This window comes from Aotus nancymaae, unplaced genomic scaffold, assembly GCF_030222135.1.
Source record: "Aotus nancymaae isolate 86718 unplaced genomic scaffold, 86718_ANA_hifiasm-v0.15.2.pri h1tg000001l, whole genome shotgun sequence".
Taxonomy (NCBI): domain Eukaryota; kingdom Metazoa; phylum Chordata; class Mammalia; order Primates; family Aotidae; genus Aotus; species Aotus nancymaae.
In genome coordinates, this window is record NW_026988412.1 from 3,209,630 (window position 1) to 3,281,275 (window position 71,646).

Consider the following 71,646-nt stretch of genomic DNA (forward strand, 5'->3'; position numbering starts at 1 on the left):
TTTTCTCATCCTTTTTCTTGTGTTCCTACTACCTAGATGCTATGTTTAACCCAAGCCAGAACTTGGCACTTGTTGCAAAAAACTAACAGGTAAAAAATTACACCTGTCAAAGAACTCTGAACAAAGCCTTAGATGCCTCACTTGCGTGTCCTTCCTCTTTTTTGCTTGGGAGGCAGAACAGGCCTGTTGAAGCTGCAGACATGAAAGATAATTCTCTCATGTGCCCAGTGGCTCCAGGTCTCAGGCACGTGTCACCTTTGCTGACAAGTCCATGCTGTAGCTCTCTACAGAACCCAGGAAAACCATTGAACAGGGAAATGAAGTTAGCCGATTATTTTATAGGACTGGGGAACCTAACATTTTTCACTGAATTAAAAAAAAATTGTTTTGTATCAGAATAGTTGAGAATAAATTGAATAAAATGCACCCAAACATTAGTGATTTTGTACTAATTGATATGTAGCTATACTTACTCAATCCGTCTCATGCATTTGTGGGATATTATATGAACGCCAGAATCAACCAGCTATATTAGCTCTTCAGGTGCCTTAAAAATATAAACTAGAAAGAACAGTTGAACACTTGGTCAACAGACAATAGTGATGATGTAAAGAGACTTAGGCAAAACTGGATCTGTTCTCTCTTGATCTTCTAATTTTTATTCTTTGGGAATGCCATCTTGAAAGAAGCTTGTCTTGAGGTATATGGACAGGAGTACTAAATTACAGGAAGCTAATTTCATTTGTATGATGGATACGTTTGGGATGACATCAAGGAAAGAGCAATTTTTCTGAACTTCCTGATTTATAGCTCTCAACCATTGGCATGTGTAGGTGATGGACAAGAAGACCATTGTCTTATTCCAGCTGGAGGTGCCACCGAGCAAAGGTTCCATGGGAGGTTTTAATGACTAGGTTACAGGAGTGAAAACAAAACCATCATGGGCAACTCAGTGTCTTCCCTTACTGGCAAAAGACTTCCACAGACTGTCAAAAGTAGTCATTGATATGTTGTTTTGCTAAGTTGTCCTGCTGAGCTTTTCTGGAATTCTCCTCTTAGTATTCTATTTTCTGTGTTTTTAATAGTCTTTTCAGAGAAACGATTTAAAATATTTTTTCAGTCCTTGCAACCGTTTGGCTTATATATTCAGGTTATTTATTAAAGTGTGTCTTCTCAAACATTCTAGTTGGTACACTTAGGTTCTTTATCCGAAGGAATTTTCTCAATTATCTTCTGAGCTTTGAGAGTTATAAATCTCAGCTGCTGTAGTAACTCCATGTACACCAGCAATTCAAATCATTTGTGCTTCCCTCAAATGCATTCTGAGCTAACAAAGGGGGAAGAAAAGGGAAGGAAAAAAGCTACATAGACAACAATGAAAACGTGAGTTACTTCCATATAACCAGAGTGTGTGATGGTTTTTGTTTTGTTTTGTTTTGAGACAGTATATAGCCCTTCTGGTCATAAATGCAATCTCAGAGACTGCCTAGATTCAAATCCATAATGACAAACCACTCACTGTGTGACTTTGGACAAGTTAACTGCCATCTCTGGACTTCTTCTATCAGCTGGGAATAATAGCAGCTGTGAAAATCAAGTCATTGAGTGCAATGCACTCAGCACAGTGCTGGGACCAGGGAGTCAGCAATCAGGGGATTCATGGTCCATACAAAATCTAAAAGCAAAAAGAACTCAAAGTTTATTAGCATCATGCATTGAACATTCCAGATGTTCAATATGATAAAATATGCCTACCTAGGGGGAAAGAATTGCTGATCTAAAAAAGTTCTAAACAATTACTGTGATTACTGTTGAGTTTTAATAGCATAATACTTAAGTAAACTTCAAATTAGCACATTTTTATTACCCATCCTTTAGTAAACATTTTATTTACATGAGACAGCCAATTATACAGTCAGCCATGGATATAACATACATGGACTTAGCTATGTGCACTGATTTCTACAGTAAGATCGTGAAGGTTCAGAATTTTCTGAGTTGCTTTGGGTGCAATTGGAGTCTCTGACCCTCGCATTTGAACGGTGGTTTGGGGACAGGAGAAATTATGACAAACTGATTGTAAAGCTGAAAAAACAGAAATTAAATTACTTCAATGTTGTCATGTTTGCACAAATCATTCTCTGAAACTTGCAGAGAATGATTCCATTCTACAAAACTTCCATTTTTTAATATTTTTTTCCAAAATATACATTAACTCTACTTAAAAGAATTAATCTATTTCTCATTCACTTTTTTGCCCTTCATTGTTATTTGTTGGCATGATTATATGCAAAGTTCATTAAAAAGTGTTCCACGTTCATGTTTCCTTTCTGTCCACTATTACTACTTGCTTTATTTCATGATTGTTACTGAAAATAATTGCATCATAAAGCGAGTCACTAAAACACAACCTGCTTAAGGTGTCAAATCCGCCAAGCATTCCCCTACCTGGGACAGAGAAAGCCCCCAGGTCAGTGCTAGCTGTGATGATGATGATGATGATGATGATGATGATGATGAATATTGTTACTGTGTGGTGCTGCATAACTACATTCAGGAAAGACTTCTGCTCATAGGCGCCCACAGTAGGTATCAGAAATATGTCGCCATCCTTCTCCATATCTATGCCTCGCCTCTGGCTCACCCTCCCCCAGCAGATATGATTCAGCACGTCGTGTTTGTCAAGTCCTTTATCATTGGCCAGGAGCTGTGCCAAGAAGCAGCCCTGTAGAGGAAGGCCAACTCGGGGGTGCCCAGCGCAGAGATAAGGAAACAGAACTCTACAGAGGAGGTCAGCATCCCGATCAGGTATCAGCTGAGTGGCCTGGGAGCAGACTTCAGCTTCCTGGTACAGGTTATTTGTGCACACTTGGCAACTGATATCTACAGAAGACGTCATCATCTTAAGTTTACAACTGGAGAAACAAGGGTACAGAAGAATTAAGAAATTTAACCTGAAGGAAAGAAACCATAGAACAATTAAGAACCAGTCAGTGGTATTAATTTGGGGGCTGAAAATCTCTCTTAAGATATTAATCATAGCTAGTTGTTACGTACTGCAGGCTTGGAGTGATTGCCTCTCGGCATGTAAGGCGCCTTCTGCCACAGGCATTCCATAAACTCCAAGTGTTTATATTTACTGGTATTTCTAGTCAAACTCATATCTCCATCACCTTCCCCACTCAGTGACGTTCCCCTGCCTTCTGCTAACCTGCTCAAACCCAGGGTTTATAATTTTTTAATCTTATAACATGCATGAAGCATTGCAATGGGCATGAAGATTGAAACAGACAAGCCTGGCCACCCTAGATGGATCATAGACATATTCTGCCTCAACCACACAGATCGGTAATAGGATGAAGTGTCGCAGAAGTTAGAGAAAGTGATCTTTGCCCAAACTGGGTCTTAAAAGAAAGGAGAATAAACGAAGAGGAAAGTGAGACAGGATGAGAAGAGAAGCAATGAGAAGGCATTCCAGGCAGGGAACGGGAGGAGCAATCACTGTTTTGAATGCTGGTTTTATTCACAGTGAAACATGCAACACACGACGTTATTGATCCCATCTCAATCTATGTAAGTTATGTTGTTTTTCAAATCATCTGCTCTTTTAGCTTTTTAAAATAATAAAACACATACTCCCTTGAAAACGTCTGAATTTTAAAAATTCAGAGCAGTGTAAAGAAAGCAAGAGAAATCACCCAAAATTATGTAAACTGAAACAACCAGTGTTAGAGGTCTGTAAATACTGTGTAAAACATCCACGTTTGCATATACACAGACAGAAAGATAGACAAATAGATAGGCAGATAAACAGAAAGACAGCTAGATAGAGCTACACAGATGATCTCAGAAAACTGCATCACCGTATTTACACCGTTTTAACGGAACTAACTAAAGTATTTTTACTTTAACAAAAGAAAAACGTGTTGAAGTAAGACATGAGACACCGCTAGAATTCAGATAATATTTTCCCACTGCAGGAAGTAATAATTTCTAAACAATTCTTTAAAGTTAAAATAAAATTGTAAAAAACCTTTATGAGGCTAGGTGTGGTGATTGACACTTGTAAACCCACCACTTTGGGAGGCCAGGGTGGGTGGATTGCTCGAGCTCAGGAGTTCGAGACAAGCCTGGGCAGCATGGAAAAACCCTGTTTCTACAAAAAATACAAAAAAATTAGTCAGGCGTGGTGGTGCAAGCCTGTAGTCCCAGCTACCTGGGAGGCTAAGGTGGAAAGATCACTTGAGCTCAGGAGGCAAAGGTTGCATTGAATGGAGATCACACCACTGCACTCCAGCCTGGAAGACAAAGTGAGATTCTTTCTCAAAAAGAAAAAAACGAAACGCTTTATGAAAGTTTGGTGTGGTGCAGTGCACCTGTAGTCTCAACTACCCAGGAGGTTGAGGCAGGAGGATCCCTTGAGGCCAGAACCTTGAGGCTGCAGTGTGCTATGATCGTGCTGGAGAATAGCCACTGCACTCTAGCCTGGGCAACACAGCAAGACCCCATCTCCAAAAAAAGAAAAAGAAAAAAGAGAGAGAGAAAAGCAAACAAAGAAAAGGAAAGAAGAAAAACCTTTATAAAATTACAGTCATTTTTACTGAGGATACGTTTCAACTTTTGACAATATCTGACTCTAGCTGTGAAACATGAGGACAGAAGCAAACAAAGTGTTTAAACCTAAGTTATTTGCCTTCTACATCTATGATGTTTCCAGTAATTGTCTAATTATAGTTAATTGTCATTATCTCAGGCTTTTTTTCTGGGTCACTTACACAGCTTTTAGCCCTGTCAGGTATATTCTTGGTAATTCCTGTTATATTTATAAGTTACAGATGGAAGTCGTTCCTCAATTTATGCTTTTAGCTTTAAAAAACTATTTCATACAAGTTTGTCAATGTTTTGGTTTTGAGATTTGTTATTTTTCCATTTTCACTTTGAAATAATTTCAAATTAATTAAAAAGTTATAAAAATAGTACAAAGAACTTTCATATGTCTTGCACTCAACCTCCTCAAAAGACAATATCTGACATAATCACAGTGCAGGTATCAAAACCAGAAAATTAATAGTAATGCAGCCCTGTGAACCAGCCTTTGGGTCTACTCCAGTCTTACCACTTATCTCACCAACGTCCTTTTTCTGTCCGGGAGCTAGCCTAGAATCACACATTGCATTAAGGTATTGAGTGACACGTTCTTTTTCCTTAGTTCATGTTCTTCATCAGTGCCCCAATAACATGAAGCCTTCACCTGTGGGGAACTTTCTTCCGCTCCCTGCCTTATTCCTTTTCCCGTCTGGCTACTTCCTTTCCCTTTTCTGCACATGGCACAGTAATTGTGGTGGCCCACTTATTTGGGCAATATACCCCCCATTTTAACTTACAGAATCCCAATCTTATTCGGGTCTGGAGGGGAGATTCTTAATCTCAGACAAGATGTGCCAAACCAGTGGGCTGTAGTGATTTGTGACACAGTCCTGGCCAAAGTGGCTTAAGGTAAATTCTGAGCTCTGCTGGGAAGATTCTGGGAATGACTGATTCTCTGCAATAGGAGAACAGGAAGTGAGCAGAGGAGTGCAGTCCCACATGACCCCTACCCCTGCCAGTGACTGTGCCATGGGGATGTGATGCACTGAGCTACCGCAGTCATTTAGGGATCAGGTGGCCAGTTCTGAGAGAACTGCAGAGCTCCTGACCCAGAGCACTGACTCCAATCAGCCCCAACCAAGACACATAGCTACCCACCTCCAGACTTGTTACATGAGCAAAGATAATCCTTGTTTATCTAAGACATTGCTCGCCAGATGTTCTGGTCATGGCAGCTGGAATCATCCTATTGGACAGAGCACACCATGTCTCTTCCTTTTTGCTGAAGTTGATTTGCATAGTCGCTTTTCCACTTTTCATCGTGCTCATGAGTGAGTGGTTCTGTCTGGACTTTCTGCTCTGGCCTACTGTGACTACACTGTCGCTGACTTCCTTCTCATTTTATTTGAATCCTAAGTGTCCTCCCTCTTCAGTATAATTTAAGGGTTGAGGATTGTAGTCCATCTGTATTTCTCCAGAGTTTCTATTTCTGCAGAGATTTCGTTTTCTTCAATGGGAAGTTATGGGAGAGCTTTAAGGATGGAAGTAATATGATCAGATTTACAGTTTTAAAGATTTGTCTGTCTGCCATGGATTCGGGGGAGGCATAGAAGAAGAACGTTCACTTAGCCGCTCCAGTGGTCCCAAGACCTGCAAAGAGATAATAGACAGTTTGGACCATTAGGGCGTTAGTGGAGGGGATGAGAGGGGTGTGAGGTTTGTGTCAACAACTCTTGCTTGTGGATTGGACATAGACTATGTGGGAAAGTGAGAATGAAACTCGAGTTTGGGGTCTAAGCCCCTGCATGAGTGGAGATGGTGTTTAGTAAAAATGAACATTGGGAAAAAAGGAAGATTGGGCAGGGGGTGGGTAGAACAGAAAACAGGAGTTCTCTTAAACACAAGTGAGAAGCAGTGGCCGGCAGGGCTCACTTTGAGGATTTTCTTCAGTTCCTTGGATGAGGCTTCTCTCTGCATGGGTTCTTCTCCTCTCTTCTGGTGTCTCATGTTGTGGCAGACGTGGTGATTTGCCACACATTGGACAATGTCCCCGTGCCTTTACCTTGCTAACAGATTTCCACCTTTGTACGAGTCCTGGGGAGACACTGGTCTACCTTAGAAATCAGTGGGAGATCCTGAGGGTGAGACCAGAAGAACTACAACTTGATTTCTTACCTTCTGTCAGAGAGGGTATTATGTATGAATTTGTTCGTTAAATAATAAGCCTCCAAAGACCTTGTGAGGTTGTCACCTCCCTTTACCCTCAATTCATAGATAAGGAAATTGGAGTTCAAAGAAGTGAGGAAAGTAGCCCAATGTGACATGATCCAGAAGTGGGACAGGCAGATGCAAGCCTGTGCTTCCTCTCACTCCGGGCTGTTCTAGCACACAGCACATGCTGTCTCCAAGGCCCCACCAAGCCCATGGGAATGCTTCATTCACCAAAAACAGCACCTAATTACCCCCTGTACATAACCATCGGGACATACCAGTTCAGTAGAAAAAATATCCCTGCTGTGAACTTGCCATCCCAGAACTATGGGACAATCCGCATGGGGATGGCACTGGGCAGTGATGCCCTCTCCTTTTTTAGGGCTTCTAGCAGACTGTCACCCCAACTTCTGCCCTCACTGCCTACCCACAAACAGTGAAGAAGAGATACCAGGGACATGCTACTGAAAGAAAGCATTGGTTTTCAGAAATAGACTCTAAAAAGAAGGGGGTCAATGAGAAGATATGCTATCTTTTAAGGACTTAAAATTTGATGGAAAATGTCCGTTCTTATCATTGAGAGAGAAGATACCCATGACTAAGGGTGAAAAACACTGGCCAGCTCAAAGAAGTCCTGTGAGGTGTGGACCTTCAGAAAGGCCTAAGCACTACGAAGTGCCTTTGTTTGAACGTGTCTTCTTGTTACAGTAATGAGAAAGGTGTTGCCTTAATGAGCCATATAATGCAAATTTTAATGGTAAAATTAAATTTTGAATAAACACTAAGAAAAATCAAATATTAGAAATCCATTTCTTAAAAGCTTACAACAGCGACTTGTCAATGTGCGAGGTGAGCTTAAGTAAGATCATTTCAGATTATGTATGCAGGGCTGAACTATTTCAATCTAATTATGTTAAAATTGTGTTTTCATTAAGGCTTCTTCTTAATGCAAGAATGCTATTAAAATTATTTTCACTGACATTCGCCTAATAAGCTGGCTTAGAAATTGCATTTACATTTGACCAGGTAGTTGTTTTTAGAATTAGTGATGCCTCAGTGGGAACCACCTCCACCTCCCATCCAGGAAGGGCTGCTGTGAGGATTAAGGGAGACATTGCCACAGAAGAAGCCCACGCTCACAGCCTGACACACCCCGAGCACCTTACGAGGCTGACGTGTCATGACTGCCGGTCTCAATTTCTGTCTATAATCACGCCCTCTGTGGCAACAAATATGCAAGTAAACAGGGGCAATTGTCAGGCTCCAAATTTTGCAGCTGTTTCTTAGTTACAGTCAGACATTTGCCAGCCACTGACCAATGCAGAGACAGGAGATGGGAAGCCACTTCCGGGATCCCATCGCACCCTGTGGGCTGATTTCCTGGAGCGTGTCTTAGTCTAGCCATTGCAGTCCTCAAGGATTAGTGAGAAGAGAGGGAGGGACAAGGAATGCTTAGATATTAGCAGGACAAAAGTCAATAACACTAGGATTGCAAGCTTTAGGTTCATGGCTATACAACTACCTAAGAAATAGTTATGAGAAATGACCGTTAGGACCAGGGCAGCAATGGTGCTTCCTCCACCTACCGGATTCACAGGGCACATGGATTACTCAATGACTAATCCAATTATTTATTTCACTGTACTTATTAAATGTTTACTATGTGCTAGAAGCCATTCCAGGTCCTGGAAATATCAGAGTGGACAAGGAAAAACAAGACCCCTGCATCTTTACCCTCTAGGGGGAAAGCAGATAAAAAGAAGAAAATAAATTTCAGAGGGTGATGGTTTTCTCTGTCATAGTGAAAGTGTTCAGTTATGTTCTGTGAAACACCCGCTGGGTTCTAGACCCACCTTCCCAGGGAAGTTCACCAGGAAACTAAAGAGGGCAATCGCTCTTATAAGAAAAGAAAAGCGGAGGCCAGGTGCGGTGGCTCATGCCTGTAATCCCAGCACTTTGGGAGGCCGAGGCAGGTGGATCAAGAAATCAAGAGATCGAGACCAGCCTGGCCAACATGGTGAAACCCCGTCTCTACTAAAAATACAAAAATTAGCCAGGCATGGTGGCATGTGCCTGTAGTCCCAGCTACTCATGAGGCTGAACCCAGGAGACAGAGGTTGCAGTGAGCCGAGATTGAGCCACTGCACTCCAGCCTGGTGACAGAGCAAGACTCCCATCTCAAAAAAAAAAAAAAAAGAGGAACCATGACATATAATGAGTAGCAGTGCAGGGGTACATTGGCGAGCTGAGCCTGGGTGGCAGGGAGGTGACACTTGGGCTGGGACCCAGAGCCAGAAGGAGTCCAGATTACCCACTAATTGCCATGTCATCCCCACTCTCCTTGCTCCCAGGTCACTTCCCCCAACCCTCAGGATACAGGTGGAGGACAGGAAGAGGAAAGGCTGGAATTAATCTTTCAACACAGGTTGGCATCATCAGATGAAGCCCAGAAGAAAAGGAGACAGGAGTGAGCACAGGGTGGGTGAAGAGTGGTCAGAAACACTCCAAGGAAGTTGTAAATAAGTGAAGAGATGCAAAGACCCTTAGGGAAAATCATCCTTGATTATTAGACTTTCCTGATGGCATTCTTTTTAGGGTACCCAAATGTCAATCATACAACTTCATGACTGTGGCTGTTTCTAAGGTGACCCCCAATTATTCCCACCTCTGGCTATTTATACCCTTACATAATCCTCTCCCCTTCAGTGTGGGTGAGACTCATGTCTTGCTTCTAACTGGTAGATGGTCACTGTCAAGAGTATATACAATTGGAACATCCATCTTTCTGGTCAACTCTCTGATTTGCTGACTTCGGTAAATTAGCAAGGGGTATGTTGGGGGCCACGTTGGGAGGCCCATGTGAAAAGGAACTGAGACGGCCTCACCCAGCTAGGGACAGGCCCTCAATTTAACAGGAGGCAAGGAATTGAATTCTCCTAACAGCCTCCTGAGCCTTCCCTGGCTGAGCCTTGCAATGAGATCCCAGCCCCAGACAACACCTTTAATTCAGCTTGTTGTGGGTCCTAAGACAGAGACCCTACTAAGCTGTGCCAGGATTCCTCACCACAGAAATTGTGACATAAAAAAAAAACATGTGTTTCAAGCCTCTGAGCTTGTGGCAATTTGTTATACAGCAATAGAAAACGAATACAATGGCATTCATGAAGGTTGACACGGCAGCTAAAGTGTTCAGAGGACCAGGACAGCGTCACTAAGAAGGAAGAGGTCTGGAGCCCAGAGAATTTCACAGAACATAACGTAATACTTTTGATATGACAGGAAAGACCTGAGCATAGGAATGCTAAGAATTAAGACTTCTCCCTCATGCTTAAGAGATTATCAGAGAGACTGAGGTGACCAGGTGGTAAACGAAAAATAGTGTGGATTAATTCAGGAAATGTAGAGTCATGGCCACAGATGAATTTTTTGCTTATTAAAAAGAAATAGGCTGGGCACAGTGGCTCATGCCTGTAATCCCAACACTTTGGGAAGCCGAGGTGGGCAGATCGCTTGAGGTCAGGAGTTCCAGACCAGCCTGGCCAACACGGTGAAACCCCATCTCTACTAAAAATACAAAAATTAGCCAGGCATGGTGGAGAATGCCTATAATCTCAGCTACTCTGAAGGCTGGGCAGGAGAATCGCTTAAACCCGGGAGTAGAAGTTACTGCGCTCCAGCCTGGGTGATGATAGATCGAGACTCCATTTAAAAAAAAAAAAAAGATTAAACAAGCCTGATTATAGTAAGATAATACGCAACTATGGTATCTTTTTTAAAAACAAAGTCATACAAAGGGTATAAAATAAAATGCAAATTCTTCCTTCTCTCCCCACAGATTCTCATTTCCACACCTGAAAGATGGCCAGTTGTTACAATTTCTTCTCTATCCTCCCTGAAATTTTCTACATATATCTATGCATATGTGTGCCTTTGTATACAAAGAGGAATAAACTATATCTGCCCTTTGCTTTTCTCTTGGCACTGTGTGTTGGGGACCCCTCAATGACTACACATTCCAATTAGCCATCCTTTTTCATGGCTGCCTAGAATTCCTTTGTATGAGTATGCTTTATGTCACCAGTCTCCTGCTGATCAGCATGATGTTTCCATGTTTACACTCTTAAAATAAACGTGAGATGTAAATCTTTGTTCACTTCTATAGTTGTAGGATGAAGAACTAGAAGCAGAATTGTGGAGACAAAGCATGTGCTACCAATCCGTCCACGAAAGCTATACTCATTTTATTCCCACATCGTCTACAAGGGCACATTTTTTAGCGAAACTTTGGCCAACACTGGATGTTAACAAATTTTAGAATCTTTGCCAATTTAGCAGGTAAAACTGGGATCTAGGGTTTTAGTTTGCATACATCTGATGTTCTGAAACTTCTCACAGGTGGGGTCTATTCAAAGGATCCAGAATCCAGGATAGAAGCTAGACATTAAGAATGAAACCCTTGGTCAGGTGCAGTGGCTCATGCCTGTAATCTCAATATTTTATGAGGCCAAGGGTGAAGGGTCACTCAAGATCAGCAGTTTGAGACCAACCTGGGCAACACAGCAAGACCCCGTCTCTGTGAAAACAAAAACAATTAGCCAGTACTCACAGCAACTGTGCTCCCAGCAACTCAGGAGGCTGAGGTGGGAGGATCACTTGAAGCCAAGAGTTTGAGGCTGCAGTAAGCTATGATCACACCACGGCACTTCAGCCTGGGTAACAGAGTGATACTCCAACTCAAAAAAACAAAAAGTTAAAGAATGAAACCCTTTGGGATAAAAGGAAAGAAGAAACAATGTCATTTCAGGGCATCTACTCAAGGGTAATGTACCCAGCACCCCACAGGTGCTGATCTTGGCAGTCACCTTATAAAAGCTCAGAAACTTCTTTCTTATCTCAAAATTGCTGTACACTTTGCTTAGAGTAAGATTAGTGCCTTATTAAAGAAGCAATATGCATCGGACACAATTAAAACATACATTTGAGTACTTGATGAATGTCGGAAATGATTCGTAATCAAAATGTCCTTCTACAGAGTCTTCAGGAAAGAACTTAAGATTCTCAGGTGATCATCCTCCTAAGTGTGGCCATACTGGAAGGTTAAAAGAGCCTACACACTTTCCTTCTATTTTTGTTCTTTCAAGCTGAAACTCCATCCAGTGAAAATTGCTTAACGAGGTCCCTCCATATAAACCAATAGATGTTATTTTTAAAAATTCACAGATTTATATAAAAAAGCAAATTCTTAATTCACATGTATTCAATTTCTGTTTTGACTGTTTTCAACAGCTTTTGAAGTAGCCTATGAGCTCACAAAGCCCTCAGCTCAGGGCAACACAAACATACAGCAAAAGCAAAGGGGCTACTCAGGTCTCTCCGTCTCGGAGACACCGTGCCAAAGACTGGATTATTTTTTAAATCTATTTTTGCAGTGAAAGGAAGCCACAGGCATCTGAATACTGGCTCTCTAGCTTGACACCTAATTTCTGCCAGGGCATGAAGAGCTCGCTTCTGAAACTGCACCTCTGGAATTTGGGTTGGTTTAAAATGAGATTGGAGCATTTGGGTGGCTTTTGTTTTTGTTTCACGGCTCTCCTTCAGGCTGGTATTTCTTGCCTCCAAAGGACACTATGTACTCACCACAGGGACTCCTGATTATCCCAAGACACAAATCCTGATTCATTTTTTAAAGACTCATGATTGAGGGCTCGTCCTGTATTTTTGTTTTCCCCCAGCTATAGTCTACCTGAGCCAACAAAATGAGTGTATTCATTTTATTTTTAAAAACCTCCTGCAAATCTTCAGTGACTCTTTGAGTATAAAATATTCATACCCTGACTCCAAATTACAGTTGGGAGCATAACCACTCAACAAGTACTTTTAGTTCAGATTCATTTTAGATTCATACAAGCAGAAGAAGGAAACTTGGGAAACACAAAGTCTCCTTTGAAGGAAAGAAATCCTGAATGAAGAAACAGGGGAATATAACGCCATCTTAAACCAACCCAAACGCCTCTGCCGCAGTCGCAGAGTTATTTAGGGTGGAGGAGCGGGTTCTGGCAACTAGAGAAGGTGGCCGCAGCGTGGGGGCACCCGAATTGAGGAGCTATTTGGGCAATAAGCTGATTTAGAGAATTAAGGTAAGTCAAGCAAATGTGACTGTGTTCCAGCTGCATCAAATTTTATCGAAAATGTTCAGCATTTGTGGGAGCTATTCTGAGAGTTTAGTCATGTCTACTGCAGACAGCTAGATAAGTGATTTTACTACGAATTTGGATCCCAAAAAAATATGATCTAGATATTCAAAACCCACTTTTTGATTTCCGTGAAGTGCTACCTGGCAGGTCTGGTTGCAAATCATTTTGCAAATGCAAATCCCATTTTCAAAAGTTTCAGGAGTTTTTCTTGTTAGTCATCCTCATAATTGTTGTAATTCTGGTATAGATATTTTTAGAAGGAAAAAAATGAAGCAAACCTCCTGGACTTTCAGAATGGAGACATTCTGCTAACTGGAGATGAGAGGTCTTATTTGACAATGGTTTGAAAGAAATTCTCCACCATTTATGAAGTCTCCTGGGCTATGAGGTCTTTGAAAGGTACAAACATAGTAAAACACAATTCTTTCTGCCAACAAGGTTAGACTTTGCTAACATTTTAGCCAACCTAGCTAAAGCCTTCCTGGGAAAGCCACACATGCGTACCTTTCAGGGATCACATAACCGGAAGTCCAGAGGTAGGGAAGCTTTTGAATTTGTTTGATATTGGGGCCCAGTAAGAATGTCAAGCCCTCTGGATTCTGCTTTTCTCATCTTCTTTCTGTGTGGTCAGCGTCATGCAGGGTTCCAAATGGATCCCAGCAGCTCTCATGATTATAAGTTTCTTCCACCACCTTCAGGAAGGGAGAGCAGAGATCACTTTTCAGAAGAGTACTGCAGCTCTTTTTCTAATACCTGCAACCTGTGTGGCTTACGTGGCATAGAGAGTTCACCCTTGAGTTTATACCTGTGGCCAGGGGGTGAAGTTAAACCTGTTAGCTCAGGTGTGGACCCAAGACACTTGCCAGAACCAGAAACTTCAGGCAAAGCCTTCTTCTTTGGCAGAAGTCTTCTTCTTTTCGGCTGAGCTAGAAAATCCTAACCAGGACACGCATCCATTCCAGGGCCCAGAGGAAGAACAGCAATTTGTAACCATCAAAATCTTCATCAAGAAATTAGAATTTCAGAGTAAGAAGCACAAAAATTGAAGACAGCCAAGACAGCATGCTGGAGGCCCTGTTTGAACAGGCTAATATGAAATAGATGGATTCATCTCAAGGGGCTGGGACCAGGTAGACACCAGGTCCAAGGCCCTATCCCAGCTGGTCCTGAAGACTCTTAGTTCTCATTCCTCATAAAGGGCATTCACCTCTCAAGAGCCACAAGACCCAAAGCATAATCTCTGTGCAGTGGAACTTCAGTCAGTCAGAGGACAAAATATTTGAGTGCAAATTCAGTTATCCCAACACCATATCCCTTTGTGCCAATGCTGAGAGTAACCAGCATGACAGTTGTCACTCACTGTTCTAGCCCTTCCACTGACCCACTGATTTCCCACTAACAATAACACTCTCTATCTTGATTCTCAAGCTCTACTATCTGGAACCGAGTTCTAATATGAATATGCTAATGACGCTCATTCAGCAGTACCAGTGAGGTTTGTCCCGGGCAGCCACAGAAAAGGCAGAGACCTCCAGCTTTTCACTCTCAAGCCTGGCAGGTAGCAGCACCATGAAGGGCACCAAATTATAGGAAAGTATTTTATTTGCCTATAAATAAAGCAAAAAGGAAGTTGCCAGGTCCTAAGCATCCTCTCTTCTCTGGCTCCTGGATGCCTCCCATTCCAGCCCTCTTCTCAGTTGCCTTCAGTCTGGATTATTGCAAAGTCCATCTATTTTCCTATTTCTAGTGCACCCTCAGTCTACATTCCAGATGTTTCTAGGAGGTTTAATCTGCCACTTTAATCATGCAACTTTCCAGCTTTGAAAAATTCCATTACTCCTAAATCCCTGTTTAAAAAAAGAATCCAGGATTTGGGGCCTGGCTTTCAAGGCCCAGCACAATCTGGCCAGTGCCTGACCTCCCTGACCGTCTCTCACCCTCCCCTTATGCTCTGCCCATATTCCTGCCCTACTATCCAATCACTATGTCTACCTGTCTGCTCCATACTATTTCTCATGCATTCCTCCCAAATGGGATGTTCTTCTGTCTCTCCCATCCAAACCCAGCTTAAATGCTACTTCGCTGAGCTTCCCCTCTCAAAAGCGATTTGCATTCACGTGTTGGGTGAATTTACCGGTGTACATGTGAGGGAGCAGATTATGTGCACCACAGCTCATCCACAGAAGGTCCCCAATAAATATTCATCAAATGGGTGAGCAAGAATTTACAGTTCTAAGTCATCCCTTATTAAGTTACTGCTGAATTCATCATTTCCTATAACGGGAACGTTGACATGTGTATCTAATAAATATATTACTCTCTGTATTCCATCGCTAGGGCTGCCATAACAAAGTACCATAGACTGGGAGGCTTGAACAACAGAAATTTCTTTTCTTACCATTCCAGAGGCCACAAGTCTGCCATCAATGTGTCAGCAGGTTGCTTTCTCCTCTCTCCTTGGCTTTGCAGATGGACATCTTACATGTTCTTCTCTCTGTGTGTGTCTGAATCCTAATATTAAATAGGGTCCCTCCATTAAATGACCTCATTTAAATTTAATTACCCTTTGAAGATTCTATCTATCTCCAAATGCAGTCACCTTCTTGGTTACTGGGGGTTTAGGACTTTAATACATAAATTTTAGGTGGACACAACTTAGCACATAACAGCATATATATCACATACACAAAGCATATATACACATAAACACATATTTGCCATTTTTCACACTAAATGGTAACAAGGTTGAATATGCCAAAATAAAGAGTAAGTATTTGGAAATGTGTATAACACAATGTTCAATTTTAAAAGACAATAAATAAAATATCCAATTTACTATCATTGTTATTAGTTAAAATACATAGTATAAAGCATATGAATTAAATAATTTAGTGTGGTAAGACTTAGTTTTATTTGTGTATTGATTAAATGGTACTATAGCAGGACTGACATTCTACACCACGGTTCCCATGTGCCAAGAACAAATGATTTCTTTATTTCCTGTAATTGGACTCAGCTTTGAAGTTCCTCCCACCTTTTTCCCTCTGATGACAGGGGGAGGCTGTACAAGTCGGCTTGTGGAAAGAAACCACCTCCTCTGTGTAAGCTGCATCTGTCAGCTCTTAGCCTGTCCAGAGGCACCTTCCACCTCAGCTGTTTATCCTTCTTCTGCCTCTTCAAGGCGCCTCCAGGAAATGTATTAGGGGAGGCCTGGTCCCTCTGCAGGGCTCCTGTATTTGTGACTCCCAGGTACGGGGCATCTCCTCCCCACTGGTAGAGACATTATCTTCTGGTGCCACTGCAGGGTGACAGTTCTGTCTGGTTCTTTGGGGCAGCTGTGTGAGCTCCCTTTGCTGAAGCGTCTGTAGAGCATAGGCCTAGATCAGAACTGTGGTGGAAGAGTCCACATACATGGCCCCTTCTCACCTTCAGGGGACTGCGGATCCAACCCACAACAGGCACGATGATCTCATCCCTCAGTGACTGCACTCACCCCTGCAGCACCCACAGTGATGCCTGGCTCCCTTCCTCACCACGGAGGAGGTGAGGAAAACTCAAAACACAGTGTCAAGAGCCCACATCCCAATCCCATGCCCATCTTTGCTGTAAAGCTGCTGTGTTGGGGGGTCGGGGGTCATGCTGGGGAAGGAAACAGGAACATGTGTTCAAGTGTCTCTGGAGTCTCAGAAAACACCTCCCAGATGTTTCCACACCCTCCCTCTTCCTAAGTTTGGCCCTAAGGAAAGCTAGACATGGCCCCACCTACTCCTCTCCCACTCCCTCTGGCCCTCCTCTCAGAAATCAGGATGTTGTTCCCATCTGCTTCCCACGTGCAGTGCTTTCACGTGGCCTCTTGTAACCTCTCCTTGCCACGGCTCATTGAAAACCTCTGGGGTCTGAGTCTATCAGTCCTCATTACTGATATGTAAGGGAGGATTTGGGAGTTTAAAATTTCTTTCTCTCTTTCTCCAAAACCTGACTTTAAAATTATTTCTCTGCTGTGGACTCAAGAAGGAGATAACCAAGCCTCAAAGTACGTCAAAGGCATTTTGTTCTTAGCCTTAGACTCTCAAAGAGGGGTCCTTGGAATAGGAGATCAGCAGTGCCTGGGGGTTTGTAAGAAATGCAGGCTCTCAGCTGTCCCTCCTCACTCCAGACCCTCTGAGTTGGAATGTGTAATAAGACCTCTGGGCGGCTCCTAGGCATGGATGCACTGATTTAGGCAAAGCTGCTCAACCTGTCCCTCATGGATTCACTTTCACTTTCATAGTGGATGAGTTGAAAGAGAATGTGACCAATGAGGTGACAAAGGCACTGGTTTAATATTTTCAATAACAAAACTTTGCTCTCCTATTCATCATCAACAGATATGTACCTTTGCAAGAACCAAACCCCTGGGAAGAACCAAACCCTTTCCATGCCCTGAAAGGTTTATGGGTTTTGAGATGAGTTCTGACACCTGTTCCACGAGCACTTCCCTGTGTCCATGGCCCCCAAGCTGTGGGACAGCCAGAGCCTGTCAAAGCTCCTACCCTCCCCCGATCTCATGCCACCTTTACAGTCTCTGGGCAGCTGGATATGTTCACTCTATTTTAAAAAGTTAAGTTTCTGAGGTTCAGTAAAATTAACTTACTCAGAGTTATCCAGCTCCCATGAGACAGAGCTAGGTCAAAGTTGGCTCTTTTGAGTCTAGGTCCAATGTCTTTCCCAAACTGTTGAGAAGGAGAAGGCCTAGAGTAAGCTGGTTCCTCTTTTTTTAGAAATAACCAATGAAAAAAAAGAAACACTTGCCTTGAGTCAGAACAATTGGTCTTCTGTGAAAATCGGAATTTTCTGTGGAAGAATATGATTGCCCTCTAAGATATCAATTTAAAATGTTAGAATTTTCCCTCATATAATAACGATGATGCTGATGACATAACAACTAGTTAAGCATCCGGTTTTACTGGAGGAAACATTAATCACCTATGAAAGAAATACACCCTTGGCACCTTTTTCTCCTCCTGGAGCAGGCACCTGTGCAGCCAGGTGGGTGGGTGCTCGGGAGTTTCAAGGCAAGACCTGTAGCTGCCATGGATGATATCTGCTTCATTATCCTCCCTAGGGGAGCTTCTCAGGCACCACACAGCCTGTGGTGTAAGTCAGGCCACTTCCAGATCAAGTGAAGATCCATTCAGCTACTCTACACCCTGCAACAGCCAACATACAGAGGAACCATATTGAGAGTTCTGGGTACTGGTTAATATGTACAGCAGGTCCACTCTGAGTCATCACTGTGTGCATTGCAGGCGTGATCTCCATGAGACCTGGAGAAGGAGAAACCATGATCTTATTTAAGAAAGATGAAGAAACTGAGGCTTAGGGAGGCTAAGTACCTGTCCAGTGCTACTCAGCTCATAAGTGATGGAATCAGAGACTCAAATTCAAAGTCTTGATTCTAAAGGCCATGTCCTTTCCCACTACCATCCATCAATTTCTCTCTTCAACCAGTGAATACCGTAGGTTTAGACCACCTGTTAGGCTAAATGAGAAGTCTCAGGGAGGAGCAATTACTAACAGAACCCTGGGGAAAAAGAATGTCTAGCAGGGGGCTGATAAGAGACCCTTGGGGATGGAGAGAGAAGCAGAGCTCCCAGACATCAAAGGTAGTGACTAACAGAGAAGGTCCTGCCCACCGTGTTGACACAGTTGCAGGGGAAAGGTGGTATTGATGAGTAAGACCAAGCTAAAGCCGAGCTGAGGCTTTTCCCAGCCCAGTCCCAGCTCCTTCTCACACAACCCTTTGAGAAACAGTGGTTTCAACATGCAAGACTGGTGTGCCTTCACCTTTTCTTGTCAAATTTGAAGTAAACCCAACCATAGCCCTCCCAAGTACTGGGGATACACTGCAGTTTTAATAAAGACAGACCTTGGAACATTGTAACGTAGAATTTCTTACCAATATGGTGGCCAAAGGTTGCCTTCCCAGTTCAGTTACCTTCACATTTTTCTCACAAGAAAGTGTGATGATCCATGCAATTGCCGACTTAAAATCAGGAAATTGGATCCCTCTGGTTTTGGACTCCTAGGAAAGAGGGTGCTCTGTAATCAATTATTTAAGGGAAGGAATCAACGTCATCACCTATTTCTCAACACCTGTACACACCATCTGTCCACCAGTTGGTGCAGCCTGCAAGCCACTCAACCTCCCCTCTTTAACCTCCCAAGTCCAAGCAAGATGGAGGCCTCTGCCCATACACCTTATGATTGGCTGCTGCTGAACACTGCTGTCCATTCAACATCCCCAGAGAACACAGACCTCGCTGCAGACATCAGTGGTGGAGATGAATAGCAATTTCTCCGTGAAGACCCTTGAGAATTCATTATGTGGGCTGTTCTGAACACTTCTTTAAACATGCAAATCCCTTCAGCACCGCTGTACTCATGACGGAATAGAATATGAATCAAAGGCTCAGCTCTTGTTAGGCTCAGATCATAAAGTCTGAAATGTATCAGGTTTGTGTGGGGGGTTCTTTTCAACCAGAGGACATAGTTAAGCCTTTACCTACTCAGTGCTGTCCGAAAGAAGCTTAGGAAAAGGAAAGTAGTCCCTCAGATGTTATCTCTTTTTAAAATTAAAATGATCAATGTCTAGAATACAACACTCAATTATAGCAAAGGCCATTGGCACAGTGATAAAAATACAGAGAGGGTGGAATCTCCAGCTAAATTCTAAAAAGTTTTGTGATGGATTTAAGTTCCATTAACCTCATGGGGATCTAATCAAAGGCTTTCGGTTAAAAGTAAATCTGAGACTCAGGAGTGAGAGTTCTTACAAGGACAGGAGAAATTCCACCAGTACTTTGTAGCAGTGGTCCTGAAAACTGGATGACTCTTCTCACACATGGTGGGAATTATCACAGTCCTGGTATTTTGCACAAAAGTGCTTGCGGTCAAATTGTAAGTGCTTCCTCTGTAGTCTATTTGAGCCCCCGGGTATAGTCCCCTTTCTGGCCTCTGGTGCTCGGGGAACAACTAGATATCCAGCCTCTCTTTGAAGATTTTCCATGGTGGTAGTATCTTATCAGGAGTCCCCATTCACTACAAGTGAATCACCACACCAGGAAACTCGAAGCAAGGCAATCATTTACCTTCTATTTAATAGGGAACACAGTTCACCATTACTCAACACTCTAGCTGACTCTTTCATCACTGAGCATTGGAAATGCACAGTTGTAGAAAGTTTCTCTTCAAACTGGGCATTTCCATCTGCCTTCCTTCAGGTAATTAAAGAAAAAGCCTTGGCTGGGCACAGTGGCTCACACCTACAATCTCAGCAGTTTGGGAGGCCGAGGCGGGTGGATCACCTGAGGTCAGGAGATCGAGACCAGTCTGGCCATCACAATGAAACTCTGTCTGTACTAAAAATACAAAAATTAACTGAGCGTCATGGCGCGCCTATAATCCCAGCTACTTGGGAGGCTGAGGCGGAAAATCACTTGAACTCAGGAGGTGGAGATTGCAGTGAGCCGAGATCGTGCTACTGCACTCCAGCCTGGGCGACAGAGAAAAACTCGGTCTCAAGAAAAAAAAAAAAAAAAAAAGCCTTGGGCTCAGTGAGCATCAGAGGGAGGAATGAGGGTGCTCCATCCGGCATTCAGCTGCTGACCCTCCAGGTGACACTGACCTCGCTGTTCCTAAATGTTATCCCTAAAAAATAGGTCAGTAATGTTTCTGAATGCTGAGATATCTTTCCTATACCTCATTGAATAGGTCCAGAGGTAGTTGGCAGAATATTGCTTTTGGTAAATGCGGGTGACTCACCACCCATGATTCTGAAGATTCAAATTTGGAAGGTTGCTTCTATCCTAAAGGAGTTGAAGGGGACTTATGGACTCTCCACACTTGGAAATGCAGTTTGGGGGTTCAGGGAATGTGATTAATATTATATGTCTACTTGTCTCTCCTTTTGGCCATTCTTAAAGATATTATTTGACAATTAAATCAAAGTCACATTTAAACCTTACAACAATTAAAAGTCAGGTATCGTTATCCTTGTTTGATGACTAAAGAGGTGAAGCTCTGTGTGGATGACGCCTCTAAGCTCTTGTCATTAGGAAGTGGAGACAGTAAAGCTTAGATGATAGCCAAGCCCCGAGTATATCCCCCATGCCCACCTTCCACCTGCCAGCATCTGTGCCTTTGTACTTCAGGGTAATTTCTAGCAGCAGAACTCTATCCTACCCACAAAGGACTGGAAGTGCCTGGAGAATTAAAACCCCTGAGTAGCCACTGTCAGTCAGTGAATGATAGGAGTTGATGCATAAATACCTCAGCTCCCCCGCCCTTGTGAGTGACAGCTCTGATGTTCTACTCTGGCTCCCAGAGGTGCCAGCAGAGGTATAAGTGCCAGTGCCCATGTGTCATTCTCGGCCTGGCAAACTCTTTCTTCTCTTCCAGTGTTTGGCTTAAGTATCAGCCCCTCAGACAAGAAGCATCCCCTCTTCCAGCCGTGTGGTGAGCCCCAGAGCTAGTTCACAGAGTAGTAACCTGCCTGATGGCGGGTGCCTGTATGGCTGCCTTCCCTTCCCTCTCTCACCTCTTCACTCCCCTTCCAGCATTTCCTGGCTAAATATCCTGCTTGCACTCAAATCTTTGCATCAGGGTGGATTTTTATGGGATCCAAAACTAAGACCCAGAACTTTTGAGCCCAGGTCTTGTGTTTTCATTTTACCTGATACTTTCTGATCTGTGTGGGTTTGGAGTTTTCTGGAGAAGCCATCAGAGGCCTGATCTACCGGAGAGGTAGATCTCTCCTTCCAGAGCTGAGCTGTCTCCATTGTGTGTGGAAACTGGGGAGGATATTCCCACACCCATCCTCTCCAACGGAGTTAGTGTTACAGCCTCCCAAGCGGTTGTCTCAGCTGGTCTCCCAAAAGGCAGCCTCTCCATTGGAGTTTGGCATGTGGTGTGTTTATAGTTAGTGGGATCATTTGGCAGGGGTTGAGGCAATAGAAAGAAGGCAGGAGTGAGCAGATGGAGAATCTGACCCCAGAGCAGCCTTGGCCAACCATATGATGAGCCTCAGAGCTAGCATGGTTCTCAGAGTTGTCTGAGATTGGCCGAGGTGGCCAGGCCCTTGTAGAATCTCATCCATCAGGACTGGATTTGAACCATCCCAGTTGACCCCTGAAAGGCCTGACAGCTGAAGGCAGCTTGCGGTCTGCACTCCCAGCAGCAGACCAAGCCCAGTGGCACCTCAGGGTCCACTGAGTAGAGTGCTGGTTTCAATCTCACTTTCCTCCACCTTACTGAGAGAGGAGCTATTGCAAACCCGTCCTGGGCATTTCTCTCCTGCTCAGAACACTCTGTGATGCTTCATTCCTGAGAGAAGAGGCCAAACTCCCTAGCCTGAAGGCTCCTCAGACCACCTCTCTCTAGTCTCCTAGCTGCTCCCACTGCCCTTCCCAGGAAGCTCCTGCCCTAACACCCACTGCCCAGTTGCTCCCCTGTCTCTGTGCTGGCACTCGCCCCCCCCGACCCCCAACTCCAGGAGCCCTGTGTTCCTCTCGGCCTGGCAAACTCTTCTCTTCCAGTATTCGGCTTAACTATCAGCCCCTCAAGCAAGAAGCATACCCCCGCACTGCAGCCAAGGAAGAGTGAATTGCTATTATCTCAGAGGAGCTCAGCCCTGCTGCTGCAGTGATGAATTTTGTTGATACCTATTTCTGATCTACTCCTAGCCAAGTGAACTCCTGGAGGACATTCATGGTGCCCCATAAGCTGTGATGTGAGCTCATGGGACATACTAGGGATTTGGTGTTCGTCAAATGAATATTGGCTAAGCTTCTCTGAGAAACAAATGAGCCTTTAAATGAGAGCAAAGGCCACGATTAGGTCACACCCCTGTCGCAACTGTGGTTGGAATTAGAAAGGAGAGGGCCATCTACTTCGGGGCTTTCAGCAAGCTTCTGTACCTGCAAGCTCTTCATCAGAGACTGCCCTTGGGGGCCCAGAGCCACCTGGTATACTCTCATAGACAGCTCCATGTGCCTGGGATGTGTGAGACCCCTGCCCCCAGGAGGGCCCTTAAACCAATGATGGGTGCAGCTCTGAGCCTCACTCATGCACCGGAGTCCCCTTCGGGACACGTCTGAAGCTCCTCTCTGCCGGGCATGGCCTGAGGTGGCCCACACTGGGCTTTCCTACCTTCCCCACTCCCTTACAGACCTCTCTGGGAAGCACACTGCCTCGGTAATTCTCATGCACAGGAGTCCTCTCCTCAGGCTCTGCTTCTAGGAAACTCACCTGAGACACCAATAGTAATTGACCGACTAAAGAACTATGGAATATACACACTGCACTGCAGTTAAAAAGAAGAGGTCATTCTATACATGTGAACCTGGGAAGACCTCAAGTTATGCTTTTGTGTGGAAAAGCAAGTTGAAATCTGATAAGTGAGCTAAAGTACCATTTAAGGAAAAGAAAATACTGAGTAATGGCATTGTAAAGTTAAGAAGTGCATTCTCCTTCTCAACACCTGCCCCTGTGCTCCCGCCCTGGGCTCTGCACTCCCTGTCCTGTGATCAGCCTGTCTTCTGTGTTTCTCAGCAATGAACAAACCAGCTACTGATCATGGGGACCTCTGCTCCCACTCATCAATTAACCAAGTCCCTTGGAAAAAGGAGGAATAGTTTTTATGAACTATGTAGCTATGTTGATGAGCTTAAAGAGTATGACTTTCTTGGTTACCTGCAATGAATCTAAGTGGCATTTTTTTAGCTAATGGGTGAAACTTGACAATGGTTCCACCCCCAACCCAGGCTGGTCTAAAGCAGCTGGTATGGAAGAGGAGTGTCAGACTGGCTCTGGTAACTGAGGGTTCTTCTAGAAAGATGGATGAAGGAAGCTTCTGCCAGATTAGGGTCACCTGGAGAACATCACTTGGATGAAGGATTGCTTTACAGATGGGAGAGGAGGGGAAGTGCAGAGACTATTATTAAAGGAACAGAAAAGGAAATCAGAAGGGAAAATGGTGAATAGAATATTACTGGGGAGGGTAAAGGGGAAGTTGCAAAAACATTTGGAAGCTGATGCTTCTAGGACCAAGAGACCTCAGGAAGAGGGTAGGGAAAAAAATGAAGGCAGTATTAGCATGTAGTAAAGAGTTTAGAAAAAATGGGAAATATGGAAAAGTTGGGAGTTATTAACAGCAGTAAAAATGAAATGCTGTCTTTAACCTTCAAACAACGGGAAAGCCATGGAATTGAAGACAAGGTATGGCCCTTGGCTAGAGAGAGTCAGAAGTGAGTGGAACACGTTTGCTAATTCTGGAGCTCAGGGCTCAGCACAGCTATTATATCACGTACAGAGATGAGAAATAACCTTCTCGAATGAGTGGTGTCATTTTGGGCAAATGTGTTTATTTTTTAAGAGGATTGTTTTAAGTAAGAGTTGAGAGGACAAATTATAAAACATAGTATAATGTGTCTCTCTGTGTTAAATGTTGAGATCTTTCTCAGCTGTAATGCTGAGAAGCTGCAAAGGATGCAGGAGAGGAAAAAAAAACAAAAAACAAAAAAAAAAAACAACATTGATCAAATGTTCTCAATATGCCAAATGCTGGGCTAAGCCATTATCATGAGCCTCCACTCACGTCATTTTTACCTAGTCTGAAGAGGTGGCTTCTGCTATTACTCTCCCTTTCCAAATGAGAAATCTAAAGCTTCCTTGCAAGGAGAGCTAATGGACCTCAGCCTCCAGTATATATGGTCTCTCAGGCTTTCTGGATAAGAACCCACAGTAAGGAGTACATTTTCCATCTTGATGCAGTTACACACACGTTCATAACAGAAACAGGTTTTCCAAGACTCTGTTTACTATGTGAGATGCACTGAGAACTTCTATTCCATTCTTTTCTTTCCCAATACTTGTAATGAAGTAAATTTCTGTCACACACATTAATGGGTCACCAACGCAAGTTTGAAAAACTTCCATCTAAGATTTGTTGTTATCTGATTTTATCCCTTCAAAACCAATGCTCACAGGTAAACTGAGGGTTTTTTAATATAAGTAACATAGAATCTGTGCTCTATTCTCCCATCCACCCATCCATCCACTCATGCATCTACCCAACCATCCATCCATCCATTCAATAAACATTGATTATCACACAGACTTATAGTCCAGAATCTTCATTACAGGAACTGATGGTATCTCATCAACTCTCTGCTCCCAAAACAGAAAAACTCAAATCATCAAGCCATGCAAAAAAGTCAGTAAATAGCAGATATACATCCTAAAAACTCCCATTGAGAAATTATAAATAGTTCCGAAGCTAACGCCTTTGTGCATCCCCCATCTCTCCATCCCCAGAAAAAAAAACTTTTCCTTCAGACAATCAATAACAGAGACAAAGAAACATGCAAAACATGATGGGTGAAAACAATCACCATAGCACTGCAAGACGTTGGTATTGGAGGTCTCACCCAGCATAAAAAATGAAAGCTGAAACCACACATGCCCAAAGTGTGCTCACATTTTTTGCTCCTGAATGTGTTGTGAGCCCTGCTAACCAAGACCACAGGCTGTTTAAAATTACACCGTTTGCCTTATTTAATTTTCTTCTGCAGTCATAAATATTAATTAAGTGAAGCCACATAGAGCCTGCATTTCAATCCTTTCACTTCCTGAGGACCGTAAGCAATTAAGAGCCACAGCAATTTAAGTACTAGCTGGTTCTTTAGGTCTGCCCCATGACATCCACTTTTTTTTTTAATTAAGTCAGATTTATTAAATCGTAGTGGTTTCTTTTTCCTACCTGACTTTTATTGGCCTGTGGGTGTTCTGAATTTAATTTATCTTTTTATAAATAGGAACTATTTTCCTGCAGAGGAGGGGCCTGCTCATTTTCTCTAAAAGATGATGCAGGAAAGCATATGTTTTGATTAACAAGAACCAGAAATATTTCTGTGCAGCATGTCAGCGAGCTGGTGGCCGAGACTGCACTTCTTAGTGTTTGTTTAGAATTCTTTTATGACAAGAATGAAAGAGATTACAGTACAATGTAAGGAAGATATAAAGTAAAATGTGGAAATCCTCTCCCAATCCTCCTAAGTCCCAAGTTCTAGGTGTATTATTATTAATAGTTTGAGGCTTAAATTTTAAATCTTTTCCATGCAGTGACAGAGTAAGGGTTTATTCTTATAAAAATTAAATCAAATTACTCATATCCTGCAACTATTTAGCTCTTCATTATAAAATCATCATGCTTTTTATATTATTTCATAGAGATATCACTGCTTATAATAGCTAGACGATACTCTGTAATAAAATTGGGTTATTGTTTATTTAACTATATTTCACTAGCATTAAGATGTTGAGTATCTTGTAAACTACACACACACATACAACACATACACATATATGCATACACACATGTACAAATGCACACTATTCCAGTAACCTGGAAATGTTACCACTGAGTATTTTCTTTCCTCCCAGGTTTCTGACAACTTCTTCATCTCGCTAAAGGAATGCCTTTTGGGACAAAAGAGAAAATTATAAAATGAAAACAGGTCAAGATTTGGGTCAGAGGGCCTAGGTTGTGATCAGAAGGGTTGGGTGAGTCATCAATGTCTCTCACCCCAGTTTTCCCAGAAACAAAATGAGCTCCTTCATGTAAAAGGCCTGCATGAATCATCAAGTCTGAAGAAAATCTTAGCCCCTAACCTGACATCTCTTTATTCTTTAAGAGCTCAGTGATTTGGCGGAGGGGTAGGTAGAGGAAACTCTTGGGTAATGTACATGAGGAAAGAATTCTGTATTTCTAAGTAATATGTTAAGAGGGAGAAAAGAATAAAAGAAAACAGGGGAGTAGACACAAAGAAGTTTCTTTTCATTTTCTACCTAACTATGAGAATAGTGAGAGTGGGTGTCAGGGCAGAGCTCCCACCCCAAGGCACCCCGATCTGTGTTCCTCAACATTAGCATCTACTTAGCACTTTATTTTGAAGAATTAGAAGAATGAATTTGCCAGATTTCACACTTTAAGGGCACATCTAAACTCCCAAACTTTTGAAAAGTGTAGACTTATTTATGCAGACTCCTCCAGAGAATATCACATGTCACTTACATCATAATTTTTCATATAACATAGTATAATTCATTCACAGACAGCATCACATAGTCCAACCTTCTAGACTAACAGAGGAAGCCTATGGGGTGATTCAGTAGCCAGGTGTGAAAAAGACAACTGAAAAATAAGTTGCGTTTTATATCCAGGTCGATCCAGGAATTTCAATGTAGCTTAATATAATTTTTTACCAGTTTTATTATCCTCAATCCATATTGCCTTAAAAGCACACATTGATTAATGCTTGGTTAAATTTTTTACTGTTTCTACATTAATTATTTATGTGCCTCTATAAATATGGTAGGATTTTTTTAAATTTGCCCACATATTTTCCCTCTCTTTTAGCAGTTCATTTGTGAAAGAAAGGAAACTTTCCAGAATGAACACTTCATTTAAATTCCCTCAAAGGGAAAAATTATATTATCACTAATTATGAATGTATATTGCAAATTAAATAAGCATTAAGGGAATGGCCTAATTTCAAAAATTATTCTCATCTTTGAGACTCAAATTTTAATTTCTGAGCATTTTCTGTTATATATGTTGGAAAAAAATGGAGCGGTATGCTAAGGAGAACAGTCATATTTCTTAACAAAGGGCTTAATTGTGATGTCTCTGGATTCAGTTTTAATTTTTCCTAATAATGTTATTTTCTCATGCATTGATAGGGAGCGCCAAATCAATGTCAGTCCATATTTTGTGGAAGAAAAATCCCATTCCCAGTTGCCTTCACCAGAGACTCAGGTCTTTTCCATGAGGACCATGAAAACCTCATTTGAAACTCAATAAGCAGGAATTTCTTCCTCACTTTCCCTTCTTTTTGATCTTTCTATTTTGTTTTTTAAGTGCATGTTGGGATCAAGGAAGAGGTTCAGGGGATGTTTGGGAGAGGTCAGTCCTATCCCTTTTTTCTTTTGACTGGGAAGCCCTGCATAGCCTTCAGGGCCAGCCCAGCCCAGAGGTGGGCAACAGGGCGCAATCAGTGTGCGTTCTCTGGGGCCTCTTCTTTAAGGAAAACATTTAAAAGAGTCTTGGTGAGTGTTTGCTGATGCAGTGAGGTTGCAGCTGACACTACTCGGTCTGGCTTTTTTATATACTTGGAAAATGACTGTTTCCACATTGCAAACTGATAATTGCCACGGGTCCCCTTTCCTACCCAGGCAACCAGGGAGGTCCCTGTCTCCGGAAAACACAGCCTAGGAGGGGGAGTGTGGGATGAGCTAACAATGCACAGGAGGGGGTATGGGGGGTGGGCAGCTCTGCTTTGCAGGAAGACCACTACACTGCTTGGGCTGCACAGACAAGCTCTGACTTCTGCGGGCTGGTGACCATGAACTGTGGCTGCGAGAAGAGTCGTGGCTGTGGCGGCTGAGAGGGGAGGGACGTAGACGCGCTAGGGAACCGGCAGAAGTTGAAAAGGAACCTACACTTCTCATTTTATCAAGTCACATATCACCACCCAGCTAGGGATAGGCTACAGGATCCATGAGAAAAACAGGTCTTTAAAGCTGTACCATTCCACCTGTGGTCTGTGGACCAGACTGATAGCATCAGCATCCCTTGGAAGCTTATTAGGAATGCAAAACTTCAAGCCCCTTCCTGGACTTGTGGAATCAGCATCTACATTTTAACAATATCGCCAGGGGATTCCTATGCACAAAGGGTGTGAGAGGCCATCACTGGCCTGGTTAAGTCACCCAGTCCCAGTGGGTCACTATTGCTGTCATAGGGTACCCCCTCCCCGAAGCTCTCCTTTTTGCAGAGAGCTCCACAATCCTTCCTCTGGAATTACTTTTGGAAGCAAAATTAACAAAGAGCTGAATAATACAGAAGGGTGTATTACAAAACTTTAGGAGCTATGTGCAAGCCAGGACAAGGGTGCCAAGCAGCATCCACCACGCGCAGCATCACCTCTTGCCGCCTTCATCCTTCTTCCTCCTGGAAGCCAGAAACCCCTAGTATCCCTTTGATAGGAAACTAATATTGCAGAGGAATTGTCAATGACGACAGGACAGAATTGGGCTATCACAGGGATGCTTGTCTACCTGCAGCTGGACCCTTGGTTTTTCTATTGATTCTGGGTGAAAACAGGCACCTCACCTTGGGTTTCAGTCCATCTCTGCCAGGAGCTAGACTATTTTAGAAAGGTGAAATGTATAATTTTCCCTTTGGAATAGAATTTTAGCACATGAAAATTCCAGGGTCATGATTGGAAGAAGACTTAGAAGTAAAGAGGCTGGGACCTGTGGCAGAAAAAGGGAGAAAAGGAGGAAGTAAAAGAGGAAAACAGACATTCTCTAGAAGCCTATGGCTTTCCCTATTTGTCCACCATCTGGAATATACTAAGTGCTCATTAAATATTTGCTGAATGAATCCAAAACATATAAACTCCCCATCCTTGTCATTGCTTAATATTAGAGCAAGTTATATATAGCTCTTTTGTGTTGATTCAGGGCCTGTGTATCATTTGACATGGAAACGAGAAGTAAACAACTGCTTCCTAAGCCTCAGCCAGGAAACCCAGGACTCACCGGCTTCTTTCTGATCTCCATGTCTCTCATATGCTTCATTGTTTCATACTTAATGAAAGTGCATTTGTTTATCCAACTAAGTCATCAGCAGCTCATAGACCTAATGGCCTCACTTCTAAATTACCTCCCTGTGTAACACAGAAGGTTCCTAGGTTGGTTCCTCCAGGTAGTCTGTGACTGATGCTCCTTGATTTCTGTCCTTCATAAAGCTTACTGCTTGCCTGTTTGGCAGGAATAACTGAGATTTCTCCCAAGAATAACATCCAAATATATGAAACAGCTCTCAGGGCCACAACTGCAGATGCATCTAATTTAAGCATCCCTCAAAGAGGAGTTTATTCTCACTCATGTTGGCATGTTGTTATTGCTACTAAAAGTTGTCATTGTTTATTTTTATCTCTTTCAATTATTTTAATTACCTGCTATAATAGTCCCACATACCAGAAATGTGCTAAAAACGCAAGAATGGTGAACAGGATGTCAAGTATACACCAGAAATATTTGTCAAACCGTGGCCCGGAATGGGCAGAGCACTGGCTTTCTTCGCAGACCTATACACAGATGGGAGTGGAATTCACAATTGCTCAATCCATCCACTGAAAAATCCCATAAAGATGGACAATCCATAGCTGAAACCACACCTTCTGCACAATGGTCAAATTCTACATGCATAAAGCAAGAGACCTGTGTGCCAGATCCATCCCAACGTCACCCCAGCCAGAGGACAGAGTCCGTCTCCTTCCCCTAAACAATGCGCAGCGACCACCCTGATAAGTCTATACTTGTGGTTGACAGGAATATTTCCTCTCTTCCTCTCTCAACGGAGCGAAGATCACAGTTCATCCCCTGATACCGGTAAGACAAAATAATACTGATTTGTTTTTCAGAACTCAAACCAGTCTGTCGTCAGTTTGGATGGTGGCTTCTCTGATCTCCTTTCAAGGATAGAACTGAATGGATATTTGCACAAGTTATTTTGCCAAAGTTTCCTTAACATGAGATCCAACATCCTTATTACATATTTCATTTTAAGATAGTAAAAGAAAATCTAATAATAAAATAACGATGTAAAATGATACAACCCATACTGCAAAAAATATAGACTGAGGATATAATTCCAACCACACACACATATTATTTTGTCATTTAAAAAATGTATGTTTCATCTTTTCCTGTGGATCTTGCAGGTGGAGAGCTAGATTACACACAGGTGCACAGAGTATTAAACTTAAAATGTTGCACCTTGCCTCCCCCTTTATCAGCATTTTCCTGAACTTTTGCTGAAGACTGCAACATGCTGAATCTTCATTATTTTACATAAATAACCTCTGATAACGTGTTCTTAGCTAATTACTTTTTCAATTGCCCTCTCCGTAAACAACTGGTGTTTTGACCATCCAAGAACTATGAAAGCCAACGTAAGTGTTTGAAGGTGTGCTCAGTACCAACTAGACAAATTTTGATTATCTGATTTTATAATACATTTCAGAAATAACAACCCATCCACAGAAAGTTATTTAACTTTGATACATGATATGCCTTTTCTTCACTGAGACTTGAGAGTCATTCAGAGAATGAATAAGGGGTGTTTGAACATTTGATATTTTACCAATTAAAAAGCTTATAAGAAAGTAAAAATGTATATTTTTCCAAGACTCTATTATCACTTTTCCATCCCCTCTGCCTTCATCTTGCCTACATATCTGACTTGTGTTGCCCTAAATTCGTTGGGGAACTTGGAGCAAGGCTTTGCCTGGGTATTTATTCTCTGAAGGATTTTAGGAATCGGAGTATTGATCAGTCCAATGGGGCTTTTATTGTTTTTCTCCTCAGGTATTTCACGACTTCTCACTTAGGAAAATTGAGTTCTGTTCAGTGATGCCCCTTCTGCACTGGTTAGTTTCATGTGACAAAGAGAGTTCTAGGGAGGAGTTTTGCAAGGGGAAAGCAGGATTGGTCCAGCAAGATGAAGGCTTAGAACATCTGGATGGCCTGGGTGTTTTCTTCCCAGGGGGAGCAGAGGAGGCCTGGATTTGAACTCGAGTCTCATGAGTTTGTCACTGAGGCAACATCCAGAATAAAAATGGCGTGCTAACCCCAAGCACAGGCCGCAGTTATAAAGCAGTTTTACTGTAGAAGCCGGCGGTGACCTAACAAAATGGAAAGGAAAGGGCTTTGTAGGTCTCAGCCCTACGTGAGGGTAGACTGAAGAGGGATCGGGCGAGACATCTGCAGCCCGAGTTCCCCGCGAACTTTTTCCTGGAGAGAAACTCCGGGAGCAATTTTCAGCATTCAAGCCTGAGCCAGAACTCTGGATAACCCTTTAGAAATCGGAGCTCAGGGAAGAAGGAGCTCCAAAGACCGCTGAGCTGGAAGGGAACGCGAACTCCAGCCTGCCTGAAAGTCCTAACTCTCCTCGCAGCCCGTTTGTGTCCGGCTCCCCGCTGCGTAAAGCGAACCGCAGATGCCGCTCGCCTTCCCTACAGGGGGGCGCGCAGGGAGGGTGCGGGAGCGGCTGCTCCGAGGCCCCAGGCGGCGTCACCCAGCCCGACCCTACCGGAGCTCCCTCCCAGAACCTCACCAGGGTGCAGGAAGCCGGTTAGGGTTTGCGCAGAACTTAGGGGTTGGGGCTCCAAAAAGGCCGAGTACCCCCTCCCCCGGAGGCGTTTTCGGAGCGGCTGGGAGAGGCGGAAGAGGTGCTCGGGTGCTGGAGGGGCAGAGCTCAGAGCGCTGGGGTAAATGAGGACTCGCATCGGTCCCGCGGGCCTCGCGGCCGACAGGGGGCGTCCTGTCACTGTGGAAGCCCCCGCCGAGCGCTCTCCAGTGTCCCTGGCGCCGGCCACCAATAGGGTTGGGGTGGAGGTAGGGGCTTGCAAAGTTCCCTCCTTGGGAGGGTAACGCCCCATCCTCCCGCGGCCCTCCGGTTCGCTCCTGAAATAATTTATGGTACCAAATTTCCAACCAGGAGCGAAAATAGAGGAGCAATAATAGAAGGGAGTGGGCACGCACATGAGCTCACACTCATACAGAACACGCACAGACTAGGTTAACCATAACATTATTTTGAGTTTTGAGTTTTGGGGTGTGTGCGCGCGCGCGCGCGCGTGTGTGTGTGTGTGTGTGTGTCCACCCTGGCCTGCGGAGAAAGCTTTGAAAAACTGCTCATTCTTTGAGCTCCAATGCGTACTCCTCTTTCCCCCACCCTCGGTGGAGCATTGAAGTTGCTCCCATCCACACGCTAGGTGGGACCCAGTGGGAAATGGATCTAGCCCCTCTGACTCCGCTGCGCACACCTCCACGTTCACTACGTGGCCCTACACACCATCAAGCCCCTTCCCTGGTGCACGGGGCTGGCCTGCCCCTCGTGGGAGTCTTCAGCACTCTGGGGTCCGAAGGGCACGGCTTCCACGCAGATGCAGACCCTGACTTAGGGGAGAATCCCGCCCTGACACTCAGCGGACTGATTAGTGTCCTCTCTATGAATTGTCCCAATCATCTGCATTTCAGCAGCAAGGCGTCTGCCTCTTGGGTCCCATAAGGTGCAGACCTGACAGGCCTGGGGTTGGGGAGGCGGTTCCCCTGTGCCTACTGCTCCCTCCTCGCTTGCCTTCCAGCCTCACCCTCACTCAATCTTCAGTGCGAAGTTCCGGGTCTGCCATGTCGCTTGTCTTCTGTCTCCATCGCCCCCAATTTTGGACGGGTGGGCTGGATGCCCACCAGTTCCTATGTTTTCTCTGTCTCTGAGTGGGTGGGTGCAGGGCTGGATCCCCAGGGTCCAGCCAGGTTTTCAGAACCAAGAAAGAGCCTCCACATCCAAACACCTGCAATATTCCCCTACTCCACATCTCGACTCACAGAGGTCTTGGTGGCTGACACAGTACAGAAGACAATTTTTGAACCCAGGAGCTGCAGTGGAAATAAAAGTATACGATTGCTGGAGTTTCTAATTTCTGTAAAGCAGTCCCTCTGGAAGGCAGAGAGGATAGAGACCCTCTTAAAGTCAACTCCATATGCCCATCATTGATTCCTGGATTTTTCTCTCCTCACCCCTCCCTCCCCACCTCTTGCCCTGTTTGTTTTAGTTACGAAATGCTGTGGGCACCTCTGTTGTGACTGAAAAGTAACCTTGAAACACACCGGCCTGAATGTCAGAGACAAATCTCAGCCTCCCAATCGTCGGCCGCTGCTAGAGGGGTTGCGTGCGCCAGGAGCCAGCCGCCCCGCTGAGGGTCGCGGGCGGCGTGGCTCGTAGGAAGCGGAGAGCCGAGGCTGCGGGACCGTGCGCCCCGCGCGTTTCCCCGGGCCGCTCAGGGTCTGAACAGTAACAGGGAGGGCCCTCGCAGGAGCAGCGGCGGGCGAGTTAAAGGTGTGTACACTAAATACGACAGCGCTTTGCAAATTGGCTCTGTCATCCGCTTGTTGTTTTGACAGGGAATGAGCACTGAGAACCAAGAAACCCGGCATAAATAAAACCGGCTTTCCTAGGGTTCTGCCGGGCATGGAGGCTGGACCGGCCCTCCGACAGGCGCACCAAGCGCCCCGCGCGATGGGACGGGGCGGGGGCTGGAGCCCGGAGCGCCCCCCCCAGGGGGTGGTCTCCTCCCAGGTCCCTCCTTCCTCAGGGGACTCGCCGCATACCCGGGAGGAAAGGGGGCTAGACCAGGGATCCCGCGTGCCTGATCGCCCGCCTGGCCGGCTCTCCAGGCCAGCCCAGGAGTGCTGGGCGCCGCGGCAGCGGAGCGGGCGGCAGGCGCGGAGGGGCAGGTGCGGGGCGCCCGCGGCAGCTCCCTCTCACCTAGGTGTGAGCTGATTATTCAAATGGGCTGCCCCGGGTCTGGGGATTGGAGGCCCGCGCCAGCGCGCCGCGCTATATCACCAGCCGCCCACGTCACTGCGGCACTTGTCCGCTCCGCGGTCCACACCTCCTCCTCCTCCTCCTCCTCCTCCTCCACCTCCTCCTCCTCCTCCTCCTCCTTCTCCTCCTCCACCTCCTCCTCCTTCCTCCTCCTCCTCGTACCCCCCCCACCAGCCCCCGCGCCGCGCGCTTCCCGCCGCCTCGGGGCAGCTCGGCACTGCCAACCTCAGCCGCCACCCGGCAGCCCGTGAGCGCGGCGGCGGCGGAGGGCGCTCCCTACCGCGGGGCGCTGGCCGGAGCCTCCTCCGCTTCTCGCCGCCCCCCCCTCCCGCCCACTTCCAACTACCGTCTCCGACCGGCCCTGGGAGAGAGAGGGAGTGGAGCCCAGGGAGAGGGAGTGCGAGAGAGGGAGGGAGGAGGGGACGTTGCCTCGGCTGACTTTTTTTAAAAGAGGGTGGGGGTGGGGGTGATTGCTGGTCGTTTGTTGTGGCTGTTAAATTTTAAACTGCCATGCACTCGGCTTCCAGTATGCTGGGAGCGGTGAAGATGGAAGGGCACGAGCCGTCCGACTGGAGCAGCTACTATGCCGAGCCCGAGGTAAGCGCTCGCCTTTTCCAGGGGGAAGTGGCGCGGCGGCGCTCGCTCCTTCCCCAACCTCAGGACCGCTTCCCTCGCTGGCACCCCCCTCCCCACCCCAGCCTTTCTGGGCAGCCGCCTTTTCCGCCCTCCTTCGACTCAAATGGGTCTCTTTTTTATACGACACACTGTTAGCCTTGAGATAATATTAACTTTGTGATCAAATATTGACTTGCGGCGCCTCCAAATCCTCTTCGTGGCCGAGCCACGCACTATCCTAACAGAGTTATGTTTGGCAGCGCGCGGCTGGGGAGGGGTGGGAGGTCGGCCGGCGAGGGGGTGGGGAGCTGAGGAGGAGAAGATGGGTAGGAGTTGGGGGCCGAGGTGGAGGCAGAGTCAAAGACTAGTGGACAAAGAGAAAGAAAGTTTGTGCCGGCAAAGCTCAGCCGCGTGTAGCTCGGGTCACGGTTTCTTCCCTATTGCCCTATTCAGTGCCTCCCGCCGACCCTGCACTCCGCACAGGCTCTGGCTTTCAGTCCCCCTGGGACAAGGGAGGGGGTCCCGGGAGGGAGGTCGAACAGAAGGGGCCCGAAACAGTCTTCGCTGGAGGTAGCCCGAGGCGCCCCGCGCGGTGTCCCGCAGGTTGCTTGCTGCGACTGGAGGTGGCGTCCGGGGACTTCGGGCCTCGGAGCCAGCTCAGTATGCTGGTAGGAGAGTTTGGGGAGACTCTGGGATAGGAGAATGCATTTGGGGTTCTGGCTTGGGAGTACTCCATGGGACCCCTGTTCTAGAACCTGGGCGAGGTGGAGAAGGGCTAAGAACGGGCCATATGTCCAGGCAGCCTTCCCAGGGTGATCGATCGTGGCTCTCCTTGGATGAAACAGACTCGGAGTCCGGAGACTGGGCCACAGGGGAGGAAAGGGCTCCCCGGAGGCCTCCCCTGAGGCGGAGGCCTGGGCGGCGGGTGGGAGGTCTGGGCACCCTAGAGCCGCGGTGCTAACGCTGTCGCCTCCCTCCCGGGGCTCTGTCCGCAGGGCTACTCCTCCGTGAGCAACATGAACGCTGGCCTGGGGATGAACGGCATGAACACGTACATGAGCATGTCGGCGGCCGCCATGGGCAGCGGCTCCGGCAACATGAGCGCGGGATCCATGAACATGTCGTCGTATGTGGGCGCGGGCATGAGCCCGTCCCTGGCAGGCATGTCCCCCGGCGCGGGCGCCATGGCGGGCATGGGTGGCTCCGCCGGGGCGGCCGGCGTGGCGGGCATGGGGCCGCACCTGAGTCCCAGCCTGAGCCCGCTCGGGGGGCAGGCGGCCGGGGCCATGGGCGGCCTGGCCCCCTACGCCAACATGAACTCCATGAGCCCCATGTACGGGCAGGCGGGCCTGAGCCGCGCGCGCGACCCCAAGACCTACCGGCGCAGCTACACGCACGCCAAGCCGCCCTACTCGTATATCTCGCTCATCACCATGGCCATCCAGCAGAGCCCCAACAAGATGCTGACGCTGAGCGAGATCTACCAGTGGATCATGGACCTCTTCCCCTTCTACCGGCAGAACCAGCAGCGCTGGCAGAACTCCATCCGCCACTCGCTCTCCTTCAATGACTGCTTCCTGAAGGTGCCCCGCTCCCCCGACAAGCCGGGCAAAGGCTCCTTCTGGACCCTGCACCCTGACTCGGGCAACATGTTCGAGAACGGCTGCTACCTGCGCCGGCAGAAGCGCTTCAAGTGCGAGAAGCAGCTGGCGCTGAAGGAGGCCGCGGGCGCCGCGGGTGGCGGCAAGAAGGCGGCCGCCGGGGCCCAGGCCTCGCAGGCGCAACTGGGGGAGGCCGCCGGGCCGGCCTCCGAGACTCCGGGGGGCACCGAGTCGCCTCACTCGAGCGCCTCCCCGTGCCAGGAGCACAAGCGAGGGGGCCTGGGAGAGCTGAAGGGGACGCCGGCGGCGGCGCTGAGTCCCCCGGAGCCGGCGCCCTCTCCTGGGCAGCAGCAGCAGGCCGCGGCCCACCTGCTGGGCCCGCCCCACCACCCGGGCCTGCCGCCCGAGGCCCACCTGAAGCCGGAGCACCACTACGCCTTCAACCACCCCTTCTCCATCAACAACCTCATGTCCTCGGAGCAGCAGCACCACCACAGCCACCACCACCACCAGCCCCACAAAATGGACCTCAAGGCCTATGAACAGGTGATGCACTACCCCGGCTACGGTTCCCCCATGCCTGGCAGCTTGGCCATGGGTCCCGTCACGAACAAAACGGGCCTGGACGCCTCACCCCTGGCCGCAGACACCTCCTACTACCAGGGAGTGTACTCCCGGCCCATTATGAACTCTTCTTAAGAAGACGACGGCTTCAGGACCAGCTAACTCTGGCAGCCCGGATCGAGGATAAGTGAGAGCGCAAGTGGAGTCGAGACTTTGGGGAGGCGGTGTTGCAGAGACGCAAGGGAGAAGAAATCCATCACACCCCACCCCAACCCCCCAAGACAGCAGTCTCCCCTCACCTGCTACAGCCCTTCCGTCCCAAACAGAGGGCCACATTGATATTCCGCGTTCTATATAAGGAGGAAAACGGGAAAAAATATGAAGTCAAAAAAAAAAAAAAAGCCTCCTGTTTCCACTACTGTGTAGACTCCTGCTTCTTAAAGCACCTGCCGATTCTGATTTTTTTGTGTTGTTGTTCTCCTCCATTGCTGTTGTTGCAGGGAAGTCTTACTTTAAAAAAGGAAAAAAAACTTTTGTGAGTGACTTGGTGTAAAACCATGTAGTTTTAACAGAACCAGAGGGTTGTACTATTGTTTAAAAACATAAAAAAATAATAATAATGTAAGGGTCTGTTGTAAATGACCAAGAAAAAGAAAAAAAAAAAAAAAACATTCCCAATCTTGACACGGTGAAATCCAGGTCTCGGGTCTGATTAATTTATGGTTTCTGTGTGCTTTATTTATGGCTTATAAATGTGTATTCTGGCTGCAAGGGCCAGAGTTCCACAAATCTATATTAAAGCGTTATTCCCGGTTTTATCCTTTGAATCTTTTCTTCCAGATTTTTTTTTCTTTACTTGGCTTAAAAAATAAACAGGCTTGGAAATTATTTCAAGAAGGAGGGAGGCATACTCTGGCTGGTTGCAGGTGGTATTTTATTTTGGGCCTGGGAGTGTTGCTGTTTTCTCAGTATTTTATTATTGAAATTTTCAGACCTACCAAAATTGAATGAATTTTACAGTAGGCACACATGGACCTGCAGAGATTCCGCAATTAACATTTCATTAGACTTGCTTTATCACATGCTTGTCCATCTATCAGCACCTCCATTGATCAATCCATCTTGTTTCTCTAAATTCACTTCAAATTTCCAGATACCAGTACACAGCCTCCTAAACACTAGAGCAAGCACATCATTAAATGGAACTCAATATTGTTTATGGTTACTTTTTGAATTTTGAGGTTAACTGTACACACAATGAAATACACAGATCCCAGGCAGACCATTCCAGCAGGTTTATTTTTAAAGCCAGTAGAAAAAATCACTCTCCTCATATCACAATTTTCCTTCCACCTTGGCTGTTTGAACGTGCCCTGGTGTTGTGCTCTCTTGGGCCCCACAGCTGGCCTCTCTGGGGGGAAGCCTGGATGTCACATGTTTTTGCTGTACTTATGATCTTGAGTCTCCCTTCAAGTCAATGAGCCTGGAGCAAACTTGCAAATTTGTGGTGCAGCGATTTGCCTGTTCACCACTGCGAACAGTGGTGGAATTGGGACTCTACCTGGAACCTCCAGCCTCCTCTGTGTACAGGCCAGCACACTTTACCACCCTTCTCCCTCAAGGGGGTATTTTGCACAACCATGTCAGACCTTGCTAACCCAGAAATGGCGAGACACTTGGTGTAGGGAAACATATAGAAGATCTGCTGGAATTGGTTTGGAAAGGATAAATCAGGGTAACAATCCAAGTCTGTTTTTTAAAAATAGGGTATATTTGGGAGTGAGAAGGAGGTGAGGGGTTTCTAGCCAATCGACAATGACAGTGGTGGAGATGACACTGTCTGCAACTTTGCTCCCCAGCTTTCTCCAAAACTCAAGGCCCTTGCAAAGCCTCCTGCAAGTTAGATAAGGTTGACAATCCAGGTTTGCAGGGCCCAGGGGATATGCGGGTATTTTGTGAGCCTTCAAGGACACTCTAAAAGTATAAAGAAAAACCCAGAGTGAATTCTTATACATCGTGCTGCCTCTCCCCACAGACGACCTTGCTGGCCTCAAAGGCGGCTAACGGCAGTGGAAACCAAGCCCAAGAGCGCAAAGGGGACTCTGGCCGTTGGTTTTGCCCGGGACATCTGCTGGCTGGGAGAGGGCAGAATCAGCGTCGTCGCGGGTCCGGAGGACTTGGGAGCCGCTCCCGTGCGCAGTTAGCTTGCGGTGGGTAAAAACACTCTGAAAGCCTCGAGGCCAGGACTTTTTGCTTCAGGTTTCTAAGCTCAGGCTCCTTTTTCCAAGATTAGATATTTGGGCTTCTAGATCGTCCAAACCAGGAGTGTCCTAATTACGCCCCAGACCTGGAGACTGTCTTCACGTGCTACCTGGCGTGTAGGGGGGGGTGTCTCTGCCACCCCACCCCCACCCTGCCGCCACCCCCAACAAGCCTGGCCTTCCCAGGCGCTTGAGGGGGGTTTGGCCTCGCCTCCGCCTTCCACCCTCCCCACTGTCCCCCTCCCGCCTCCAAATCCCTTTCTTAACTGGCCACATTGTCCCGAAGAACACAAGGAAGAGAAATTGGGGAGGGGGGGATCCGGAGGCTACAGCCAGCAATCAGGCCGTCTCTCCCCCTGGCAAGGACACACACGTCGTGAGCCTGGCCTGAAATGTGTTTCATTATCACATAAAAGGCTCCCGTGGCGAAGAAGCCGAGAGGCAGGGCCGGGGGCCGAGTGGGGGACAATGGAGGCTGAAAGCGCTGCCCTAACCTGCTATGTTTCGTATGGCACGCCCATTGTGCGAGGGTCGTTTTAAACTACTTAGCGCGCCCCCCTTCACTGATCCGGGCCGATAAGATATAGTTCTGCCCGAATACATAAAAAGGATGTCGGGGAGCAGGCGCTTTCGGAGGCTTTTCTGTGCTTCTTGTGTCTTTCATGCCCCCCTCCCGCTTAACTCCCTCTCCTAGCCCGAGTTCCGGGCCTACGAGTTCACAAATTGCCTCCGCCCGCTTTCCCCAACTCGACGCATTGTGGGGTGCAGCGGTTCTCCCCCCTCCTTTTTTTCCTTTTTTTCCCCACGCCTCCCGCGCGCCGGTTTAAGCAACCATGATCTGTGAATAAACAAAGTCTGTAAACAACAGAAAAAAACATTCTAGATCCGAATTCCAGGAGGGTAAACTTTCCATGACACGTCACACTTCAGCAAATTTGCACAGATATTATATTGCCTCCCCCCTCCTTTATTATTCTTTTTTTTTTTTTTTTTTTTGCCAGGATCCCATTGTACTTAACTGAATTTTATAACGCTGATCGATATCTTGGTAAAATATTCATTTTTAAACTAGCGGGCAGTGAAATCTTTGCTTTGTGTGCTAAAGTCAACAGTCGCTTGGTTTGAGCTCAAATAAATGCGGGGATGCCTCGGCTCGGAGCAGTCGGCCGCCTCCCTCCGCTCGCTGGACGCTCCGCCACCCTCCCGCCCGACTGCCCGCCGCCTGCCGCAGGTAGGGAGCGCGCCCACTCGGGGTCCGCGCGGAGCTCCCCTCCGCAGCGTCCGCACCCCACTCCTGTCCGCGCGCCGCCCCTCCCCCCGCCAGTGCTTCTCCTTTTCAGGGCTCAGACGCCCGGGAGGGCTTGGTGCGTGGTAAGCTTAACTGACAGAGACTCAAGGGGCTGGGATTTTTTTTTTTTTTTTTTTTTTTTTTGTCCGGGGGTTCGGAAAGTGCAGGACTTGGAAGGATGAGGGATAGCAGAGTTGCAAACTCAGGCTCTGAGCTTAGTTAGAGGAGGTTGGTAGGGCCCGGAGGAAGCCACACAGGCCCCTGGTGCAGCTCGGGTCTGGGGGTTCCATCTGAGAGCAGCGTGTTTCTGTAGGACAGTGGAGGGTGGGGTGTGGGGAACGCCCTTGGCCTCAGAATCTAGGGCGGGGGTCAGTAGGAAACGATGTACGTGGTGCGGGGGAGTCTGGAGAGGCCGAGGCCCAAGCGTGGTGACGCGCTCCCCTTGGTGCGCGGCGGTTCGAGTCCAGTCTCAACGCTTTCTCAGACGCAAGCAGGCCGAAGAGGCGGTGGGGGTAGGCATCAAGCAGGCCCAGGGGAGGGGCTGCGCCTTTCCAAGAGGCGAGTGAACCTTAGCTCTGGCTGCAGGAAGCGCCCGTGATTGGCGGCAGGCAGGTTGGGGAGCCTCTGGGGTTATGAGCTAGGTCCCGGAGAGAAAGTCAGAAACCAGACGCGGGGCCATTTATCATCCCATTCTCCCTGCAACCCAGTCGCCGAATTCCCACTTCCACGGCTGGCCCTAGGTAGGAGCGCTCTTGGGCGTGCCGGGCTTGCATTCAGCAGTTCAGGAGGACGCAAGTTTGTAGGACCCAACAGAACCAGCCGAGTCTTTCCGTCGCCTGCGGAAAGGCGTGGACCTCGGAAAAATAGTAGTTCTGCTGCTGTCCCTTGAAACCTCAGGACTCTCGGTTTTCGAGGGCAGGGTATGATTAAGGTGTATTTCCGCAGGTGTCTACCAGGTCACCCCCCCCATCCCCACCCCCGCAACAGATCCACATTCTCCCTGGGGTCTTTACCTTAAAAACACCTGGGTAGCAGGCACTGTGAGAGGCCCCTGCCAGGATATATTACTCTGGGTCTTTGGCCTGATGCGACCGGGAATTGGCACATTGAAATTGCCCACCACCCCCAACTGGAAAGCTTTTCCCATCTGCGCCGCAGTAACCAGACTTCGAACCCAAGTGGGCAGAAATCGGTTTCGTTGTTCAGCAGGGTCAGTGTTATGTGGTCACGTTCCTGTGTGGGGACCCTGGGTGGCCCCTCCTTTTCTTTCCCGGTGCCTTGGGCTGTGCGCCCTTGTCCACCGCACCCGAAGCCTGCTGGGGAGCGCGCCCGCAGCCCTGCGAGCCCCGGCTCGCCTCGCGTGGCTGGTTATCTTCCCTGAACAAGATGGAACGCCTGCAGGACACACGGCAAGGCTAATCGTTTTTAAATAATTAATGCCTCCCGTTCCGCTGGTAATGCGCAGCGTCGAATCTGTCAATTACTTGTCATTAGACGGGTGTCTCCCCACTGCCTTCCCTCGGGCCTTTGATAGCTCCGGGTCCCCTCTCCCAGGCCACTCCACGGCCAAGTTAAAAGGTGCCTTGCCTTTGAGATCCGGGTACGGAGTAGCCACGACCCTTAATTCAGTGCGAGTTTTGAAAGAAAGACCCTCGCTGAAGAGATGTAATCTTCCAAATGGCCAATTTAAACGCCCGATCTTTATCGCCCGCCTTCTCCCCGGCTTCATAAAGAGAAGCCGCTCCTCAATGCTTTAGGGGCCTTTTAATGTGGGAGTGGGGCGGAGAGAAGCGAGGAGAAGGCTCAGCAGGGTATAGGAGAAGGCGTTAGCCCGAGGAGGTACCCTATGTTACCTGGGGGCAATGCGTTTTCTTAGGGAGAGTGCAGGCTTCTACACACAAGTGGTAGCCCTGGCTTGGAGGGAGGGGTGGCCGAGATGAGATCTGGAATGTGCAGACACCAGGAATGTTTCAGAAAAGCAGAAAGGCCTTTTCTGACTATGCACCTTCACCTTGCAAGAGATGGCAGGAAAGGAAACATTGTCCTCCCAAACACCATGGCCCTGGAGTTGCAAGGAGCTGGTTTTGGCTAATGTCTGCAAAGTTGCAGGCATCAAGTCCTGTCACACAGAATAGACCACCTCCACCCCCACGAACACCATAGTGCCATTGCCTCAGTTTGCTGTCCCAAGGTTTCAGACCTGAAATGCTTTGCTGGGTCAGGGACAGTGAAGGCACCAGCCCTGGCAACAGCACCATGGCAACCAGGCCAGCCAGGGGTTGGCGAGTAAAATGTAAAACTTTAAAACACACAAACAGAAGAAAAAAAATCAAATCCCCAGAGTTTGCAACTTGACTTAATTACACTTCTTGCTCTTTCCTTCCCCAGTTAAATGTTCTTCTTTACGGTAAATGAAGATTCAAGGGTCTAGGGATCTTATCTGTCCCCTTCTGAGCGAAAACAATGCACTGTATCTTCTACCTTCGCTAAATGCAAAGATATCTCCACTCTGGGCTTTATACCCAACTGCAAATAAGAAATTTACTGTGGCCTCTGCCCCTAGGACTGGCTTTCCTCTAAGAAAAGGTAAAAGGAGATGGAGGATGGAGGGACAAGATAGTGAGAAACTATTTTAACAATAGATTAAAAAAAGGATGAAGACCTGTGACCAGCACCCTGCCTCCCCCCACCCACCTCCCCACCCCCGCTGCCGGTCCTGGGCTGTTCTTTAGGTCTTCAGCTCCATACACGCGGGCTTTCTAGAGTAAATCATCCTGATTGGGATTTTTTGAAAAATTCTTTTTTGATGAGAGGCACCGGATGTGGGCAGGATGTTACAGGCACCCCCAGAGACAAGCAAACAAAAATAGCATAGAATGGATGAATGTCCCCAGCGGAGCTCAGCAGGGTCCCCAGCTCCGGGCAGGCCTCTTCTCCCTTTAACAAAACTCCCAGAGAGTCCCCTACCCTGGAGCACTCCAGGGGGTGCTTCGGAAGCCTAAATCCTGGGCCACCTTCCCCATTCTGTTCACAGCCTTCCTGCCCACTCTCTTATCCCTTTTCTCCTTTCTTCTCTAAAACAATCATGTGTGTCCCCCTTCACCCCCTCCCGCCATTGTATTTGTTGATGACCTAACACGCTCACACCAAAAGCCACACACAGAAAACCAACAACGTGGGATGGGAGGAGAGACCAATTATGACTGAGGCTAACAAGCGGGGAACACCCAAGTCGAGGCCGGCTGTCTCCTGGGAGACTGATGGAGGCTTATTTTACAAGCTGCAATTCCGTTGCAGTCCCTCTTGCTAGACTGGAGGTGATGCCCATTCTCCCCTCCCCCTCAGCCCCTGCACCCTTGGGGCCTATTCCAGATCATTTGTATCCTCTGCAGAAGAAGCTGCCACCTTGTGCTAAAGTACCACTCATGAAAGGGTAGAGAGGACAGGAATGTTTTTACAAGCATACCTTCACAAAACTGTGCTTATTTTTCACATTAGTTGCTGTTTGTCAGAGCTCTGAGCTTACTGCCAACATTCGCAGGGACTGGTCAGATGTCATTGTCACCACTCGCCCCCCTCCCCACCAGGTTCACATTAAAAAACATTGACTTACTTGTCTTCTCTCTCTCTCTAAAGAAGGGGTGATATTTCACTGTAAGATAACACAAGTGATAGCTAGGAGTGTGAAAAGAAGCAACAAATTAAGTTACATTCATTCATGCAAAACTAGAGGTCTCACTTCCCACCAGGGCCAGCACCCGGGGTTTAACGCTGTCTTGTTAATTAGAAGCAGCAATATTCCCTGCAGTGTCAGGAGATGATGCTAGCAATACTGTACTTTCTTGACTTAAATATCATTAAATTTATTGAGAGAGAAAATTTCAGCATCACAAACGGATGTGCAAGGGAAAAATCCTGGCGTGCAATGCACATTATAACTTTGTAATGTGAATTATTTGCTGTTTTTTAGTGCTACTTGTTTACGTGGCTCAATCTCTGCTTCCTTAAATGGCTGGGTCCTAATTTTTTTAAATAAGGAAATCAGCTTTCCCATTGTTTCATTTATTTGAAAAGAATAAAACACAGGTCCAGAAATAAGCAGGGATGTTTTTGAACTAGTTTTGGTAATGATCTGAGCAAATAAAAATAAGATTGCATGCATGTGAATTTTGACCTGGTATTTCATGAAAAATATAATCTCAATTCATTATTTCTTCTATTTTTACAACGCAGAAGTAATTATATATTGAATTTTGTTGGGAAATTTTTGCTCACTGAAAGGAAAGCATGTACATAATTCCTAACTTTAATTCATGGATGTTAAAAGTGCTTTACTTGAAAACAGAATACATTTGGAAGTATTTGGAGGAGACAGCTTGGAGGGCAGTAAGGCCTGAGGTAGATAGCTGGAGAATCGGAGGACTGACGATGCTTACATGACGTTTTCTGTGAAGGAACGGGGTGAGGTTCCAGCCAGGGCAGGAGCTGGGTTATAGAGAGCTTCAAATGGAAGTCAGAAGAATCTTTAGTGAAAAAGTCAGGATGTCAACATGTGCACCCTTCCGTATAAAATATACAGCTCTGCTTAAGCTTTTTGCTTGCATTACCTCCAAAAATTCCTTTTAAATTTCAAATAAAGGATTTCAACTTCACTGTATATTTTTTATTTGTTCTGTGATTCTAAGCTACATTAATCAGGCCAGTTCACATCAAGAAATAAGTTGTAACTTCAAAAAATCTATGCCCTGCTAGCTGAGAAAATTCTCTCTCTAGAAAAGAGAGACACTTTATCCAAAAAAGTTAGTCAATTTATTAGCAGAAATTTGGTTTTTTGTTTTACCATTTTAGTGTTTTAAGTGGCCTTCATGCTGGTACCCACGTCCTGCCCTCTCTTATTTTGAATGGAAACTATTCAAGCCAATCACCATTGAGTGGGGTTCTTCTAGGTGCCAGAAACCATGCAACGTATCCTCATAAATAGGATCTCTTTTAAGCTTCCCCACGCCCTGCTGGTGGAAATCAAAATTTACAGGTATTGTCTTGGGGCTGAGAGAAGTTAGGGAACTTGCTCCAATTTCACAGCCCAGCTTTAAGCTCGTGTCTTTCAACTCATATTCCCTCAGCTTATTCTGGCTTCTCAGGACTCTGGGGCACAGACAATTCCTATTTCAATGAAGTAGGAGGGCTGCCTTCACCAGAACTCCAGAATCTGGAAAGTGAGCTGCTGTCAGTATCAGGGACAACTGAAGTGTTAGGGGAGGCTGGAAAGATGCTGGAAGATCTCAGCAGAGCCAGCTTCAGCACCCCCTGGAAAGATGACACAAACCCCACGGGCTGTCCTAGAAGAGATGAGGATCAGTGACGTCTGAGATCAGGCTGGATTCTCATGTTCTCTTCTGGGGTAACACAGTTAGAATTCTTATGTGGCCATGGTCCCTCAAAGTTGGCCAGAAGTTCATTCAGACCTGGACCATGATTTTCTCCTCACTGAAGCTTCCAGGGCCAGCTAGCCAGTGGTGGAAAGTGGGAGGTAGCGAGCAGCCTCTTGTATTGTGATTAGAAGGAAAAAAAAAATGCCAGAGAAGAGACAAATGTCAGGTACAGAGACCAAGGGCTGACATATAAGTTTAAAATAATCCACATAGCCAATTCATTTCTGAGCTATAGCTTCTGCCTTATTCCCTAACAGGGGATTCTGGGAGCAGGGGCTGGGAATGTCCTAAGAGGCTCTTGCCTCTGACCTCCCCCTGACCTGCACCTGGTGGCCTGACAGCACAGGTGACAGCATAGCTGGAATGCACATGCTGCCCACAGCTGGTCTCCAGCAAGCCTTGGCCCCCAGACCCCATGACACGCCTCCCCCTCCCACCCCTCACATATATACCAATGCAGATCTCCATAAACACCTGCCTCTGGGGTTTGCCCCTGAATAGGATACTGGTCTAGGCGGGTCAGCCTGCAGCTCTCAGGGAGGGAGAACTTGGCCCAGCACCCAGTAGGCCTTTCGACTAAGAGAAGTGCGTCACTCCAGCAGAGTACATCTGAGCATGCACAGAACAGTGGCTGAGCACCCGCTTGTGCCAGACTCTGGGGACACAGGGTGGAACTGAGCACTAGCCCTCCTCAAATCGGGGCTCGGGCTTGGCATGGAGGTCTCCTTTACTTTTCAATATCTGGGAAGCTTAGTTACCTGGCCTGTCCATTTTTCGTGGTGTGGGATTCCCTGCAGATTCAGCATCTTCTATTTCGGCATTTCAGAGACACTAAGACAATTGGATTCTAAGGCCAGCTCCACATGCTGTTGGCATATGGATGGCCAACTCTTCGAAGTGAACAGGGTTCAAGATAAAACCGTATTCTCTCTCCAAGCTGGATAACTGAGTGTTAGACTAAGGTGGGGCACAAGAATGACACAGCCACCCACAAGCAGGTTGTGTACTGAGCCTTGTAAAGATGGCCAGAGCAGAGAAGAATGCAATTTTGGGGACTGTTTATGGGGGCGAGACAGAGAGGGAAGGGGTAGCCAATCTGTATTTTGTCCTCTTCCCATTTTAATTACTACCTCCCCCCATCAGCAGAGGTTACCAATTAAAGGCCAATCTCTCTTGATTTCTTTGCTTTAAAGGACATTTGGATTCACCCAGGCAGACAATTAAATCCCCCTCGTGCCTCTCCCTTCCCAGAGCTCACGAACAAACACGTCCCTATCTCTTCCCAGCATGGAGCAGTGGGAGGGAGTTGATCTCAGGTGCTCACCTGCAGTTATCAGAATGCCAGGCTCATTTAGGGAGCTCAACTCTGGAAACCAAGGAGATCCCTTCATTGATTGCAGCAAGCGCTGTTTAGATTTTGCCCTTGCTCAGTAAACAACTAAAAGTAACTGCATGATTTCTCCCTTGCATTCAGCAATCTCTCTCCTCCCTCCCTCCCTCCCTCTCTCTCTCTGTCGCACACACCACACACACACACACAAACACACACACACGCACACACACACACTCCCCTTCCCTTCCTCAGGCCCAGGTCTCTGGGCTCCTGGTCATCACGGAAGAACAGGCAGATCACTGTCCCTGTATGACACTCTTAGCGAATCGTCTCCCCACGCCCAGCTGCTGGACGCTTTGCAGTGGCAAAGGTGGGTGCTGTGCCTTCTTCCCAGGACTCGTGACTCTCCCAAGGTGCATAACTTCCCAAGTTCCCAAGCCCCGACAACCCTGCCACATCTGGAAGTCCCCACCTGGATAGAATGCTTTCCAGAGACTTTCCCGACCATTCCTCCATTGCCTCCCTTCCTCCACACCAGCCCCTCTCCTCATGGCAGCTTAGACCCATTGGAATAAAGTTGAAGGTGGAGGGAGGGCAGATTCCTTCTGTGGTGCAGCAGCTCTGCTTCTGGCTGAGGCAGCCATGTCTCATTTCAAAACTGTTTTGGAGGTGAAAGCAAATTAAAATGGCAAACTCACTCACTGATGATCAAACTTCTAAGATCCTTACAAGATTCCCATTTACTCCTCAATTACTAATAGAAAAAGGGAAAGATGTACTCCATTGTCCCCAGTTTGCATTCTCTGAATAGATCGTGTGTTATAATTAGCCCCCCTCATTAGCTCTGTCTGTAAGAATGGGTTTGCTGTGAAGCAATTGCGTGGAGCGTGCGTACTCTGCCATCTATTTGTGTAAAATAAAGTAGGCATAATTGCCAGCCTTCCAAAACAACAGAAAAGCTTAGTGCAAATCTCAAACAATAACAACTTAAATTTAAAAAGCCAAATGATAAAGAATAGTTTTCCCGAAGACATTGGACAGTCAGCCTGCCATGAGTGTGTGTTTTTTTTTTAAAAAAATTAAGGGACTTTCTCTTCCAAAGTCTGTTGTACTTCGAATGGAATTCTTTTCTTGTTTGCCTAAATGCCTTTCACTTGATAAAAGATATTTTTCAAATTAGATCACCTCAACTAAAAATACAGTTACCTGTTATCTGCTAGCCTGGAGCATAAAGCCTTTTAAGAATTCTCACAGATCTATTTTATTTTTTAGGATTTAGAAGTTTCACAGATCTGTTTCATTTTTTAGCATTTCTAAAACAAAACAAGCATTGTAATTTGCAAATTCTTAGGATTTAAGATAGAAACGTTGTATCTAGGTCTTCTATTGTATTTCTATTTAAGATAGAAATATTGTATCTACTGTAGAAATACAGTATCAAATGTTCCACATTAGTCAATAGCAAGCAGATGTATATCTATATATATATTTCTAAATGAACTGTAGCTCTGGAAATTAGACAGCCATTTTATTTTATAAGGTGTTCTTGGACAAACCGAAAAAGGGTGTCCTTTCCTTTTTCAGCACAGTTTTGTAAATAGAGTATAAAATGTATTTGGAGTTTTGCTAAATTTATTAGGTGCCAAGTATTTCTTCGCGAAATGTCTAGGTTGGGTCCTGAGGATGAAACACTGTGTCATATTCTCGCACTAGACTTCTGTCCTGACTTCTCACAGGCAGGTCACATCACCCTACTTTCATAGTCATTGGCAGTGCTAGTTTGTTGAATATCAATTTTGATATGACTAACGCTTATTTCCAAGTTTCACCTTGCATTTTCGTCTACATTTTACATTTGATAAAAGAGCTTTAATAGTGGCAATTAAACCTCTCCTTATAAAGATGATCTCTTTATATTTCTCAATGTTTGTCTTTCTAGCAATGAAATCCACATTAAAAACATTTCTGGGAGAAGATGATTTGTTATTTTTGGATTGTTCGAAACTATTAATACAAAATGGAAAAATAATGCTGGGTAAAAATAGAATTGATTCTGTATCAAATAGGAATTTGTTTCCTTTACTGCCTTCGTTTTTCAGGGTCTGTGCAGGCCTTCTCATACCTTGGCTAGTTTAGTAGTTTACATCTATTTCAGTTCGCCACCTCTGAAGCTCAGGCAAATTGCCGCGCTAAGTTTTGAAAAATAATTTAAGAGAAACTTGCAGGTATTTTGAGGACGCGGGGTGTAACCTCCCGTGGCACCGAGACAAGCGAAATTCTGTTTGGTGCAAGGGGCGAAAAACACGACCTGACGGTGTTTACATGTGTATTCAGCCATGAAATTGAATATTATCAAAGTTGAAAAAATGCAAATCAAATTAAAACCAGAGGAAATTGTCTTTGGAATTACAGCGACCTGAAGCCCCCAAGTGTTTGCTTAAATTGAATCATTTAGAAAAGGAAAAACATCTAAACTGCCCCCTCACTGTTCTCCCCGCCCCCATCCCAGGCACGAACCTCGTTCTTTAATTCTACTAGGAAATTTACCAAAGTTGAGGCACAAATCATTCTCCCTAGGACAAATCACGTTGGAATATATATATATGTGTGTGTGTGTGTGTGTGTGTGTGTGTGTATATATATATAAATTAAATGCCTCCCTCCTCTAGGTGTTCACCGAGTCCAACCTGCTTCCGAAATAAAGCAGCACCCGCTTTGCTAAGTCCTGGGTGAGCCCCTAGCCGCGGGCTGACGGCCTGGCTCGGGCTCCCCGCGAGTGGCCCGGGGACCTTCGGAGCAACCTCCCTCAGGCTCGTGCTGCTGGAGCGGGAGCCGGAGCGGGTGCTCAGGCTCCGGGAAGGCGGCGGGTGCCGGGATCCCCCGGGACAGGCAGCCGGGGCCGCTCGGGCGCGCCCGTGCGCTGGTCGGGCCCGGGGTCCGCAGAGCAGCCGGCCAAGCCCCCGAGTCCCGGCGGGTCCGTCGGGCTTTCCTGGTCTGGCGAGTTCCGGCTGCCGAGTTGCGCGAAACGCGGAACCCGGGTTGGCCCTCTGGGGGCTTCTCCTTGCCCGCCTCAACGCTCGCTTAGCTGACATGGGACTTCCAAGGGTCTTAGTGGAGGAGGACATGAAAGGAAAATGCCTGCTAAATGTCACTTGTGGGTGAGGGGAGAGGTGGCAAAGAGCGCGAGGCAGAGGGACGGTCATTCTTGCTTTTCCCCCCACTAGTTCCAGAGCGCAGGGAACCGACCCTAGGCGGCCAGTCCCACCCTGTCGCCGTGGGCTCTGTCAGCTGTATTCCTCTCTCGCCCTCCCCATCGCTCTCCAGCCTCCCGGAGCACAGGCGAGTCCCCGTTTCTCCAGCAGGTGCCAAGGTCGGCCCCGTCCGGGAGAGCCCTCTGGGCAATGCGCAGAGGCGGGCCGGGCGAACAGGCAGACGCCCTTGGGTCAAGGCTGGGAGCGCGACCCCGCTGCGGTGGGAGACCGACCCAGGCGGCCACGCCCACCAGTCCTTAGCGGGGGACACCCGAGGGGCCTAGGATGGGGGGCGGGACGCTGGGGACGCCAGCGGCGGGTAGGACCTACTGGCACGGCCCAGGCGACACTTTCTTGTCATTCAGTGACCTCAGGATTTTAATTTCGCTCCCCTAGCCTGCACTTTCTCCTCTTCGAACCCTCGTCCATCCCGCTGCAGCCCGAGGTGCACCATCTCCGACCCGAGATCTCAAAAGGAGCTCGGACTCTTTTTCCTCTGGAGAGGAGAAAGAATGGGTGGCCTCGGCGTCATTCTGTCTTCCCTTCCTCCTCCTGAGTCCTGATAGAATCGAAGGGCTGCCCTCCGTTCCAGAAGCTTAATAACTGCACTCCCCCTGACTCCGATGGGGGCGGGGAGCGGAGTAGTGGACGCCCATTTTTATTTGAAACCTGTCCCTATATTTTCCTTTCCAGGAACCCCTGGATAAAGACCAGCTCAACCATGGCTGAGAAAACAGACCCAGGCTCCCCAGAGCGGTTTACCAGCCTGCCTCTGGGCAGAGACTGTAAGTTGGGGTCGTGTTTGGGAGACTCGGGACCCTATTTCCAAGGAGAGCTGTGGGGGACGTGTTTATGTTTATTGTTTTCAAAATCAAGCAACGGAAACAACCGCCGATTAAAATGAAATATTTTTATTCCCCTCACACGTCGTCAGTGATTTGCCCCCAGGGATTCACAATTTTCCCAAGCCTGTTAAAGGGTGACAATGAGTGAGTGCCTCCTGTAATTTAATTTTCTTGTCACACTAAATAGAGCTACATTGTAAACCTTAGATCTACTCTTACTGATAGGATCGCCTTGTTTTGCCATTTGCACCATAAAGACCCCCAAAAGGGACACTGTATTGTGACCTCCACTCTTGAATTATTCAAGAACTTAATGACATTTTCCATTTTAAAAAAGGAACTAATTGCCATTGATGCAAAGCATGTGACCTTCTCCGGGTACCCAGTATGAGAATGTAACCAGCTGTACGTGCGTGCAGGGCTGCAGAAGGCGGGTACAAATAGGAAAAACACATGCAATCATAACACTGGAGTCAAGTGTAGGGTTTAATTTCACCCCAAACCGTAACACATAGTTCCACAAAATTACCTTCACCAGATCTAAAGTCTGTATAAAACCTCACATCAATTCAGGCCCGTTTTGGGGGACATGACAAGACCTTTTAGCTAAGACTGGAACATTAAACATTTTGAAAGCCAGTATGCCTTTATAAATGTAGAATTACCTTGATGTCAAGCAAAATATCTAATAATTTGTCTCCCTTCTTTTGTGGCTTTTTAAAATTATTTATTTACTCAAAAAGAAAAAGAAAACCTTACAACTGGGTTGGAACCGCATCTCGGTATTTGCTGTTTGAGTCAGTCTGGAGTTTCTAGGAAAGCTGCCATTGAAATTCTTCACTAAGTAGAATGATCTTGCTTCAAATTATTTGGAAATGGATGCTTATCTTTTTTTTCAAAGAAAAGAAAAGCAAAACAAGAAGAAAACAACGGCAAACAACTCCCAGTGTGTTTCCTACTGACCTTTTTTTCTTGGAGGAAAGCGAAGGGAGAGAAACGGGCTTCACCAGTGTTCTTTGGCTTCATCAATTCACAGGTCAGTGTGCAGAGATTCTGGGATGCTGCTTCTGGTTTATTAAAAATGGTCAGTACTTAGCAAGTATTGATCACTTTTAAAGTGCGAGTGGCATTGGGAGGTTGAGAGCAAAGCCCTTTCTTGTGCTGGGCTGTACATGCTCCTTTCGAACTTTAAGTGATGCCTGGGACAAGGCATGGTCATTTCTGCAGCAAACAGACAGTTCCTTTTAGAAGGACACTCTGATAACCGCCCCCCCACACCCCGCAATCCTTTCTGTGTTTGGTTGTGAGTTTACATCTCTATCTTGCAGAATTTCTGGAAAAAGAAAATAAAGTACATTTGAACACCTAACTCGACTTTTAGGCACCCCAGGTTATACCAACATGTATGACACAGCTGGTGCCGGTGCAGCCGGGAGTCGTACAAAACAGAATGCCTGACACTCCCTCTGTTGAACTGTGTCAAATGCTATTTTAAAGGAAATTGCCGTAATATTGTTATAACCCCAGTTATGAAATGGAGCAACTGTTTTCATATTTCTTTAAAAGCAATGTTTCCCTCCCTGACATTATGTGCTCTTGAGTTCCATAACCTGGCAGGAGAAAAGGAGTAAGGGTACATATTTCTCACTGTTAAATAATGAAAACATATTTAAGAAATACATTTGAGACATTTTTAAGTCAAGAAAAGCAGGGATATGTATGGGGTGGCAGCCACCTTCTTGCATTCCCCTAAGCAATGCCTTATGGGTCAAATGTTAATTTAGTTTTAGAGATGTTTCATTTAGTTTTCCACATTTAAAACATTTCATAACAAATTGAGATAGACTATAAGACAGAATAAAGCATATGTGTCTCTCATAGCATTCTGTAGTGTCATAATCCAGAAACTTTTCTGCAGTGACAGCATGCTTTCAAAATAAAATTTTAATTCACTGTTCAAGTTGTCACCATGGATAAATGACAGTCGTGTTTCTTTCCATTTTAAAAAAAACAACTATCTTGATCAGGGACCATTTGAAGGACATGTTAAGTACCGTGGAGTTTGTGGTATCTTTAGGGAAGAGCAAAGTCCTCTTCTGGCCCGATTCCGAGATCTCATCCTCTTCTAAGTGGATATCTGTGTTGGCAATCCAGAAAGCCCAGGGGAGGGATTTTATCATCACTAAGTTCCAGCGAATGCTTCTAGAAGAGTTGCAAGAGATTCTGATTGAGCACCACGTTTCACCCACCCAATTCCCATTCCCACTCCTTCCCTCCAATATCAAAACAATGTTGGAAAGTATTCCCATCTGGCCTGATAAAAGGTTAAATGAAATACCTATCTCACTTTAGTTTACCTGTAAAATGGGTTTCTCAGTTCTCCATCAAGCCTGATGTGAAGGGACACATTGGACTTTGAATTGTTTGAAACCTTCATCTCTTTTCGTATAGATCTGAACTGTTGATTCACAGTTTTTAAAATGCAAAAGTTGATAACTTTCTGTCAGATTGTATCTATTGTAACATGTGCATCTACATAAGTTTACTGGACTTCTTATTGTCCGTTTTTCCTCCCCTTGGAAATGGCATCAAGATAATTCAACTAAGTAATGGTCACTAAAAATATTATAATAATATCTTTTTGAAAAACTCACTTTCTCCTGTTTAATAAATATGTATTTCATCAACATGGGCTGCGTTCCATTGTGTCAGGATTCTGCCTGGGCTTGGAGCACTGTTCCAGCCTGAAAAGATGGTTCTGAGGCCACTTAGCAAGACATTTTCCACCCTGAGCAGGTTTCTCTGTGGAAATAGCACCCTGTTCTGGTGTGTTGTCTTTCCTCGGGGAACTCATGGGGTACAAAGCTCCTTCATGCTGGCTGAAGCTCTTATGTCACTGTACCGGTTCCCTATGATGCAGAATTGAATCACGGAGTAATTAAAATATGGATCAAATAAGCCTGAAGTTCACCAAGGCTGAAAGCTGTAGCCATTCCAGGCATCATTTGTCATGAGAATATAAGGCCCTTTTAAAACATGCCTTCAGAATGGTGTTCCCTTTTTAAACAAAAGTCTAATGACTGCATAACTCTTCTTGACCACATTCTTACATTTTCTCTAGATTTGCTTATTGACAACTACTGGAACAAAAAGATGGGATGAATAAAGCACACTAATTGTCCAGAGGGTCTCCTGTGACTAAAAGCATGTGAGCTGCTCCCCAGGCTGAGCTTTGACCCTCCCAAGCGCTTCCCCAAAGGCCATGACACTGCATCAGATTGCTTCTGGACCCTTTCCTCAGCGTTTTCAACAAATACAAACTCAGGAATGGAACACAGCACCAGACTTGCTAATCGAGAGGCAATGGTCACAGCCCAAATGGGTGCTGTGCATGGATACAGGACTCAGGAGACGGGAAGCGGGTACGTGAACATTGGGAGTTGCAAAATTGTGCTGGAGCAATAGACCAACAGCCATTAACATTTGTCAATGCAAAGATCCTAAAATATACAAGTGTGGATTTGTCCTGCCATCAGAACTGAAGCTGTGACAGTCACACTGTCAAGGTAGATATTTAAGCTCCCCTGAGGTCGCTGAAACTTACAATGAATTAACAATGAAGAGTAGATAATTTTTGGAAATCTCTTTCTATGACCAGAAAATATCCACAAACTCAGAGTGATCGTTTGGGGTGAAAGAGGGTCCCATGCCTTGTGGGCCTCTGTTGGCTGATCTATACAACACTGGGAATGAACCCCTCCCTCACAGGAAGGTGACTAGCAACCAAAGTGAGCCCACCTGGGAGGGCAGAGCGGGTGCACTTTCTTCAAAGAGCACTGAACACAACAGGACACATGAACAACCAGGGCACCCTCAACAGTGCCCCACCATCTGCCCACCAGTTCACACAGATTCACACAGGTTCAGTGACATATTCCACAAAAAAGGGAATTAGGGAGCACCCGTGACTTGGCCAATGTGGAGAGAGCCTTACTACTGTTAGCGCCACTGCTAATTATTGGAGCAAAGAAGGTCATACAAGAACTCAACCTGTTTAAAGTAATAAATGTCAACCCTAAAGTGCATGGAGCCATCTCCCTTCCCTTTTGAGGGCTCTGTGCTTCACAAGCTGGGCATTTGCTGCATGGGGTTTTCTAATATAATGTGAATTTTCAATGTGCTTTATCTCTGTAGAGTGGCTTTAAAAAGCCCTTGAAGTCCTCAGCTTTAAATCCATGCTAATAGGGGAAGTCTTTTTTTTTTTTTTTTATGGAGGTTGGGAGCTTTGGTTGGGAGAAACATTGACCCAGACTGCACTCTGGGTAAACTAGGGCAAAAGACCTGATATCGTCTGCAGGGTACTTATTAACCACTGTTCATTTGCAGGATCAATATTTCCAGCAAAGGAGTCAACACTCAAGATATACTGCTACGTCTCGCTTTTTCCTTGACACAACAATTTATTTTATAAATGCATCTGCTGGAGAGGAAAAGGCAGCACCAAGGATTGTGTCTTTTATCTCCAGGATATGCAAAGCGCATTTATTTTCAGCTTTTATCTCTGGAATTGTATGTTGATCCCATACATATAGATTGATTTTGTTCAGGTAGATAATGAAAAGTCAAGTGGAAAATTACACAATGGCACTCACGATCCTAGTCTTATATCGGTATATAAATTGGTTTATTATTTCATTCTATTAAAGAGGCTTTTTTTTTTTTTTTGGTACCAGGAAAACTTCAAAATGCATTGTGTTGTCAGCCTCGCTGAATTTTCTTTTGGAGGAGGAGATGGGGCGGAGAAGCTGAAGCCTCGATTTCTCCTGCTCGTTTTGCTAATTGTATTGGTTAAATGAACTTTCACAGAGGGGGGTCCTGGCTGCTTTTTGCATCCCGCAGCCCTCTTGTGGTTGCACACGGGGCTTCTGTAACTCTTTCTGGGTCAAGACGAAGATATCCGCCATGCACATCCTGTGACATAGGTGGATATTTATTTCACCCCAGGCAATTCTAAATTTTGTCACGATGACTGAAAGAGGCAACCCCCCTCCTTAGCACTAAGAGGCCAGGGGTGAGAGGGTGGCAGCATAGAAAAGCCGCCACCCAGAGACAGCTTGGAGCCACAGTCCTGGAGGAAATGTTATTAATAAACATCTTCTGGACATTTGGTAGCCCACGGAGCTTGCTCCAGCTTAAAGCAATTAATTCAGGACACTGACATAAACTCTCCAGATCTTTGACAGCTTGGAGCCGAAATAAAAATGCTAGTTCTCCGGGGAAGAGAAGAGGATGGCTAGCCCTTTTCTGGACTGTTTGCTTACAGGCCCAGAGAGCAACCTTCCTTGCAGAATGAAATGCAAGGGCACAAACAATGTACCAGGGAGAGAATAGAAGATGGGAATGAACAGTTTGAACTATTTGCTCAGCAGAAGGGCACCACAATGCTGGGGTAGTGGTTTTCCCATGCGTCCACCGTCCCTTCTTTAGGATCTTTTGTTGTCCCCTGTCTCCTTTGGCCAGATAAGAGCACAGCTGCAGCATTGCAGCTAACAAGCAAGGCTGTGCTTATCCCCCTAAATCTCGGGGTGCCTTTACTGTAACAAGTTATGCTTGGCTTTCTTTTATTTTATAAGAAGATGGTGAGGGAGAGAATGAAGGAACAGACGGGGCAGGCATATAGGACACTGACATTGCCTACGTCTGACTTGTGGTTTCTTTCTTCTTTCTTTTCTTTTTTTCCCTCCCTCCCTTTCTTCCTTCCTCCCTCCTTCCTCCTTCCTTCCTTCATTTCTCTTTCTTTCTTGCTTGCTTTCTCTCTTTCTTTCTTTCTTTCTTTCTTTTCTTTTTGCAAGCTGTGATCAGATGCAATTTTTTGTGGGGCATTTAAATGGAAGAGTTCAGTGATGTGTATTGGTTGCCAAGCCAAAATGTTGCCTTTAGAGGAAAAGGGGGAGAGGTGCTCATGGAGTGCAGGGAAAGGGGGTTTGGGGGCAGAGATTTTGGTTTAAATGATCAGACTTCTTCTGGCTGCTGAAAAGAGGCAAAAGTTTAAATTGTCAGTTTTAAAACTGTGTTCAGCTACGATTTGCCACTTCTGAATATCATTTTGGATTTCTCCTTTCCGCACTCATTTTGTTCAGAATCCTAATAAATAAAGGTTGCCGGACTCAGGGTAAAAGCAGGATGAACTGGAGATGGGGCATACCAGGTACTTTTATAATTGCCTTAGATTACACCCACAATAGAAATAAATGTCAACAGATAATCAAAATACCTTTACATCTGCTTTTTAAAAATTAGAGCCTATTTTAAGCATAAGAGAAAGTAGATGTCATAATGATAGAAGCTACAGTTACTTTAAGTTGATATGAATGTCAAAAGCTGACACAGGTTTGCACTGTTGGAGTGTGTTTTGACTCGATGGGTTTTTCCACTGATGCTGATTTTGGGAACCAGGCTACAATGCTCAATTCTATTGTAATGTGGTCATTTAGCTTGAGTTGTTTTATAAGGTGAAAAGGCAAAAAGGTTAATTCCAAAGAAAACTAATGATTTACTATGAATGCATTAAACATTTCAGAAGCCCACCTGTGGGAAATACAAAGTTTTAATGCTGTGTGTTTTTTTGTTTTTGCATTTTGTCTTACTGACAAAACTGGCAGGGAAGGAAAAAAAAAAACACTTTCATATATTTTTCCTGCTGGGTGGTCAGAAGGAAAGACCACGAAGCTAAAGGCGTCCCATTGAGACACTGCTCTGCAAAGACGGACCTCACGTGTTGCCGCCAGAGAAGAGAGCACCTGTTCATCCCGGCTCACTGTGAGGCTGAGCTCAGCGCTGGCAGGCGAGGGACCTCACGTGTCCCCCACAGCCACAGAGAGGGCTTCCCTGCAGGGAAATCACATCCGATGTGCCTGTGCCCACACCAGACTTAAGACAGCCTCGAACACGTCCACGAAGCCATTGTCCAGTAGGGCTGTTAGTTTTAATGCCAGTAAGTATTATCTTTGATTAAAAGGATGAATGTATATAGGGGTGTGTGTGTGTGTGTGTGTGTGTGTGTGTGTGTGGACTTGTGTGTGACATAGGGAAAAGGTGTGGAGAATGAAGAAAGGGTTCCATTTAAGCATTTGCAAATATTCGACGGCACCATGAAAAGACAAAAAAAAATGTCATATTTTGCTATGATTTTGTGTGTACTTGTAATAAAATTGTTAAATATAAATTGTTCTGTATTTCTTTTGCAAGCATAAATTCTAAAATTTCATATTTAGTACAGAATAATTCATATCACATAATAAGGGAACTAATACATTTTTTTCCTAATTAGGTGTTTAGACTAAATGTATATTTTTTGGGGCGTGGAACTGAGGCCAAGATGGAAATTGTAGTCTGCCTGGGTAAATGTAATTCTTTCATCTAATTCTCCACGTAGAGAAGAACTTGCCCGGGAAATTTTTCCATTGTGTCATTTTAGCACTAATCTGAAAATCATGGGGAATCACTGTGCATAACTCAGGGAAATAGGTGGAACTCCTTCCATTAAAAGAATTTCCTGCCCTTGAGGCTATGCATTTCCACAACATGGGGAAATGGGTTTTTATTTCCAATTTCTAAAAAGAGTACACATGCAACTGGTATCCATGCAAAGCCCCACGTGTTGGGAGGCCACTGAAGGAGGAGCTGCAGCAGGGGCAAATGCACAAATAACAAATCAAGTTTAAAGACCGTGGTCAAATGCAAGGAGCAAATGATACTGATCTTATGTGTGACGGACTTGGACATCACACCAGCTGCCGCGGAGTTTGATTAATGAGGCATTAAGGAGATGGAGTGACACTTACAGCCAGTTACTTATGGTGCTAATTTCAAAACACTTTGCAATAGACAAAGAGACTCTGCTCATAATGCAAAGTAATTTGTGGTGTGTTCCTGGTGAATGCATTTAGCGAAGCAAATATAGTTATGCGGAATTTAAATTAAGGTTGACACTAATGTAAACAGAGCCCAAGAACCACTGTCCAATAACTTGATGAGGACACAGGTTTTAATCAAGCCTCTTCCACTAAAATAGCAATTTAAATCCCCATCGTTTAAACTGGATAAAATGCTTAAGCCGTAAAGGTTGGGGGAAAAATAAAAATTTACTTGAAAAGAAAAATAAAACACAGTATCTCTGGGGGAAGCCTTGACTGTGTTTTGACCCAACTGGGATACATGTCGATTTAAATGCCTGGTCGATTTCAAGGCCAGATTCTAGGTATTTGAAGGCATTTGCTATGTATCTTTTCTTTTGTTGTAAAGTCATGGTTGGACACATTCTGGTTGTCTTGATTTCAGAGTAAAAATGCTCCTAGTAATGAGAAAGTGGAGATTCCGATTCTGAGACCCCAGAATCAATTTTGTATTAAAGGAAGATATCTACCCGCTTTCCCCCGCCCCCCATTACCCCTGCAAATGATTTCTATTTGAACTAAAAAATTCAAAATTGGGGGATATGGGGAAGGAGCGTGGGCCTGGTTAGAGAGTCGGCCAGGGATCAGAGAGGTCAGCTTTTCCAGAGGGTACTATTCCACACATTGCTTTGTTGGTTGGAGTTTGCCCGTTTATTTCTGTTACTCAGACTCAGTAGGGTGGGGGTTAGCCCAGTCATTAACATGAATTAAAATGCCAGCAGCCTAGGTTCCAGGGCCTGGGAGATCTCGTATATGGGAAACAAAACCAGACAAAATAGCAATTTATTCTGCCCTGCTCTTGGGGGAAAAGCAAGGGGTAGTTTGGCAGCACCTCCTGGGGCTCCGGACTTGACAGCAAAAGAGCTGGAAGGTCAGGAAAATCAACCCTGAATTCTCCGAATTATGACCCTGGCTTCTCCAACCACATTCATGATGTATTCTCTGGGGAAAGGAATGTGTCCAATTAGATGTTTTTAATATCTATTCTGAAGAAAGGGCCGAGAACTATTTGGGAAGAAAAAGAGCTTTAAATGTAGTGCTCTGAAAATGCTCCTAGCAGTAATATTAATGGTCACCCAATTTAAGGACTCAGAGTGAGGAGTGAAAGGGAAATGGGAAGCTGGAGACTTTCACATTTGGGGGATGAAGGCGAGTTCACCACGAACTGAGCACTCATTATGAACCAGACACCACAGGCACAATTAGGAAAAGGGTCTCAAACCCAATCGAATGGAACCCAAGGAGGTTAAATCACGGTCCTTAGGGCACGCAGGCTTTGCGGGCGCTCTGATTGGCTCAGTCCTGAGGGACACTGCCTCTTAGGAAAGACACCCTGTTCTCTCAGACCATGTTGCCATGTGGTCCTTAAGTGGGCACATCCTGTTGCTTTGGGAAGCCTCCACTCCACATCTAGCAGGTAAACAACATCTGAAACTCCCATCCTGCACACAGGCAAAAGAAGGGAAGGGGAATTTGCTACTCCAGCCCTTGGAAGTTAGAGGAAATGAATGGAAAGGCTTCAATGTGACAGCTGCAAGGACAGCAATCCCCAAAACAATGATTCTGCATGGCTCTTTGCGTCTATAAAAAGTCAGGTCTTTGACATCCGAACGGTCTATAAAAAGTCAGGTCTTTGACATCTGAACATCAGGCCTTATAGGCAGAGGGGAGAGGAGCCTGGCCGGAGCTGCTTCAGGAGACACACTGGCAGGCAGGTTCCTGCTCCCTTCTGCTGGACAGGAAGCAGCAAAGAGGATGGACCATGATAGGGATGAGAGGGCCGGTGGGAGAACAGAGTGTGCAGGCCAAACTTGGAATGTCAGGGCATCTTCCAGAATGATGAGTACGTGTGTTTTTAAGAAGAAAGAAAAGATTTGTTGGGTGATGAATTTGGGGGCCCCCAGGCTTAGGTTCCTCGTCTCACCTGCCATCCCTGCTGTGGCCATGGGGAATGATACCCCTGGCTGAGAAGCACTTGGCATTGACATAGAATTTTGATTTCTGCTCTTGGGAGGCACCACATGTGTGTGCAGGCCAGAGTGATACAAAGTCTCCGCTCAGGGCAAGTCCCAAGCCCTGAGGGCAGGGTACGTGCTTCCCTCACCTGTGCTCCCCTGGGGATGCTTCTGGCCAGCATTCCACTTGGCTGCTCATGGGATGCTGGCTGGCTGGAGCCCCTGCTGCTTGCTTGTGGCCATGACCAGCCTAACAATGCTTCCCAAAGTTGACTTTTCCTTCTTGTCAGCCTCAACTTCCCCAGGGCCTCACTCCTACTTTCTGAGGTCACTTGCCTGAGGCTACACACACAGGCCCTTCCAGTTTCCAGCTGAGAGAATTGTCCTGTGAGCGTCTGTCTCCCCAAGGCTGCAGTGCTCTCCAGGAAGCCCATATTGGAGGAGTTGCATAGGAGAGGCCTTTGGCTATTTCCTTCATTTTATTGTTCAAATCAGGTCTCATGACTCTGACCACTCATCACACACTCTCAAAAGCGTCTTATTCTTTCTTGTGCCAATACACTGATACAGAATTGACTTGAGGTGTGGGTGCATTTTCCTCCTCTTGGCCCCAGACATGCGTGAAAGGCTTGGAAATGCCAACTCATCTTTTGGCCTCAGTTTCTCTCCTCCATCGGAGGATAAACAAAACAAACACTGTCACAGACCATTGTGAGACAGTTTGTTCTGGAAAACATGTTGGACGTGAATGATGCTGGAGATGCATTTTGGCCTCATTTCCTGTTATAGAAGCGCTGGGTGGAATAGGTGTGAGCAGAGCCGATAAGCAGGCAGTGGCCAGCTCTTGACTTTGACCAGGAATCCTCACATTCTTTCACATGCTCTGTGAAAGAAATCCAAACCCGTTTCACTTGCTTAGCCTCTTGATTTGGAATCTCAGTGTAAACCTCAACACCAACAAAGTTGCTATGGATTTTTATGATTATCTTAAGAATTTGTCTCAAGTGAGGCTCGAGTACCCTCAGGAGAAGGAGCTGGGATCCTGATCTGCTCTCCTGACACTCTCTGCGGAGCTCACGTCACCTTCTTCCCTCCCTTCCGGTCTCTGCATTGCAAATGCCTCCTTCTCTGGTGCAAAGCCTACTTTCTTACAAGAACCAACATCTTTTTCCATGTAACTCTGGGCCCGAGGACTTCCACTGACTTCCTCTTAAACAGGGAAGAGATGACTAAATTCTTCTTATCACTCATCAAGCACTCCTTCTTTATAGGAAATATTGACCCCTTCCACACCAGACCACAAGACCCTCTTGGACAGAGCGTGAGGTCTCAGGACAGTAGCTTGGCCACTCTGAGGGCCCTGGGGTGTCTGGGAAGGCTCTTTCCAGGCCCCAGCTCTTCTGCACAGTTATTCCAATGAAGACCTAATTTGCATGCTCATGTGGGCCATCTCTGGTCAAATGCCATCCTTTGTGGTTGAAACTCAAGCCCCTTTCCTGCTGGATGAGTAACAACAAGTTGGTAGGGGCTGGTGGGGGTGGAGGTGATTCTCCATTGAAATCTTAAACTGAAACTATGAGATTTAGATCTTTTGTTCGAATGCAGGCCTTCTAACAAGCATTTTTGGGGCTAGCTCCAAGATTGGGTTGTTTCTCCCAGATCTTTATTTTCAGGTTTTGCCTCCTCCCTTCCTTTGCTTTATTTCTCACCTGCAGGGCTAGAGGGGTTTTCTGGTATGCCTCTTGTCTCTTTGTCAGATCTTAGGTTCCCAGGCTATTAGGCTCTGCTGGTGCTGATCACAATTTTTACCTTCTTCTACAAGATTCTCTGTATGTGCAGGGGTATTGGCAGCTCTCCCAACCCCAGAGTATTTGTATAAACATTTCATTAAGCAGAGTCTGACCTGTTTGTTGTTTTTTTCCAAATAAATAGATTAATTTTTGTTTCGCTTTAAGATGTCATTTGGCCCATGACTCTGCTTTATAGACTACCTCCAAGCAATGGGTCTACTTCTTATCTATGAGCAGTGTTATAAAAAATATTTAGAGACGAGGAGTGGATTCTGATGGCTTAGGGAAATTTCTGGGGTTATGTAACCGACCATGCTAGTTATCCATAAGGTCAAAGAAATACCAGGTGACGTGTTCATTGGCCTAAATCTGCAGGATTTTTTTTTAATGTTTTTATGAAACTTCCAATTCACATTCTTTCGTTACTTAAGAGTTAGTTGGTCAAGGTATTGATGGTATCTCAAGTCTCTCTTTTTAAAATTATTTACCAAATCCTTTCGATTCTTTTTCCATTTTTTCAAAAATGAAGGCAATGTTCAGAATGTGGTGTGTCAGTGCAATGGAAATAATAGGTATGGGATAGTGCAGGCCCTTTATGATGAGGAACATCTCCACATTGGTTATTGTCAGCACCCTCCAGCCTCAGCTCCCGGCACCTCCTGTGTTGTCAGCAATAGTTCGTGTCTACAGGGATCTGCTAACATCCTCCTAGAGGAACAGTTTTTGTAAGCTGCTCCCCCCACAATCATCATTCCATACCTTTTTTCTTTTTTTCCAGAGACAGCATTTCCTTCTGTCCCCCAGGCTGAAGAACAGTGGTGTGATCATGGCTTACTGCAGCCTCCAATTCTGAGGCTCAGGCCTGGGCCTCCTGAGTAACTGGGACTATAGGTACTTGTTGCCATTCCTGGCTGAATATCTGTTTTTTTTTTTTTTTTTTTTTTTGATGAGATATTCCATACCTATTATTTCCATTTCATTGACAGACCACATTCTGGACATTGTTTTCATTTTTGAAAAATTGACTATAGTTCATCATGGAACTTATATAATTTTTAAATTTAAGATGTTGGTGTTTTATATGTCTTGATCCACTGAATGCAGAGTCTTGAATTTTCTGCTGATCAAAATGGATTAGATTTTTTTGTAGGAAAGTAAGAACTGACAGTTTCCTGCCAACATAGTAAAAGTATTGGGAATTAACAGTGAATTGATTGAATAGATATCTGGTCTCTGAACCCACACATCCCTCTGAACATCACAAAAAAAGAGACCAGGAGACACTTGTACCTACTTATGTGATGCATTAGGAAACACACAACATTTCTTGACAAAAAATCAAATGTGGTCGGCAGCAAGCTGACAGAACATACAGGGGACAGAGGAACCTGTTAAATGGCACCATGTGAATCATACCAGTGAAACTCACATGGTGGGAAACTCTACGGGACATGTTACTTTGTTTCTTCAACAAATAAGCATCAAGAAGAAAGAGACTGAAAACAAAACTTATAGATGTAAAAGAGAATCACATGTTAGCCAAATGTCATGTGTGGACCATATAGACCTTTGGATCTTCATTTTAGTAGAGCAACTTTGCCTTACCCTCAAATAGTGTGAGAGAAACGGGGAACTCTGAACACTTATGTGCTATTCAGGAATTACTGTTAACTTTTTAAATGTAGCAATGGTATGTGGCTCTATACTTGTAAATGACTGTATCTTTTGGAGAAGAATTCAAAAGATTATTTAAGGAAGAAGTGATTTCATACCTGAAATGAACTTGCAAATAAACCAGTGGGAGGACAAAGTGGGTGGATTAGTGATGAATCAGGATTGGCAAGGGCTGGTATTGTGGGAGCTGAGCGATGTGATATACTATTCTCTTTAATCCAAAATATTTGAAAAAATGAAAAAATGGAGGCTCACATTCATGAAGATATTTGCCCCAAATCTCTCAGGAGTTTAATGTTAGAGATAGACTGAAGTCTAGAGTGGCCATTTTCTGATTCACTGGGGCCACATGCTCTTTTTCTAGACTCTCCTTAATCTCCCTCTTTGTGTGACTGTGGACCTAGTTGAAGAAGTCCTCTGTACAGGATGCTGCTACTGCCTTGATACCATCCAAAGTCCTTTCTCAAATCTCTACCATTTTGTCTGCTAAAAGGGCCCTGAAAAAGGTTGAACTCCGAATGACAAACCCAGTGGCCAGCTCTCTAGTGACATCATCTGTGACTGTAGCAGCAGTGGATATTGTGGATCAGTCCTTCCTTCTTGAAGCTGTCTTGCCCCCACACTGATGCTGCAGCTGCTGGTTTTTTTCTGAAGCTGCAGTCACATCCTTAACAAATTGCTCAGTCGTCTTCCATCCATGCATGGGGAGCAGCTGCAGGCCCAGGTTCAGCCCCATGCTCTTCTTTCTCGACATCTCCATCTTGAGCAGAAAAACTTCCTCTGCTCTCTCTGCAGTCATCAGCTCTGTGTAGGAGCCACTCTCATTTCCAGCCTTCTTCCCCTCTTCAGCTGCTCGCCACACCTCCCTATCTGGAGACCCCATCATCCCCTCAGACACAGTGTCTCTAAAAAATGGATCCTTCCCTCAGCCGCCCCTTCCTGTCTCCTGAGGCTATGTATGTATTGTCAGCTCTTCTTCTGTAACATTTACTCTGTCACGTCGATCTCCTTAACCATCTTTACCTAAAACGTTCATGTTCAGTACCTTGACTCACTTGTATGAGGGGTTTCCCCAGCAAGAAGTTCTAAACTTCAGCCTGGGCAACATGGAGAGACTCTGTCTCAAAAAAGAAAAATTATCCAAGCATGGCAAGCATGGAGGCAAGTGTCTGTAGTCCCAGCTCCTCGGGAGACTGAGGATGCAATAAGCTGTGATCGTGTCCCTGCACTCCAGCCTAGGTGGCACAGCAGGAAAATAATAAATGGAAGGAAGGAAGGAAGGAAGGAAGGAAGGAAGGAGGAAGGGAAGGAGGGAGGGAGGGAAGAGAGAGGGAGGGAGGGAATGAGGGAAGGAAAGAAAAAGAAAGAAGAAAGAAGAAAGAGAAATTCTAAACTTATTTCTCCACCATCCTCCATTTGATCTCAAACGACTGTTTCAGCCTCATTCCTCACCACACAAATCCCATGCTGACCTCCTCGCTGACGACACCTTCGCTGAAGGTTCTGCATCTTCCTATTTCTGTTCTCCTGGTAGCACAGCCCTACTTAGGTTACAAGACCCAGCTCACTGGAAGTCGTAGTTGGGGATTCTACTGTCACCCTTGCTTATCTGACCTTAGCTTAGCCAGTGAAAAGCTGTCTGTGAACCAGTCTCAAACCAGTGCTAAACCTCTCTTACTCATTTTATTTTAACTATTTATTTATTTATTTTTGAGATAGGGTCTCTCTCTATTGCCCAGACTGGAGTGCAGTGGCACGACCTCAGCTCACTGGAACCTCCGTCTCCCAGGCTCATGTGATTCTCCCATCTCGGTCTCCTGTGTAGCCGGGACAAGAGGCCTGGGCCACCATGCTGGGCTAATTTTTTTTTTTTTTTTTTTTTTTTGTAGAGATAGGGTTTCACCATGTTGCCCAGGCTTCTTGTCCATTTTAAAATGAAAATAAACGCAACTCAATGCCCACTATGCTGGAAACAGCTGGCACTGTGCCAGGTCAACTGGGGTTTATGTCATTAACCTGTTAATGACGTAATGCAGGGGCTTGGTACCGTGCATCCCAGATGCCCCAGCCAGCTATACTGCAGCTCTCAGGCCTCAGCATGTTGTGGGGTAGCAGTGAATGTTCGATAAAGGCTGTGAGTAAATGTACCTTTTGCTATCTTATTCCCCTCACTCAGTCCTAAACTCAACCCCCAACCCGGGTCACAGGTGTAAAGATAAATGCATGCTCATATCCACACATCATCTGAGAGACAACCACTTTCAAATACGTTGCTATTTTTTTCCCAGAGAGTACACTTGTCAGATGCTATACCTGCATTTCTTGGATTAAAAATTGTCACCGACTGGATCCCACTTTTGGTTTGCATGAACTGGGACTTCCTGGATGAAGTCCCTCACTGGCCTAGGCAACATGGGGTGGGTGTAGAGCCCTGGAGAAGTACTGGGCTGTGGGAGCTGGGGAGATGTGGGGCTCATTGCAATAAATCACCCGTCTGACCCCTACTATGCCCAGCTCCCCATTTCTCTAGCACATCTCATATAAGCTGCCTTTTCTCCTTAAAAATCTGCTCTGAAGATCATTTCTCAACTTACTTTATTATTATTATTACTATTATTATTATGAGACAGGGTCTTCCTCTGTTGCTGAGGCCGGATAAAGTGCAGTAGCATGATCACAGGTCACTGCAGCCTTGACTTCCTGGGCTCAAGCAATCCTCCCACCTCAGCCTCCCGAGACCACAGAAGCATGCCACCACTCCAATTTTTTTTTTTTCAGAGATGAGGTCTCACTATGTTGCCCATACTGGTCTTGAACTCCTGGGCTCAAGTGATCTTTCCACCTCAGCCTCCTAGTATTACCGGTGTGAGCCACTGCACCCAGCCTACTTTGAACATGTTGTATTTAGTTTTCCAATCTTGAGTCATTTCACTTAGAATAATGACCTCGAGTTTCATCCAATTGGCTGCAAAATACATTATTTCATTATTTTTCATGGCTGAGTAGTATTCCATGATGTATATATGCCACATTTTCTTTATCCACTCCTCAGGTGATAGGCACTTAGATTGATTTCTTATCTTTGCAATTGTGAATTGCATAGTGACAAACATATACATGAAGGTGTCTTTTTGATATAATGATTTCTTTTTCTTTGGGTGGATAACCCAGTAGTGGGATTGCTGGATCAAATGGTAGTTCTAGTTCTTTGAGAAATCTCCACGCTGTTTACCATAGAGGTTGTACTAATTTACAATCTCACCGGTAGCATATAGGTGTTCTCTCGTCACCACATCCACACCAATATCTATTGTTTTTTGACTTTGTACCAGCGGCCATTCTGGCTGGGGTCAGGTGGTATTTCATTGTGATTTCAATTTGCATTCCCCTGATGACTGGTGATGCTGAGCATTTTTTCATGTTTCAAAATGTTTATTGCCCATTTACATATCTTCTTTTAAAAAATGTCTATTCGTGTCATTTGCTCATTTTCTAATGGTATTATTTGCATTCCTCAATTTTTAAATATGATCCTAACAACATTAAAAAATTTTCACTACTCTGAAGTTAAAAAAACTTATCAAACATATTTTGGCCACTTGCCCACGTCAGCAACTCTGCTATAAACTAGAAGCGCAAGGGAGAAAATGGTATTACTCCCTGAAGTGTCTCTGACTCAATGGAGAGACAGACTGGCCACAGAAGTGAAGTCACATTTTATAGGGCCACGTGTAAGCAGTGGACAAGAACATCTTTGGAAATAAAGTGTATTAACTTTCTAAAGCTGCAATAATAAAGTACCACAAATTGGATGGCTTAAAATAATAAAAAAAAATTATCTCTCAGCTCTGGAGGCTAAAAGTCTAAAATCGAGCTGTTGGCAGGGGTTGGTTCCTCCTGAGACAGTGAGAGACAATCCACACCCTTCTCCTAGCTTGTGGGGGTTTGTTGGCAATTTTTGCTGGGAGAAGCATGACTCCAGCCTGTCACATCACGTGACTTTCTTCTTGTGTCTCTGTCTCTTCACATTATGTTGTCTCTGACTTGTGTATACATTTTGCTCTTTCATAAAAATACCAGTCCCATATTGTATTGGGCTTGCCCTAAAGACATCATTTTAATTTGGTTATCTCTAAAACAGACCCTGTTTTTGAGGTGCTGACACTGAGAAGTTTAACACATCCTTTTTTTTTTTTTAAGGGACTGTCTCACTGGAGTGCAGTGGCGGAATCATAGCTCAATGAAACCTCGAATTCCTGGGCTCAAGCGGTCCTCCCACCTCAGCTTCCCAAGTAGCTGGACTACAGGCACAGGCCACTATGCCCACCTAACTTTTATGTTTATTTTTGTAGAGATAGAATCTCACTACGTTGCCCAGGCTGGTCTCAAACTCCTGGCCTCAATTGATCCTCCCGCCTCCCCAAATTCTGGGATTACAGATATGAGCCACCATGCCTGGCCCAAACATGTCATTTTTAGGGGCGCACTTCAACCCATAACACAAAAGAGAAAAAAAAAACCCTAATTTCAAGTACTGTACTATGCTGTGTGACCCTGAGCATCTCCCTAACATCTCTGGATCTATTTTATAAAGTATAAAATTAGAACATCAACATCCTCTTGCAGATTGTTGGGATGACCAATTTAGTTAAAAAGATGGTGCCCTTAGCATCTTTCCTGGCACACAGCATGTCAATAAATATTAGCTGCTATTGTCGTAATAGCTACTTGCTAAGTATACATACTTGAGCATTTGAATCAACTCAGCAATCTATGTTAACTTAATTTTACCTGTATTAAAATGTTATGGCTGAGGATATGGAATGATTTATTTGGAACAAGACAGAAATGTATACATTTTATTTATTCTCTATGTGTGTGTTTCTGCATGGTTTTTTAAATTATTATTAACAATGCATAGGGTGCGCATTGATGGAAAATACATTGGGAATTGTAATAGCTTTGTCTCTCCCTCTGACTGTCCGTCTCTCTGTGTCCCTCAATACAAGTCAAGTTGTTCCATAACGGAGATGCCAAGATGGGTCAGACACATTTCCTTACCTTTTTGGAGTTTATATTATGAAGGGAAGGTTTAGATATAGAAACAGATAGTGTCAATCATAAAATGGACAGTGCTGTGCTAAAGGGGTGATCAGGTACCTGAGGAAACCAAAGGGAAGCATTTAGGTGAAGCTGGAGGGCCCGGAAGCTTGCCCTCTTCAGAGTTCTGATGATGAGGCCCCTGCCAGGTGATGGGTGGCACCAAGCATGGCTCAGGTATGTAAGTGGCAGTGCCATGCAGGGTTCCCAAGCAATTCAATAGCTCCGGCACCAGCCCTAAGAGCGAACATGTGCTGACCACTCGGCATGTTCCAGGCAGCATTCTGAATCCTTTACAAGTTAGTTTTCTACTTATTCTTCACAAATGCCTCAAAGGAATCGACATTTCCACTTTACAGAAGAGGGAGCTGAAGTGTGAGTTGCCTTCATGGCTTGCCTAAGGCAACATGGCAGAGCCCAGTTTTTAAGCATCTCCTGGACTGGAGTGCCAGGCTGAGGGAAGAGCCAGGAAGACAGGCTGTCCTCAGAGATTTGACTTCAGAGTGAGTGAGGGGTAAGCGTAGGCACGGTAGGGGAGGGAAGGTGAAGGGTGTGAGTCTGGGAGTAATGAGTGCAAATGCTTCTGTGTGGAGCATGGATGAAGGGGGCTAGCATGGAGGGAGGAAATCAAGCAGGAGCCTTCTCAAGTGGTCCTGACAGCCTCCTGCCCTTCCTGGTCTTGAGTGCTTCTCCAGAGAGGGTCTGCAAGAAGCCATCAGAGGTGCCTGAAATGGTTTGGCTGTGTCCCCACCCAGATCTCATCTTGAATTCCCACATGTTGTGGGAGAGACCAGGTGGGAGGTAATTGAATCATGGGGGCAAGTCTTTCCCATGCTGTTCTCATGATAGTGAATAAGTCTCGTGAGATCTGATGGTTTTTAAAAGAGGAATTCCCCTGCACAAACTCTCTCTCTTCTCTTGTCTGCCACCATGTGAGACATGCCTTTCACCTTGTGCCGTGACTGTGATGTGTCCCCAGCCACATGGAACTGTAAGTCCATTAAACCTACTTTTTCCCACTCTCAGGTATATCTTCTCAGCAGCATGAAAACTAGTATAGTGAATTAGTGCCAATAGAGTAGGGCATTGCGGAAAAGATACCCCAAAATGTGGAAACGGCGTTAGAACTGGGTAACAGGCAGAGGTTGAAAGAGTTTGGAGGGCTCAGAAAAAGACAGGAAAATGTGGGAAAGTTTGGAACTCTCTAGAGACTTGTTGAATAGCTTTGACAGAAATACTGATAATGATACGAACAATAAGGTCCAGGCTGAGGTGGTCTCAGATGGAGATGAGGAACTTGTTGAAAACTGGAGCAAAGGTGACTCTTGTTATGTTTTAGCAAAGAGACTGGCAGCATTTTGCCCTTGCCCTAGAGATTTGTGGAACTTTGAACTTGAGAGAAATGATTTAGGGTATCTGGTGGAAGAAATTTCTAAGCAGCAAAGCATTCAAGAGGTGACTTGGGTGCTATTAAAAGCATTCAGTTAGGCC

The 71,646-nt window shown here is 45.6% G+C and overlaps 1 protein-coding gene and 1 long non-coding RNA gene across 4 annotated transcripts; both read left to right on the forward strand.

Moving 5' to 3' along the window:
- Nucleotides 1-33,786: 33,786 nt before the first annotated feature.
- FOXA2 (forkhead box A2) lies at nt 33,787-38,098 on the forward strand. Of its 2 annotated transcripts, XM_012463427.2 has the most exons (3): nt 33,787-34,002; nt 35,019-35,088; nt 36,102-38,098. In XM_012463427.2, exons 2-3 carry the CDS (start codon nt 35,020-35,022, stop codon nt 37,404-37,406), a joined length of 1,374 nt encoding a protein of 457 aa, XP_012318850.2. In that variant the 5' UTR covers nt 33,787-34,002; nt 35,019; the 3' UTR covers nt 37,407-38,098. The 2 variants fall into 2 exon arrangements, with proteins under 2 accessions (XP_012318850.2, XP_012318849.2); XM_012463426.2 differs by lacking the exon at nt 33,787-34,002 and having other exon boundaries at nt 34,708-35,088.
- A 1,331-nt stretch (nt 38,099-39,429) lies between these two features.
- LOC105724664 (uncharacterized) lies at nt 39,430-58,906 on the forward strand. Of its 2 annotated transcripts, none has more exons than XR_001109077.2 (4): nt 39,430-39,481; nt 51,530-51,621; nt 52,583-52,717; nt 54,803-58,906. It is a non-coding gene; the product is annotated as an uncharacterized LOC105724664 (long non-coding RNA). The 2 variants fall into 2 exon arrangements; XR_001109076.2 differs by lacking the exon at nt 39,430-39,481 and adding an exon at nt 40,699-40,763.
- The last annotated feature ends 12,740 nt before the right edge of the window (nt 58,907-71,646 follow it).

Bases quoted from the DNA above. Each gene is read 5' to 3' on its own strand.
- FOXA2 (XM_012463426.2), top strand. From the start codon at position 35,002: ATGCACTCGGCTTCCAGTATGCTGGGAGCGGTGAAGATGGAAGGGCAC. The intron at 35,089-36,101 runs GTAAGCGCTCGC...CTCTGTCCGCAG, and splicing joins GCTACTATGCCGAGCCCGAG to GGCTACTCCTCCGTGAGCAA.